This window comes from Periophthalmus magnuspinnatus, chromosome 23 (assembly GCF_009829125.3).
Source record: "Periophthalmus magnuspinnatus isolate fPerMag1 chromosome 23, fPerMag1.2.pri, whole genome shotgun sequence".
NCBI classification, from domain to species: Eukaryota; Metazoa; Chordata; class Actinopteri; order Gobiiformes; family Gobiidae; genus Periophthalmus; species Periophthalmus magnuspinnatus.
In genome coordinates this window covers 10,767,886-10,823,319 of record NC_047148.1, presented here as the reverse complement: position 1 = coordinate 10,823,319, position 55,434 = coordinate 10,767,886, and the positions used below count along the sequence as shown (strand labels likewise).

Here is a 55,434-nt window from a genome sequence, read left to right as displayed (position 1 = left end):
TTTTTTGGTGTTGCAAAGCTTATATGATTGGCTGTTTTTGTTTTCTTCTTCCTGTAGCCTTTCACTGTGGGGTAAGCTATGGGAAATGATGACTATGTGTGAGATTTTGAATCAGCAAAGCCACAGAGGAGCAGATAATAAACACAACTTTGAGACAGTTTTTGACAGATGGGAACAAAGATCATCCATCACTTAAAAATCAGTGCAACTTGGGAACTAGATTTTGATGGAATCAAAACTAGATTTTGATGGAACAGCTGCTTAGTTGTTCCAAGAAGCATGAAAGGAGGAAAGCAAAGTCATTTTTTCTTCTAGCCCTAGCATTTAGTGCAAAAAGTCTGTTTGCAGTGATGTAGTTTGGCACATCTGCATTTCAGTATCAAGTATGAACGCACGCACACTTACAGCACATAGGCGTGTGAAATTTAATGAGAGAAGCTCAACTGTAGCAGTCCTTGATCTGTATCCACCCCCTAAAGAGGGAGATTGAGTTATGTTTGACAGATTGCTGCTTTAAGTGGCAAATACTGTAACTACATGAAATCCATCTAAGAACTATGTGAGTTTTCTTTTTCTGTAGAATTGACAAAAAGTTATAGAAATTTGTTAAAACCTAGTATATGTAATATTTCAAAATACATGTGGAATTGAGTTTATATATGTATGTGTTTTATTTTTCAAAGTAATGTTTTTCTAATAATCTTATCTTAAATATATGTATATAGTGACATTATCTTTTTTATAATAGCTCTTCCTTTTTGTATGTATATATATGTACATTATGCACTAGTTCTAGGTAGTGAGGAGTCCATGTGTTTTGAGGGGTTATTTACACCATACTCCGCGAGCCGCTAGGGGTCCGGTGCAAACTGAGGCGTGGATCCGGGGGTATGTACTGGTGAGGGTGGTTATAGGGTGGAGGAGGGGGAGGCAGAGGCGGCTGGTGCCCTCCATCAGGGGAGCGCACTGGGGTAGACATGGCGGACTGGCTGAGCTGGTGCTGGTAGTGGCGGTGTGTGGGGGTCTGGCTGAGGAACGCCTCCACGCGGCCATGTCCGCTGTTGTCCAGCATGAAGACTTTGACAATCTGTTGACACTGGATGAGCGCGTCGGGCCGCAGGTCCACCAGGCTGACGGCGGGCTGGTGCTGCAGGGGGACAGTGTGACAGGGGGTGCTGGTCGCAGTCTGCAGCTGTGGATGCTGTCGGTGGCTCAGGCCCTGCTGGAAGAGCAGCTCCCCCTGGTGGTTAAGAAGGGCCGCGCTCTCGGGAGTCCGAGCCGTGCTGCTGCTGAGCTGGTACGTCTGAAGCCTGTTGTGAATTGACACCTAGTTTAGAAAACAGCCAAGAGAACAGCATCAAATGTTATAAAACTGGTTCCTCCTCTCTGACCCGTCAGCCCTCTTTTGTTTTTTGGGGGGTGGTTGGTGAACAGCAGACACACAGGGCATGCTCGGGTGCTGGGGTCAGTGAAGGACCCTTCCTCCCCCACAGGTACAGTGGGGTGTATTCAGATGCTGGGAACACCAGAGTGACACTGAGGGATGAGAGACTGTCAGTGCAATATCACAGCTAGGGCCCGTGGTTCCAAAGGGGACACTGAGGGCCCCTGTGTCTCCCTTCCAAACCACTGTGTGGCGCTATGGTGACAGTGAACACAGGAGACTTGAGGTTGGGATCAGGCCATACAAAGTAGAGGGATGGGTGGAAGAAGAGGAGGAGGAGAGGTGTGATCAGAGTGACAACCACGAACGTTGACAAGCAACAAAAAATGCTGTAGAAGATTAAACACCTGCCCTGCTTGTGGAACTCTAATTGTGTAATTCTTTATTTAATATACTATGTAATTATTTGTTCCGGACAAATTCTCCTAATATTCAACTGATAATGACTTTTTAGTGACATTTTTCCTCTATATCATTCCAATGTATCATTCAGGAACAGTAGAATGCATGTGAATTGCTACTGATGTCACTGCTGTATTTCCCCTCTGCAGGTGAGGGCTTTGTTCGGAGGAGCAGGTGACTGTCTGTGCTTTAACAAGATGTCCACTGGTCACTGGACTCAGAGTGGAGCCTTGTTAGTGAAATTGGTTACACCTGCTCAGACTACGCACTGCAGTTTTAAAGTCACGTGGATCACTATTTTGTTCTTACCACAGTACTAAGGATGCTGTCAACAAAAAATGCCATTTTGAAAAAAAAGATATGTAATAATTAAAGTCACGTGTGGACATGTCCTGACCTAGCCATATTGCACAAAGTGTCAGACATCTTCACATTCATGCCTGAAGTATACATAGGCTCTTGTGAGTGACCCCTGGTTTTCAGAGATAGATGCGTTTGGACAGCTCCCCACCAACCACTGACATTTACTGTGGGCTGTGTGGCAGAGGGGAACGCTGCTGTTGAAGGTAGCTCAGGCAAGCATAAAGCCTGACCTAAGGTGCGAACATGAGTGAAATAATAAAAAGGACAGACCCTCAAGCTAGTCCACACGATACACATGCTTTGATATCTCAAGTGTAACTTTATTCTTTAGTCTTGCCAAATGTTGTAATATTTAAACACCATTGTAACTGTTCATTTTGAATGTAGTTCTGTGGATAAACAATACACCTAAATTATATCATTAAAAAATATAATTTGATTACCTACATCACTTAATAAAAAGAAGCCATATGAAAAAAATCACCAGTGTTAACTCTATTTGGCCCCCCGCTGAAACAGTTCACTCTTGTGGTGAAGCCACCAACTGGGCATAGAAAACAAAGAAAGGCCATCTGCCTCAAGAATTTCAATGGCCCATGGGTAATGTAGTGCAACCTGTTCTTGCTTACAGAGACTTTGTGCATGACTGATTGTCCCTGAAGCTTTGGCAAAGACAGGTGACACGTCTGGGTCCTATGAGTAGTGCATTTATCCACCCACATGGTGCGGTGTTAATTAATGTCACAATGTTGGATGCGCATTCACTAGCTCTGGCCTGCATGCCAGAAAGTGAGGCTCATTATTGTTATCTCATTGATTGTTTTATTTTGGTTAAGAACTAATGTCAAACAGGGACGTCCATTTAAGCTCCATCCCTGTTTATCTAGCTGGCGCGGCTGGAAATTATATGCATAAGTAATAAGACATTTGTAACACACCTGAGACAGCAGTCAGGTAGTTTTGCTTTAGGGGCTTAATACTGTTGGGCAAAGTCTCTCTTTCAAAATATGACATTTTATATATTTCATATATGGTTTTGCTTTGTTTACACACTCAAAAGTTTTTCTTGACAACCTGCCTACGATGCGTTGTACAGGTATTTGACAGGTTGTAAGGGGCCAGTGGACCTGAGCTGTTCCTCCCTTCATAGTTTGATACAGTGTACTCCTGAGTGAGAGACTTACCTGCTCAGTAGGACATGCTCTGCCACTAACCACTTACCTCCATCGCATTGTGTCCACTTCTGTCATCTACCTCCCGCTGCCCTGCACAAAAGCACAAGGGGAAAAAAGGAGAAATATGATTATCATGGAAAGAATTATACTTTAACAAAAATTATTTTAAGAGGTGCCTGATTGCATTTCGTTTTTATATATTAGTTTGTTTGTGTAATTATTGGTTACGCTTGCTAATTAATCAGAGCTAATCCAGGATGTTGTTGTTTGAAAACTGAAAAACTATCTGTATACTCAGCCCTTACAACATGACTACAAATATATGTAAAGTATTTCAAGCCGACGTTCACAAAGCACTGCACATTTTTAGATGATGATACATTTTGAAGAATTGTGCAGACTCGTTTAAATGAGCCCACGTTTCAGCAGCTTTCCACTTGAAAACATTAACAGAATGACAGTCTGTAGTACAAAATTAATCTTGAAGAACTGTCTTTACAGCAGCTTTTAGACGCACCTGATGGAGAGGGTTGTTTGCCACGAAGCTCAAGTTGTGTTCCATTTTTCACCGTGTGAGCCTTCGCCCCCTGCTGTTTCTCCAGTTCCCCTATGCACAACACAAGAACAAATTATTTTTACACCCATGACAGGAACCAAAGCAACAAAACATCCAGGTACCGCTGCGGTGTGAGAGTGACAACCATATTAACCGGTGTAATTTGAGCCTCTTTCAAATGAACCTGGATAATATAAACACTCATGGCACTCTCTAAGCTCCAAACATGACTCTTCATCTCTCTAATTAAACTTCACACTTGGTGGTAATTGCATGTCATTTCCAATCATGATGTCTAAATGTGGTTTTGTCTCTTGCATGGCACAGCATTCTAATTTTGAGGAACAACCCCAAAACACACAGCAGTGAGACTATACCAATCTTAGAGAAATTATTACATGTATTACAAAACCTCCAGCATATGTACGAGAGCTAACAGAAAGAAAGTTCATTTTGATGCTCATTTATATGGTTTTACTGCTGTGGAGATGGGAACAATGTCTGCCTGTCACCCCCCTGCATGTCTTCATATGTTCCTGCCTGCTCCTCCCAGTAGATACATCAAAACCCACTAGGAAACCAACTTTGATCCCCACTGACAGCTTCAGAACGCTAAGGAGCTAAGATTTATACATGTATCTTGGTATGTGCACAAAAGACACAATACAGGATTCTATTCATAAGCTAAAAGACAAGTTATTGGGCATTATAGTTAGTATGGGCATTGGGCAGTGGTACAAAACAACACAAACATAATAATGTGAATCAAGAAATGTTATACTGTCCATTATTTCACATGCAAGTGATTAATATTGACAACAAGTTAGAAGAAAAGAATAGGGCTTACACTCAATGCGTATCTGCTCCATCTCTGACACCTCTGCAATGGACTCTTTTAGATCCTCAACAAACTTGAGCAGCTCCTCCGCGCTCTGTGCACAGAAGTTAAAAACCTGCTTCTTGTCCGAACCAAATGGTGAAAGGATGGTGATGCCATGGGGGTAATCTAATAGAAAACAACAAAAAGATTGGACAAAGTACTCACAGAATAAACAAAAAAAACCAACATTTGTTTACATTATTGTTGTATCACTTTCTCAATAATTATCAAGAGCGGTTCAGTTAAATGTGTTATCTATTTGTTTGTGACTTACATTCATTTTCAAAAAGATGGAACTGCATGCCAAGTAGGCCCATGGCTTTGCAAAAAGTGTATGCGGCAGAGCTCTTCTTTTTTGGACATAACTTCAAGATCTGCAAACAAAAAGACAAACCACTAATTACTAGAGTTCTATGAATTGTTCATTTGGTCAGAAGTAGTCGAGCACTATGTCTTCTGGTTTGACAAATAAGTTTAAAGCAAGACACCTTTCCTTAGATAAAACAGCAAGATGACAAAATGGATTAGCTCATTTTGGTAGTCATATCAGGGCTGTACAAGCCGTTTAGACACACTGTGAAATTACACTGCTGAAATAGAGTGAAATCTTCAAAGTACTCTTCTGTAAAGGTCTTGGCTTGTTTTTTTTTACTGTCAGAAGTGAATGTCCCACAGGAGTACACACATGGGTAGGTTTGAAAGCCCAGTGTAGAGAATCCAGCGTAAAATTGAAAAGAAAACCTCTTATTGAAACCTAACACCCACAGCAAAAATGTTTCAGTGGTGGCTAAACCTATTATGATTGTCATACTGCAATAAACAAACGCAGAGTTATTTAAAGTGCATTGATCATTCTATTAATTATAATATTATGATTTTTTAATCCCAAATTACGCTACAAGGAGACTCTACTTATATCCACTAGAAAATAAAAAGGCAGGAAAGAGCTGGGTTAAGAAACAAGAATAGGAGCACCCTGGGGGAACAGCTCAGAGTCAGAGGAGGAGATGGTGCAATGCAGCTGTCACAACAAAATAAGCTTTTCACATTACTGTTTTGATTTCATATAATTACTTGCTGTCTTAAAGGAGTGTTTAAGAGCACACAGGTACGCACCACAATCAGATCGTTGAAGAGGAAGACTTCTCTCTGATGAGCTGCCTGTTTCTGGGGTTTGCTGACATCTGTCACCTCAAACAGACGGCTGCAGCACACCAGTCTGCGGTGAGGCACAGACAGCACCTGCACACACAGAGCACAATTCAGATCACCTGACACATGGTTATACAATAAATGATGAGACACACACATATATGTGTATATAATACAAGTAAAAGGAAGGTCATTTACAGTGGAGGGGTTAGTCATTCTGCCTCACCCTCCACAGGCTGCATGTCTTGTATAAATGCTGGTTCTGAATCTAATAAATGTGAGATGTGTGTTGTTTGTTATGTGTCAGTGTTGTTACCAAGGAGCCATTTTCAACAACAAATGTAACCCAGCCTTGGCGCCAGACATTTTTGGTTGAAGGCGCTAAGGTCTTCAATATGGGTTCTCACTTAAAAATGGATTCTCACATTACCATGTTTGCTTTGCTGTTTTAAACAAGTTTAAATGTATTCAGCCCCTGTAGTGAATTATAAAATATAATACGACATTTTACTCAAGGAATGCGGCTACGTGCCTCCTAATGTACACATTGAAAGGAGATTATTTAATGATGTCTAAGACATGCAAAATATGTAGTATTCAAATTCCTTAGAATATAGTCTGATTGTATTTTTATCCATATCACTTTTCCCCAGACACACATCTTTGCAGACTGTGCTTAAACACCTCCTCAAGTATATGGTTAGAAATCAACTAACAACAGCCTTTTCAAAGCTGTATATTTCGTGTCAGTAAAAACCTGTGTATTTATTCACTATTAAGATCAACTTACAGATCAAATATTTACTAATCAAAGAGAACCACATAAGAAACTTCCCCTGACATGATTCAATCTTGAAGACAGAAACTTTATCGAGAGCACTTTTATTTTCTGGCAGGCGCCTCTTCTGGGCAGGAACAGTCACTTCCTGTTACAACGATCCATCACAGTTTGGCTCTGACAGCCCTCTCTGTCATCCTTTGACCACTCATCCATCACACAGATACACTTAAGGAGGTACACACACTAAATTAGGGGCGGAACACAACAAAGAGACTCTTAATGCCATAATATAAATGATTGTAGAAGATTTGTTTTCAATTGTGTGTATTTTGACCAATACAATTTAAAGGTGCAGTATGTAACTTTAAGAGATGTTTTTACTTCGCCTGAAATGGTCCATAGTATACCATTAAACTTATGTATCTTCCATTTCTTCAGTTACGGGTGTTTTCAAAAATGGCCCTTCCTCACTTCAGTTTTGCTTGGCTGGGTGGCATTTTCTAATTGTTTCCATTGAAATAGTTTGCATACTGTGAAAGTTTCAAGGCAAGGCAATAACATTACCATGGAGACAAAATGTTAGCGAATCCTCTTCTAGAAAAGTTTATAGTGCACTTTTAGTGGAGTCAAACTTGATTATCACTTTGTCAAAAACAAATCGGAATCAGAAGGCTGCTATTGCATTTCAAACAGGACAAGCTTGGAGGGAGGTCATTGTAATGTGTCTGCAGTGTTTGTCCACTTTGATTGTGGCCCTGTTTTTAACCCAGAGTCAGTTTAAGTAGTGCAATGACAGCTGTGTATAATGTTGTATGTTTTGGATGATGATTGCTCTGCTGATGAGACATTTAATGGCTAATAAATGGGCTTTGATAGCACTGTGGAGTCTAGATGCATGATAAGGACTTGAATAATGAGAAAATCACTTGCCTTGGAGCATGGCACAATCTATTTGCATACTTGGTATTCAGTAACTTTCATATTTCTGCTTGAGATGTATTTATATAATTTAATCAGCTAGTTTAATGTAGGAATACTAAATAACACATTTTACCTGAGATGAAGTACAAAATGTTTGTATGCAATAATGAAAGCAAAATTTTGGAATGCAATTTTGGTAAGAAACTCAGATAGATATAAGGCAGTGTCCACCAGCTATCTGACCAGAACTGAAGAAGCTGCTGCGAAACGTCTTCAATCAAACAACTTTTTATCCAGTGGACATATTTGAGTTTTTCTTTTAATAACAAATTCATAGCTTACTTGGGAAAATAAGGTAAGCTTATATGAATATGAATTCAATATGAATATAAACAATGAAATTACTAACGACTCTTCTACTATTGCCAATGCATTTAGTCAGCATTTTTCACAAACACCACAGCTTCAGTGTCCTGTTGTCACTTTAATCCAGCCCTGCATAGCCAGCCCTGCAATTGCTCTTGTCCAAAGGGCAAAAAGTGAAATCTCCTCTTCCAGTAGTGCTGTGACCAGATGACATTGAAAGTAAGTTTACCAAACTAGGAGCCCATGTCCTCTCATCCCCTTTGGCTGCTCTCTTTAACTTATGTTTTACTATACTAAAAGAAAAATTCAATTCTGTCAACTGGACAAAAAGTTATAGGAGTGAAGATGTTTTGCTGCTCATCTAAGCCGCTTCTTCAGTTCTGCCAAGCCCTATTGTTTTCTCTGTTTAGGTTCAGGTCTGAGGATGGAGTTATAAATAGATGATAGATGATGTCTAAGGCCTCCATTCCTGTTCAAGGAAGGATTGTCTTTCCTAACAAAAATTGCTTCTTTAACTCCCCAAATTAATCTGAACCTAGAACGTGGAACCCTTTACTAAAATAAAAGGTGTAACCATTCAAACAAAGAAACAAAGAAACAGTAGGGCTAGCCAGTATGCTATTAGATGTGAGAACACCCATTAGGGGCCTGAATGATTATGCTAAGTATGAGTCAGGCACAGTTCACACTTGGTGTAGGTTATCAGACCAAGTCTACAAACAGAAACTGTAAACAATAGGTGTGTTAGTTCCTCCCTTCAGATAGATATAAGGCAGTGTCCACCAGTGATCTGACCAGAATTGAAGAAGCAGCTTGGATGAGACAAAAAGCTTTGATAAAATGTTGTCCAACTTTTTTTCATTTGACAAAATTGAAATTTTCTTCGACTAAAGATCATAGCTGAATTACTGAGGGATTGCACATATATTTTTTACCACTTTATTAACAACTACAGACCTATTTCTATCACCAATAGTATTGTCAAAGGTTTTGAGAAAATTATTTTTACTCAACTGTCAAATTATTTATCTGACAATGAAGTACTATCCCAATGCCAGTCTGCATTCAGAAAAAGCTTTTCTACTACCACAGCTCTTTTCAGTTTTACAAATGAGTGTTTTCTAGTTTTGACCATAGCATGTGAACCAGTGCAGTATTCAATGATCTCACTGAAGCTTTGATTTAGTTGATCATTATTTACTCCTGGACAAATTATATACTAGTGGTCGTTCCAGATCTGCTCTGCTTTGGTTCAACTCTTATTTGCACCAGTGTCCCAGTGTGTGTCTTTTAGCAGCAAGTCTAATCTCACAAGTATAGACAAAGGCATTTGGTTGGTCCTTTACTTTTTTCTATATTTATTAATGACCTTCCCTGTAGCTGCACTGACTGTGACATTCAACTAAATGCCGATGACACTTATTGTTCTTAACGTAATATATTATATCTGCAACTCTCTACAAAATTACTTTGACTCAATATTGGCTCTTGTCCAATAAGCTGCAAAACCTTATTCTTATTCTATGATTTTTAAGAAAAAACAAAACAAAACATAAATTACCTGAAAACAATCTTAACCATTAGTTAGTCTTTGGTTAAATTCAGATCTCTCTTTTTATACTTACAATATTGCAAACAAGCTTACCTACACGTTAAAAATAATGTACCAGTAAAGTAATTTCTTCAATTGTTTCTCAACTACTACTTAGAATCTTAGATTATGCTAATGTTGTATACATAAATGTATACATAATAAAATACTACATCCACCTCTCAATCTACAATAGCTTGTGCAGATTCACTCTTCGCTGCCCCTAGAGGACACACCAAGGTGCTCTGTACCATCAACAAGAAGGCAGTCTCACTGGTTATAATTTAATTTTAAATGTCTCAGTTACCCTTTATATTTAAAACAATATATTTAATCCCATTTAACTCCTCATAAAATCTTTGCCATACAAACCACCTATTTTTATACCCCCAGAATTAAAAAATAAGTAGATAAGCATGCATTTCAACACAAACCCCTACTGACTGGAGGCTTCTCCCAGTATCTGTCCCCTTTATCATGTCTAGCATGTTTGTAATTGCTTCTAACCCTGATTCCTATTACATCTATTTATTTATATTTGCTGTGTCATGCTGATTCATGTATTTAGAGAGGGTTGGTTAACTGTGAGAGCCCTGTATGTGAGTGTGTGTGCGCGCGCCTGTTTCTTATATATCTTGTGTATTGTACATTGTATGCAATGTAAATGCCTTTACATTGCTGCTGCTACTGGTACATCTGTTTTGAGGACCCCTCATAAATGACACGCTCCATCTCAAGGGGTTTATCCTCTATAAATAAATGTCAATCTAATTATGTTACCGGTAGTACTTTTCAAAATTACTTCAAAATAATCATGATTATAAATAACATCTGCAATAAATGAAAAATTGAATACAATATCTCTTTAATTACATTGTAATTAGTGTGCGTCCAAGTAATTTCCCTTGTGGATCAATAAAGTTTGTCTAAGTTTAAGTCTACTTTTTAACCTCTGATCTGGTCATTAAGTCTAAACATTTATGTTAAAAATTTGATTTCAACCCATACATTTCCCAATATTTACATTTTGCTAGAAATGTTTGCTTCATAAGTCTACCAAGTAAATAAAGAAGATTTTTCTACAGCTACAAAAACACATTTGAACAAACTCCCAGCTCCCAGAAGCAGATGGTCTGGCATAAAAAGTGAATTCTCACCGTTTTCATGCCCACGATAGACTGCTCCACTTTGGAGACGTAGGTGACGTGGTCCTCATTGGAGCGTAACTCCCTCTGCTGGATCCTCTCATAGATCCCCACCACCATGTCTCTGGGGATGTCCGCCCCATCATCCACACCTGACACACAGTCAATACACAGGGACAGTTTCCATTAGTATAACAGCAGGTGGGATCTTTTTTGTTTATTTTGTAACTCAAATCACACATTATACAGCAGATGGTAATCAAACGTGGTTTACAAATTCAGTGTCACGTTCCCGTATGGTCTGGTCTGCCTTTAAATAACACTATAGCTTATTAGGATTTATAATGTTTTAGGCATTAAAGGGGCACTACAATTTTAGGTGGACGTTCTAAAACTTTGTCCATGTAGTTGGTATTGTTTTCACTGGAATGTTCAACAAAACGGCATAAAAATTCTACAAGCAGGTGTTTCCTCCAAACATTTCAGGTAAAGCAGTAACATTTCCATGGAGACAATCAAGTAGCAGACCCTCCCACTAGAAACCTTACGCAGTGCACCTTCAATAACCTCCCTAGTTTCAAATTGATATGTGTTTTTGGCTAAATAAATGTGTAGCATCATACCTACTTTTCCCTATTCTTACAACATTGCTAGTGTTACTACAATGTTTTTGTCAAAAAATATACAGTCTGCTCTGCCTCTAAAGTTGAGTCGATTTGAATGGATCAGTCTGTACAAGAAGGATTTTTGTGAGTTTGAAAACTCAATCTTTGCAACTATCAAGCTTGCAGAACGACAGGCAACACCTACAGGCTATGAAGATACATTTAAACATGTATCTAATGTAACTGTTTACCTATAACAAATATAGTATACTTTTGTTAGAGTATAGTTATGTATTTATTGATTGTGCATAGAACTGTGCATTGTACTGTAGCCCTTATTTTGGTATTCTTCCTGTAACACAGCCCAAGTTTTGCCACTGCATCAGACTGAAACATCTGATTTACCCCATTATATACATGCTCTATAGTTAATGATTCAGGATGAGTTTGGAGAAAATGAAGCTGTCAAAATTATGTGGGCTGTTACTAAGGATTTCTTGCCATAAGGCCAGAGGGTAGTGCGTGTTTTGGTTGAGAAGTGGCAGTCTTCTTTTGCATTTTATCTCACCCTGGCAATCATAAATTAATCATAGCTTGTGCTAATATTAAAGAATAACAAAGAAGCACATAGTAACTCAGGCAATGCATTTCTAATGAGCAAGTCTAGTGGATAAAGCATAGTTTGCATAGTATAGCCTTTGTGGACAAGCTGTGACAGTGTTTGGTCTGTTTAATTGAGATAATGAATGCAATAGGCTTCTCCCCATTGGTATTGGTTTCTTGTGCTTAATTGTATTTGAACTCAGTTAGTTAGATCAGTGAAGTATTCTTGTATAGCAGTATTTGGAAGAGCTAAGAATAAAATGAGGAAAAATAGATGGCCTGGTATTATATGCAGTGTAACAAAATAAACATAAATACAATATACAGACATGCATACGTGTGGAGCAGGAGTCAGATACAAACAAGGGACATGCATCATTTTAATTTACATGAGATCCTCAAGTAGATTTTTTAGTGTAATCTAGTTGTGGCAGACAGTCAAGATGTATCTAAATTGTTGTGTATCAACCTGTGTTTGCTCATTGAGAGCTCAGAGAGTACGAGAAAAAGCATCATTTATCTCTTTTGCTGGGCAGATGTGCCTCCATCTGCAATGAATTGCCAGACGATAGTACTTACGGTTCTATATAAACATCAGGCTGCAAAATCACATGTTTTCTCATTTTATACTAGCTTGGCATAACATGTTACTTTTAGAGGTTGAAAGAAAATGGTAAAAAAAATATATATAAGAAGGTAATAACAAAGAAGCTTATATGCTTTATTAGACAGGACATTAACAGAGTGAAATGAGGGATGAAGAGACCAGAACTGTCAGACCAGGTAATTGATTAAATGAAGCTGCATGTGTACCGCAACTGATTTCCATAATGCAAAACAGCAAATTTATCTTTTTCCTATACATTTTCTTGCATTGAATAAGACATTTACCTCGTAAGTTGCGTATGAAATCCTCCAGTAGCATCTTTCGGTCAGGTTTGATATTGGGGCTGTACATGTCGGTGTTGAGCAGAATGATGGCAAAGGCCAGGATGAAAATGGTGTCTGGATTGTGAAACTGTTGCACGATGTCTGGGTTACACATGCAGTACCGCTGGCTGCAGGACCAAAGGCAAAAAAAACAAAGAAGAAATTATTAGTAGAAACACAATTTTGACAGCTATGACAAATGCAGACATCCATTTATCTGTCCACAAGAAGTAGAACTAGAATACTCGAGGTCAAAGAAGAGCACTAGACGGTGATAAAACGTGTGACAAAAGCTTGTTAAAAACTGATTTATAGCTCTTGTTTTTCTGCTAGTTTTGAAGCTACTGATAAAATCCTATATTGATAAACTGTACATCCCCTTGTCCTCAACTATGGTCAGCCCTATGCACCACGCATCATAATGACTTTTTAGTTTTCTTCCGTTAAGCTATATTCCCAACATTTGAAAAACTCCTGAACCACATTTAACCACTATGAGACAGTTAGAGCCGTTGGTCTCTGGATTTATTAGGTTGTTACTGTGCCAGAGAGAATAAGCATAAACTTTAAAGTTAGAACCTTCACTGCAGAGCACTTTTATGTCATGAGTGAGACAGTGAGGCTTGGCTTGAAGCTGGGTGCCCCAAAAATATTTGTTGTTTATAGATTACAAACCATGAATCTATCAAGTTTGTAGACTTGAGGTGCTGTGTGTATGTTTAATAACAGTGCCAAAGGGAGAAAGATAAATAGTTTCTAGTTAAAATGCATGAAGTCCTAGTTGAGGTATAAACAAAACATAACAATGTAGACAACAAAATAAATGACTGGAGCTCTTCACCTGAACTCTATACTAACGTGAATGCGTACTTGAAGTAATTATTTCTGCACAGAAAAAGCGGCACTATAGCTCAGTCACTGAGCCATATGATTGGAATCTAATGTCTCTATAAATGTTATTTCTTACAAAGCACTGAGCAAAAATTATGAGGTGTAAAAACTTTAATATGTGGCATTTTTGTGAATAGTAAGGCCAGTATTTAGGCAACATGACCAACTGGGAGTATTTAAGAGGATTTGTACCATTTTGACTTGATGAGCTAAAAAAAACTTCCAACACTTAAAGAGTTCTTGGAGTTTGCTTTAATGCGCTTTTATTGTCATTTCTAACACAAGACTTTTTCAACAAGAGGATAACAACATTATACTGGACATTTATGCTTAACACACAGGACATTTTTATACTTTTTGACTTAACTTCTTTGTTGTTCATGCAAATTAGCTGATTTTTGGCAGAGTGACACATCTTTGAGTGTTTTAACATTTTCCTATCTGTTTTTGTTAGTGGGATTGACTTTGTAGGAGCCTTTGCACAAAAATGATCCATTCACTTTCATTATAATCACTATTTTTCAACCTGCCATTGTAAGCATACAATATCTAAGGTCTATATACTTTCTGAAACATCTGGCTCCAAATTAAAGTTCTGACATTTTTTTGGATGATGGATTGATGTTGATTTACCTTATGCGGTAAATGGCAGAAAGGTATGTAATTCCCCAGAAGTCCTTTTTTTTTTTTTTTTACCTTATATGGTAAGTGGCTGAAATGCATGTAATTTTGCATTGGGGGAGACATTGGGAGTAGCCCCTCCCCTCAGGGCTCCATAACATGAGGTGTATGTGACTGGGTGAGTGTTTGTGGAGCTACAAGACTATCAGAAAACAGTGAAAGACAGTATTTTTGACGTTTACACCATGTATGTGTAAGAACAGCAGACATAAAGTATCAGAAACATAAGTCCCCACACTGCGTGCGACAGTGACTCAGTGGTTAGAGTGTTGGTCCCCCAACCCGAAGGTCGGAGGATCCCACATTGCCTAGTATGAAAGTGGTGTGTGCTCGAATGATAGGTGGTGGTCGGAGGGGCTGATGGCACAGATTGGCAGCCTCGCTTCCGTCAGTCTGCCCCAGGGCAGCTGTGGCTACAATAGTAGCTTACCATCACCAAGTGTGGAAATGAATAATGACTATAGTGTAGCGCTTTGAGAGGCTTTGAAAAGCGCATTACAAGTGTAAGCCATTATTATTATTATTATTAAATCTACTCATGCACACACTTTACTGCATGAAAAATTAGTTGCTCTAGAATTAGTGTCTAGGAAGTGTAGTATTTTATGTAAACATTAGCTTTTGATGAGGTAAGATCTAGGTACATATGCAGGGGCAACAACAGAAGTATGAAATGTGTGACCAGAAATGCTAAAAAAGATTTACAAACAGCCAAAGTTATATATAATATTATTATTATTACATATATTATATATTATCAGAACAATTTGGCAGTTTAGTGTCTGAAGGCTGTCATACCTCCTTGTCAATGCCCAATCTCATTTTATCCCAAAAGATAAGCAGGGGTGGGCCTGGTTACTGGATGGGAGACCACTGGGACTGCAGATGCCATAGTGGTACCCACTGTGATCAGTGGGTCTAGCACATACTAATTGTGTCCTTAGGCAAGACACTTCACCCACATTTACTGGTATAAATATGGTGTGTAACTAATTGGTGGTTGTCAGAGGGGCCAATGGCACAGTTTTGAGAGGCTCACTTGCATCAGTCTGCCACAGGGCAGCTGTGACTACAGAAGTATCATGCCACCACAGTGTGGATAGAATATAAAAAATATTGCAATGTAAAGTGTCTTTGAGTGCCCAAAATGCGCTCTATAAATCAATGAATGATTATTGTCATTATTAAAATGCTCAGATGATCTTTTTTTTTTTTAAATGTTAATAAAAAGAACACATGTTGCTGTAAAAATATTTGTACAAAGTCTCCCATAGTTTCATATGTGTTTAGACCATGATCGTATAAGGGCTCCAATGGAAAAAAGTACATTTTTGTTTACATTGCTCTAAATATCCAAGAACTTTTGTAAACAGAAAAAAGTACCTCAGAACACTTACTTGAGGTACAGGGTTCACATGATGTAAAGAAAGAGTAGATGCACAGTTGAATGTGGTCTGATGGGCACAATTTTGCGCATACTTCCCACAAAGTGTTTATTTGACTGTATCAGTGCAGATAAATAATTATGGCTGCTAATCTTTCACATACACCAGAGTTCAATAACCTTTTGTGATTTTTGAAGTATGAAATGCATTGACTTTATGACTTTATACATTTAGGAGTAATAAATATTTGAAAATACACATTTTCAAATATGGATCATAAAATGAGATGTTGGTAGAGCACACTTTTTGTTTGAAAAAATATAAATCCTCTGATTGTTTATAGCCAAATTAATTTCAGGTGTACAAAAATGTGTGAAGGTACGATTGAGGGTTAATCATGTCTAGGGCTTCAGACACTTCAGTAGACAGAAAATTTAATTTGCGCTGGCCCTGAAAAATATGAATCCATAATAAAAGGGCAGCTATGACACATTAGTCGGTGCTCAATGAAAGAGTTTGCTCACATTTGGCATTTCCACTGCTTTCAGGCCTACTAACCATCTTTTTTCTGAAAAAATTATAAATTTGGCAATGCCATAGCTGTAAATTTGAAACACTGGCTTTATGGTATGTAAAAGTCAAGTATACGCAAACTTTCAAACGTAACAAAGATTTATTTTTTTATTTATCTGTGAATGGTTGCCTTTTTTGTTTGAAACCCAAACTGAAAAATATTGACATTAGTATCTACTGCTGCCTCAAAGAAAAGATATACCTGTCATATAGAATATATCATACACATGTGTACACAGAAAGACCAGAGTTAATATGCTCTCCTAAATCTCTGTCACTAATTTTGGAGAGTTAATTTTTGTCTCTTGTATCTGTGTGTAACGTGTGTGTATGGGGACATATCAAAGCCCAGAAGCAAAAGAGGCAAGCAGGGAGAGCCTGTGACGATTATGCAACTGGGGTTATTTATAAACCCTTCTCCCTTGTTTCCTTATATCCTTCCTTGCTTCCTTTTCCTCCACCCCCTTTTGCTGATGCCAACATGCAGAGCTAACCTGATGTCCAAACACTAACAGTGCCAGCCCCCTCTGCCCACTCCATGTGACAGTGATGGCGTTCTTCTCCTCATTGGGCACCTCCACAAATGTGACAGGTGGTTGTTACGCCAGAGGGACGTGCTAAACAGTAAGCATTAGCACACGGTGTCACAGCTGCTGCACAAACTGTATCCCAATACTTACTACCATCTAGACTGGCTATCTGGACAGGAGTTGAATCATAAAGATGTTATATCATATAAAGAAGATAAACAGGGAAATATAGAAAGTATTACTACTATATTGAATATCATAAACATAACATTATTACCACTTCACAAAATACAAGTAGGATTTATTTTTTAGGCCATCAAAAACTTAAGCTACAGTTGCAGTCTTGAAACGGGTTCACCATTGTCACTGTATGGTAATACCTACTTTTTTTTTAAGATAATCTACCCTGTCTCACTTCTTCCTGATTATTAATAACAACTGCCTACAGTCATATTTTACACTTACACTAACTTGAATAATATGAAGCATGATATTTAAATTATAATAGAACATGTAGTATATGATGTTCGTTGGTTTTTGCCTCTTCCTAAACGGTGCTGTTTCTGCTCCGATTGTTTAGTTCTGTACATAAAAAAGGTTGCAATTACCTGAAAGCCTCAATTAGCCGCTCCACCTTCTGAGCTTCTCCTTGAACTCGAATGTGAGCCTGAAACTTCCTCAGTGCTTCGTCTAACTCCATGCCAGAGAAGTCCATCTCATCCACGACACAGCTGCAAAAAAAGTGAAGAAATGTTACATATGCACTTAATGCTTAATTGAATTTTATTACTTTATATCCTATGTCTATAATACAATTTGATGAAGTCCAATATCACAATTGCCTCAAGGGGCTGTGGGATAGAGAAATTGATAAGGCAACATGTCCCCTAAGTAAGGAGAGAGAGAAAACATAATGGCATCAAGTACTGGATTATAGTAACTATACAGAAGACAAATAATTTGAATCTCAGTTTTCTTTTTTTTTTTTTCTTTGTTTCATTATGAGTTTGATAATATGCAAAGTATGCATGCAAAGTATTTAAGGTGAGTGCTTAGAGTGGCCTCTGTACAGCCCCAGTTCCTCAGAGCAGAAAATCCACCCATTACCTGGCAACCCTTAAGCTTAATGGTTTTAATTAAAAAGGGCTAAATATCCTATTTGATGAGTCTGAGGGTCTGGAAATACAACGTGTGCAGTTTCAAGGTGAATTAAGGTTTAGAAGTTAAAGGTGACTTTGAAAGTAACATTCATTTTGGGATTAAAGTTTAAAGCTTTGATGTAAGATGTAGTGTGGAGGTAGAAAGTACCATGATAATCAAATATGAAATTAAAGTTGGTTTTGAACACTCAGGTAGGCTTTCATGTGGCGTGTCATACACTAGATAAGGTCAAATTAATTACAACTAATGCTTCTAATACACAGGATTAAGATTTTTTTTTGCTCTTTGAAATTGGAACTTGATCATATCTCTTTCACCTCTGTCAGTGTGTCTTTGATGACTCTCTGGTCTCTCCTAACAGTGATGCTACTATATCCAGGCCAACACAATTGAGTTCAGAACTTTACTCATTCTACATTCTGATGATTATAAAACCTCATAACATTTTACTATTGAGAACAAACAAACATGCACACACAAGCAAATACCAGAATGACAAAATGTGTATTTTTTTCTCTCTTTTAACAAAATTTACAATCCCGCCAAAATGTTACATGGTAGACATTAGTCACACTCAATCTACTTCTGTAACCAGAGTTGCCCTGCACTAGTCTGAGACTCTACCGCAGCATCTCCCCTCCAGCCATCACAAATCACTCACACAGAAGTATGGTGGCTCAATTGTCATGGTTCAAGTCGCAACCTTTTGGTTGGTAAACAAGTGCTATAATCAGTTGAGTCCATTCAGGTTAACTTCATGCAAACAAAGTATGTTTAAGAATATTTATGTTGTGAGTAAAACTTACACTTTAAACTTCTGTCATTGCAGCAGACTGCTGTATCTGCTGTTTGTCCTTTCTGTCAGCAACGCAAAGCTTAGATTGTACGTTTACAAAGTCCTTGTGGCAGCTACACACAAACACACACCTATGCACAGAACATTTAAGCCAGATGGAGCCATATTTTGAGCACCCAATCAGAAGATGACAAGCAGGTGGCATATCTGGTTTTCCTGCTAAGCACTAAGCTGTCTATGAGTCACTGGGGACAGTATGTCGTGAAGATTTTGTTAATAAATGTGTAATGAGTCCTGTCCTTTGCTCCTCACTGCACTTTATGGCTTCCACATATAATTCTTTTTGTTAAATCAAATAGGAAAAGGTGCAGCTCTGGGGCTCACCTCTGTGGCACACATAAAGAGCCTGTCACATCAGGCCAGGTGTCTCACAACAAAAGAAATGTATTACAGCAAGATGTTTTTGTTGAGCTGGACATGGGCTTTTCAGTGACACAGAGTTTGAGTCACAGCCTGTTCAGGTCCAGTCAGTGTCTTGTTATTGGTGTGACAAGTTAATCACAGAGATGGCTGAAGTATTTACAATGCAAACTGATGTTTTTTTACATGGACATAATGATTTCAATTAAGAATAATATAGTTACAAGTGTGCTTAAATTACAATATATAACCAAAATAGATGTAAAAGGAAAGCTAGCAGAAATTATAATTAATTATATTTATTACTGGAAACTATTAGTTGAATTAAACTACTTATTCCAAGTCTGATAATATGTACTAACACAGCATAAATCAGTATTAAAATCTGCCATTGGCCACAGTTAATCTTCTGCGTGTCTAAAAGTGTCTAACGCATGAGTAGATACACATGCTAATGGCAGCACTTGACACATAAAATATTATGAGTGATTTCTACATTATAGTGAATACTTAAATGCATAATCTACCATAAATACACAAGAGAGCACTTTCCCATCATAGACAGATTCAGTATCATTTCAACTTGAGCACTAATATTCACTCACAAAGGTACAATATATGTCTATGTATGCCAATGCAACCTACTGAGAACTGAGTTTTGAAGCTAAAAGCATAATGCTGTTACTGGGCCATCCTTAGAGGCACTGTGGTGAGAATACCAGGAAGGGCTAGCCTAAGTGCTGTCCTGTGTAGCTCTAACCTTGAGAAAAGTGTACAGGTGAAGTAATGGGACAACCTGCTAAATGGCACAATCTAATACTATAATATAAAAGATAGAATCACAGTAAAGACGATTATGTGAGTTATAAATGTTGAAGGACAAAGATTCTTTTTAGCTCAAAGCAAATGAACGTCATTGAGTTAATGACCTGAAATGAAATGTACAGGGTCTAATGAGTCACATACTCATATATGTTTGAAGCCATGAGTAACACCTACAGCCACTGAGGTTTCCTATGCATTATGTACATGGACGTCTAATGTAGCGTCATTATAGTATAATCACTGGAGGTTTTTATAACCTTATGAATTCACAAAAATCCTCACATAAATTATGCACATATCTGTCTGATTTGCACATTTTTGTGAGTATAAGTAAGTGTCTAGTGTAAAACCTAAAGAAGAAAAATAAATATCCAGACCACTGCTTGGAGCCAGATGATCCACTGTTTTAAATGTAGATGTTTACTAATGCCAAATTCCAAATGCCAAATGTAAGGCATTTCTTCATAAACAAATAGTATCACTGATACTTTTAGTTTATTATTTAAAGGTGTACTATGTAAATTTTTCTGACAGAGGATCCAGCATCTACTTGTCTTGGGAGATGTTATTGCTTTGCCTGAAATATCCCTCAGTATACCATTTAACTTATCTATCTCAATGGGCAAATGCTTTTCTAGGTATTTTTTAAACAATTCAAACACCTATAATTGACTAAATGCTAAATAGTTTAACACTATACTGTGGATCACTGAAGGTGGCAGGCACAAGTTACAAAGTGCATTTTTAGTGTATATAATTGTTTGTGAGCTGTACTTTTTTCTTCTAATTTATTTAAGACCAAAGTTAAGTGTACTGGATACATGTATTTATTAATCTGCTCGAAATAAATACATAAAATAAAATAAATAAATAAATGAAACAATAAAAACATTTTGTAGATTTTGTAGAAAGCACTCACTCAAGCACATCTCTGTTGAACGGCTTCTTGCTGTTTCCCAGGAACTCTCCGATCATCTGGCGGCTCAGGCCCTTCCTCTGCAGCAGGAAGTGGGCCACACCGATGGGAGTGTCCGGGATGAAGCCTCTGGAAATTAGGAACTGCAGGCCTTTGTCCGGGTTCCTATGGAAACAAAGAAAACGTGAGAGATGTGACTTTAAAAATTACAAAACTTTGTCCTGTCACTGGTGAAGACAGTGAAGTTTAATCTAAGAGACACAAAAAGGTTAATTAAATAATCTTATTCATCCCTTCAGTGGGTTGCAACATTCATTAGCAATTACATGTACTGCTACAATCTACTTAAAGAACAAATGGCCCTGCATGCATTTCAGCAGAGTGCCTTTGTAATTGTTTTCTTTCCCATGGTTATGAGCAGTTTTATTTGTCTCATTTTTCCCCTTTATTGGCTGTAATGCTTTTCTAACAACACCCTAAAATGAACATTGCACAAATATCATCAGTTTAAATTCGTTTTTAAGCAGTTCAATGGAGAATCAGAAAAAAAACTTTATTGCCATTGTCAGTGAACAAAACTAAGGAATGTGCATTGGCAATGTGATGCAACGTTAAACAATAAATATTAGTAGTAAAAAATTGTAAAATAAAAAATAAGATTTAAAAAGACATTAATAAAATAGGTTGTTACAATTAAAATAAACTTTGACAGACTATACAAATAAGAGCAACAATGCTATAAAAACATTCAAAGGTTTGTAGTTTTGTAGCTTCCACATCCTCTTTCCAGCTTCTGGAAGTTTTTCAGTGAGGAGCGAGTAGGATAGGGGTCATATAAGTTAAAAATATGTCTGGGTGGTTCAAGGTTTTTCAAATATTGTCTCAACATCTCATTGCCTTCCATGAATTGCTTTTCACAAACAAATGCTTCACACTGGTGTCCTTCTCAGGCAAGTTTTCAGCCCAATGCATTCAAATACCTCTATATATACTGACTATTTATAACCTCTATTACACACCAAAGAGAGACACCCCAGGGACATACTCCATTATTGCCTCAAACTTTTTGCTCTGTGCAATGCTTAAAACCTTTATGTAACAGGGCAGTTTGTGTGCTCCCTCTAATGGGCTTACTAAAGGGACGGACTGGACGCAGGGGAGAGATAGAGATAGAGAGAGGACAGTGTGACGTACAGGGCAGGACAGAGACTTGGAATAGAACCAAATAAAGCAGATGTTTGGAAACAGAAATATGGGAGTCAAGGAGCAGCTGCCAAAGCAATATGGCTAAATCTCATTTCATTAAGAGGCAATGGGAGCTGCATTACACATGGCAATATACTATATTACCTTCTCACAAGTGGTATTTAAGAGAATATATTTCACAAAGTTTGATAGCAAAACATATAGAATAGTAAAGCTATCTATGATTTAAAAAAAAAAAAAAAAAAAAAAAAATTCTATAGGAATTTAGAATTTATGAGAAATAAACAAAGATACTACTCCAAATAACAAAAAGAAACTACAATGTTAAGGTAGTTTAGCCCAGGTGAGGTTAGAAATATATGTCTTCATTATTGCAAGATAGTGATGCCTGAAGTCCACACTATTTAGATGCCCTTGGGTCAGAATGTGCAATAGAAAGAGTACCGGTATATCAAGAGTATATCATAATAAAATTATAGATTAGGTATTCTCATTTCTGAGAGTGTTGCCAATGCCATAGCCTTTCTCATGTGTTGAGGCACCATTCCCATCTCCCAGCTCTATTTTGCATCTTCCATAAATATAGCCCTCCTTAATATCCACTTTGCTATGAGTCTGTTTTACTGCTAATGCACAGATGTTCGCATGCTCAGTCTGCACTGTATTTTATGGCCTATACAAGCATTTCATTGCCTGCACTTCAGAGTGTGCACATGCAGATGTTAAGGTTTCATTACTAACCACGGATAGATTTATGCAGGAAGGGCATCCCCGTTGATGCTGTAACTATAAACACGTCAAAAACTCCTCAAACTAAAATATAGTTCCTGTATTCTACAAATATATGCAATTACATTTTTTTTTTCAAACTCAATAACAAGCCTAATTCTGATTGGGTCTAATTTTGGAAGACTTTCTTTGATTGCCTTTGAGTAGATATAGTAGTAGTAGTATATATTTGAGTATATTTGAGTAGATATTATCTCTATACGCAAAGGTTTGCTGCCAAGATAAGTACAGCAATTAAGTCCAAGTGCCTTAACATGTTATAAAATGTAAATTAGAATCACCTCAATGACAATGATTTCCCAGTTAGAAGACTAATCTTATACATTTTTGGGGTTATCAGTGATCACATTATGAAAGTTTTATGTAAAGTATAAACTAAAATATATTACCAGTGAATATTTAACAGAAGTCTCCATGAACAATATGCATTCTGTAGCACTTTCAAATATAGGAGAATTTACAAATCCTACCTACAATATGTTTTCTTTACATTGTCAAGTCGACACTCACTGCATATGCATGACTTTGTTCGAACAACCAGAAAATATCCCACTTTTGGCCTAAAGCAAATCGGCCTGTTTAAAATGCACAGGCTACAGCTGCACAGGTATTAGGGGGAGGATATGAACTGGTGGAACTAATAAGCCTCCAGCTTTATTGCCCCACCTCCTGCGCATATATTTCTGCTCTCCTTCCTCATACTATCTCACACTTCCTCTTTTAAGCCAATTCATTAAATCTGAGCTTATCTGTGAAGGTGTTTGATTAGAGAGGATGGAGAGTGGGATTGCTGATAGACAGAAATGTTCACTATTAAATTATCTTATTTTTAAAAGGCAATGTATCCGTTGAGTTAAAAGTTATTATCTACTAAGCAAGTTATTCGCCAGAGGAAAGGAGTGTTCACTTATAGTCTAAAACTGTGTTTCAACCGTGGATGTATGGACTGCTTCTGGTGGGAAATGGGGTCCCCGACAGTTTGACTATTTGTTTTCCTTTGGGTTTATAATTATTTAGAACTCCTTTGTCGATGCTTTATTTTAAGCTGGGTTCAACCTAATGCTAGAGCTCACTATTAAATAGTATTTCATTCCAATATTAACCCTTTGGCTAATCAACTTCTATAGTAAGCCTGCAATATGATATAATAATGCAATGTTCTGCTGCTATAAGGTTGGTGAATATCTTAGATCACAACACAGTTTTGAATAATTCACGGCAGCAAATCTTATTCATATGGAGAAATGACTTGTTATCAGCAGTAATATGCAAATTGTTGAATTATGAGTTTTCAATGTCTCATTATTCAAAAAGAACTTCAAGTAAAACTTGTGGCTAATGACTATTTTACATACTGTTTGTATAATGAGTGTTCTGTTTAATTAATAGTTGCTATAGTGAACACTCAAACATCTGTTTATTCAAACATCATTTGTTGAAACATTTGAGAAAATAACACAACATATTTTACTCTTTAAATCAGTGAGACAAGGAATGAGGTACAACAAGAACACAGCTTTTAGCATGAATTAAGACAAATTGTAAAAAGCTGGCATGTCTGTGGTAACTTATACAGTGTAATTCTATTAGTGCATCTAATTGCATCTCTCTTATTGATTTTCCGCACTGACATCTATTTCTGGGAAAACAGAAGGCACCTCAGACGATCAGGGAGCTGGGACTGATACTGTTTGTTCTTTGAGCGCGATGGGGAGCTGTGAAGAAAAACGTTTTGGCTGCAGCGTTAGCCCAGAGGCACCCCATCAAACTTCAAGTACGGCCCCAGAGAGATGGGCTCGTGAGTTCAGAAACCAACTACACTTTTGCTGATGTCCTGCCACACTCCTGAAGATATGAAAGAGGTACAACTATTCTGCTGCAAAGTGAAGACACAGTGTTAGGACCTATACAGCATATATACCTTGTTTATTTACAGTTCTATGAACTCTAGGATTTTTTTTGTTTTGTTAATTTTTAAATATACATTCATACACCATTCTCTTTTTTTTTTTTACTAACCCTGTTTCATCCCTGGTCTGACCAGTTAAAAGAATCAGCTCACATATTTTACCCATTCCATGTTTAAATGTAGAAATGCCTGAAATTAGGTGAAACTCCATGGTTGTAAATATGTATTAGAATGGTCCAAATACATAAATGAATTGAAATAAATGTAATACTCACACGTTGAAGAGGTTGAGCCCGATGCGGTACAGGCGCTTCCTCATGACGTCAGTGGACAGCGTGGGCGACTTGCAGCTGGCCGGGTTTTCACAGTGGTACCGGGGGAGGCTCAGGATCATGGCCTGCAGAGCCTCTTTCGACGAAGCCTCTGACGTGGATCGCGCCTCTGTTGACGCGCTACTACTGCTCATCTGTTCTGAACTGTTATCTGCCATCTCCGAGCTACACCTCTTCACCTCCAGAGTCTCTACCACCGGAGAGTGCCCCGGGACAGGCTGCTGGTGTGTGGCTGTAGTCGGAGGGGCTTGGAGTGGTTGTACGGGGGGTGGTGGAGGTGGAGCAGGGATTACTATGTCTTCCACTGGAGGGATTTTATCTAGAGGTGTCAAAGGGGGTTGTTCCAGCTCTTCTTCGCTGGGAGGTGGAGCGGGAAACTCTACATCTTGTTCATCTATATCGGCTATCTCTGTTTCCGGGGGAGGGGGTGGAGGTTCTTGGGGTGGAGGTGGTGGGACTGTAGTTTTCACTAGGACTTCAGGTGGAGGAGGAGGGGGTGGTTCCTCTTGAGCCGTGGAAGCTGGCATGGGTGTTGAAGTAGCTTGTTGTTGTGTGCAGCTAGTCAGGTTTACTGAAGCTGATGTCTCCACCACAGATGATGAAACCGTGATGTTCTGGTTGTCTATCTGAACAGTCACGTCTCGTATGGCCATCATCAGCTTGCTGGCACTTCTCGACAGTTCACTTGGATCTGTAGGACCTTGCGATTCGCCACCTTCTCCTCCACCAGTTGCGTCCGAAGTAAATTGATATCCACCTCCTTCCTGCAAAGAGCACATTGTCTTGAGACTCCAGTTGCTCAGAGCATCATCTATAGACTTGGCCAGTGACTGGACTTGCTCTGTAAAGGAATCTTCTAGGTCGGTCAGGGTGCCTCCCACTGTGGCGGGCAGCGAGGGGGAGCGCACAAGGGGTATGCCTGCCAGGTTGCAACCTTCAGCCAGGGCTCTTTCAGCAGAGAAGCCCTCGGTGTTGGGGACTCGGACTTTGCGCATGGAAATCCGCCTAGGCAGCCGGCTCTCCAGGAGGGAGTTGCGGATCTTCTCAAAGTTCTTGCTGAGCTGGTACTGGCGGAAGGCTGTCTGGATCTTGCAGGCGGCACGGCGTGAGATGAAATGCCCGCCGTACTTCTGCTCTAACATTTCGATCTACAAGAGAATAGAAAAGAAAACATGTGAAATTAATTGTCTTTGTTTAATTCAATATCATTTCACTGAGAATGGCTGTAAAAATAAAGGTTAAATGATTTAACAACAACATGTTGTGTACAGCTTTGAGGTTTGATGAGATGATTGTTGGCTATGAGAGAAGGAAATGAATGAGCTGAAATTATTAAAATGGTTGCAGCCTCCCCAGTTTTCGATATGTACTATGTTATGGTAACATTAAAAGAGATGTTTTAAACAGTTTAGTTTTAGTTTTTTGAACTGCCCAAGATAGCCTATTACTATTGTGGAACCCTCAACCACAAGAGACCCGTAAAGGATCTAATGGTTAGTTAAAAAAAAAAAATCTAGTCCACATTTAGAGGGGTATTTTGTGTCACAGTAGAAACCATGTACAAAAGATATACTGTCCTTCATAATCACCTAAAATTTGTTGAGGTAATGAGAATGGATGTGTATTGATATCCCAGGTTAATAGTACATTTATATATATATATATATATATATATATATATATATATATATATATATATATATATATATATATATATATATATATATATATATATATATATATATATATATATATATATATATATATATATATATATATATATATATATATATATATATATATATATAATTAAATAATTAAATGTTTTGTTACTGAGGTGCACTCAAACTCTATAAAAAACTTGCTGAGTCACGACATTTGGAAAATTGTTCATTTCTTCACCAAATACAAGCCATTATCTCCTCATATCCCATAGAGGCATTCTCCTCACAAATCAAAATTGTCTAAACGTGGAAAAAAGCTATTAATCTTTCTTGTGAAAAATTGCCCAAATGCTGTGGGAAATAGATAGAGATGTAATATAGCCACGTACGTCTGGCAGCGGCTCAAACAGTAGGATGAAACCTCTTTGAGTTTCCCAGAACAATCGGGTTGTGGAAGTGCCCTTATCTCATTCGTACACTGCTCTGCTCGTTTTGAAATCCTTTTTACTTAAGTTCAATCAGTGAATGTAGTCCTCTCTGTGATCTAATTTATCATAGACCAAAAGACTTTTTACATAATTCTTGCATTAAACAAAAGAACAAAATGTGTTTTTACCGTAAGAAGATGCAATTACCAGAGATTTAATTTTAGAATATAGATACACCAGCTTTTCTTTCCCATAAAGGTTGATGTTTTATTCTTTCTGTAGGTAATCCAAGCCACGGGGGGTCTAAAGTCATAATACTGTGTGTCTACAATGCATTAATGGTGGAGAAGAAAGTAGGAAAGATATGTAACGTAATGCTACGCTATTGCTATGCCAATTAATATGCAAAACACAAAACATACCATTCACAGCAGCAACCGCATTAATATATGCATTAAATCAAATTTGCTCTAAATCTATCAAAGTATGAACTACAAGTTAAATCTACACTGAAATCTCTAACCTTTTTAAGTATTCGTGAAGGTCAGTTAACCAGGACGTGCACATATCTCGCCGCAAAGAGGTGCTGATTGGCTGTAATGCCTCGGGGCTTTGCAATTTGTGGTAAGTGGTAAGTTCAAGTCGACACTGCCTCCCTCATTGTCATTGAAGATACGCAATCGCATACAAAGCTCTTTAGAATAGACCAATGATACTGAAAATCCATCTTATCTAAAGCATTTACATTTCACTGCAGTGCCACTGTGGGCCAAGTGGGACGGAGTGAGAATATTAAGGTGCATTCTGAATAGGATGCACCTCTGCTTGATAGGGACATCTCTGTGGATCCTGTTTCCATCCATTCTAGAGCACCCAGGGTGAATATATATCACTTTCTCTTCTATGCTGTAAAAAAAATGTCTTGAGTCATGACATTAACTTTTAAAGATGGCCGCATAGGTTATGTAAGATTAACCTCGGTATTTATTAAGGTGTCCCCTCTCCAAACGTCGACCATGGTCTTTGGCAGTGGTTTTTGGTGACCTTTAGAGTGAGAAAGTCACCAATACTCTGGATTTGATTGAGTATGACAGCTGTTTATTACCTTAGACCAATAGGTTGAGCTTTTGAATTTTCAGGAAGGGCCAAGATAGAGGTTAGATTATTATTAATAAGCATGACATTTTTGTTCAATGGACAAATACTTTATAGCCGAACTGAACTCAGTATCAGCTCTAGCTATTTCTTGCCCACCCATCAATCTTTCTACCTGTAGAAATCCTTAATTTATTTAGTTATTCAAAAAGGTACAGTGCATGTTAATAAATAGCTCATCAAAAAGAATAGGCCAGATTTAATCTTTAAGTCAAAATTGCATCTGTAGTCCAGCATCTCCTGTTTTATTTGATTAACCTTACATACAAATACAACAGAGAAGCAAGCCTATCCTGTCTGAACTAACAAGATTTTTTTGTTCTGGGTTAAAAAAAATAAAAATAAAATAAAAAATGCATGCTGGACGAGTGGAATTGAGGAGTATTTGAGGCGTCTGAGCTAGGGCAAAAAAGTAGTAAGGCAGAATTAAAACAAAAACTAAAACATGTCAAAGACTGTGGGAGGTAGATAAAAGGAGGCAGGTGGGTGAGGAAAATGTCCAGACCAGAAATGGTGCAAGTGAATTCCTGTTATCCGTCTGTCACTGCTGCCTCTGATCACTTCACTAAGCGCTGATGGAGAGAGATTACTCAGGGAGAGTCGCCATGACACCTCTCCTCTATCAGGGTCTCCAAATCGATTGTGATGGACAAACTAGCACTGCAGTGACCCCATGTTCTGCTCTCCGGTGCAGCATTGGACATACCTCAGCAGGTGGAAACATAATGGAAATGCACAATGAAAGACAGACTAACGGATGGGAAAGATAAAATAATAAATCAGGAAGGGTAAATATAAATATTTAATGTGGATGGGCATTCAAAAAAGATTCAAAAGGATTTATAAACCCTAACTTCTTGCTTCTTAGTTTAATAAAGTGCAACTTAATGTATGAAATATTCAGTCTTTAATAGTATTAAAATTACTCTGTGATTGGATATAGATAGAACTTGAAAAGAGTTACTAAAAGAGCCACCCCCAAAGCACACTGTCTATATTGCTATTCCCTGAAGTAGTGTTTGGTTATGGAAATAAACAATTACATTTGTCTTGTCACCCCTAATGAGTAGTTTGTGGGTCTGAGTATCTAAATGTGCCCATTATCCCATTTCAGAGGGTGCAAAAACTAAGGGCTAAAATGCAAATCTGCAATTATTAGTTTTTATATGTGCTGCGTTCAGAGCACAGAAAAATCAGCATGATTAATGAGACGATTATATAAGAGCAAAACTGGGACACAACTAATGCTGACTGGATTACAAAATGAAGACGATAAGGCTTGACGTCACTGCACAATTTTAACTGCTTCGTATATCTGAACTCACAATTTTACTTGTAGATTAAAGCATGTTATGAGGAACAGACTGGTGTCAGTCATTACACTACTATATGCTTTTTATTAATTATAATGATTGCAGTTTCAAAACATACTGGAGACTTTAAAGGTCACAAGGTCATGTTCTGGAGGAGGGTACTCCATCTTTATGGAATTCTATATGGCATTGCTTTGCCTGGAATGTTCCACAGTATGGCATTAAAACTATATTCATGCAAGGAAGCAGGTGCACTTGTGGTGTACAAGTGCAAGTTACAGGTCCAATCTGTGAAATGGAATTCCTGAAGGCTGTTAGAATGGATGTTTTCTGAGACATCAAACACTTGAATAAATACAAGATAGATGCATTTAATGCAATACTGTGGAATATTCCAGGGAAAGCAATACCATCTATATGGCGAAAAGCAGAAGGGCCCTCTCTAGAAAAGTTAAATCGTGCACAATTCAATTAAAATTCACGCAAAATGTAGACAGTCTAATACGGTTTATATATTCAACTCTAGAGTGGACAATTGAAAGAAGTATTTAATATTTTGGTGATAAATGTTGCTAGATACATAGTAAATCTGCTTGCAGAGTTTAGCGGTAATTATGCCTCTGCAGCAATCACTAAAGCTGGTCTTTTTCATTAGCAATCACTTTATCTTGTGTCTAAAACAATGGTTTGTAGACACTGAGGACTTACCCCTGTAGCCTTTCCCTTAATGACTTTCCATAAATTTGCAAATGAAGTTTAAATAGGTAAGGCTTCACAATGTGAGTTCATGGAGCTCTGGTGAGGGATAGTTAGATAGCATCAGAGCTAAGCTTAAGTTTAAATGGAAACATAATGCAAATTCAAAAGTTTTATCATTAAAATCCAAAGTTTGTGACTTTAGGTTATTCAGACAGTACCATCTGTGAAACATTGACAATATGTTTACAGCTTGAAAAATGTGTTTACTTATTGCTTACTTAACGAGAACTTACAAAATGTGAGATGTTTGCTTTCGCACATAATTTATTTAGACAAAAGCTGTTTACAAAATAGCGTTTTACAATGAAGCATTATGGCTTTTACTACTACTTTTTTAGTGGAAATAAAATATAACATGAAAATCGTTCAGTGTTCAAAGCTTAAATTAAAAAAAGAAGCTATACTTACAAATGCTGTAATGAATACGGCATTAATGTAAACTATAGCCATTATTTAGTTGTAATCACATTGTTGGCTGTTGTAAGGATGAAGAAAATGTATTAAATGCTCAAAATATAATCCTTTTTGTTATCATGTTCCATTGAAACAAAAAGTAGTCAACTGAATGGCCTTTTTGCGAGAATACACAATCTAAATGACTATAAACATGTTGTATATTGCAGAGGGTACCTTATCTCTAAGCTTTGTTAGAATTCACTGAACAATATGGTCACAGAGGTTAAGTAGGAGGCTTGAAGGAAGTTAACGTTTAAGTCAATGTCTCAGGAGCAGCAAATCAAGGCACCATCGTGCAGATCCAATTACTCTGACATTGATCTTTGGTCGCACCTTCCCCCACCGCAATGACAGCTGATCAATCGCACTGATCAACTATCTCAAGGCCCGTCGACAGCCTCATAGAGGAGTTAGCTTTTCCGATCATAGATTAGGAAACTGGAAATAGCCACAGAGAAATAAGGACCTGTAGACTGAGATAGGAAAATGATAAATTAGGACATGAAGTCAAAACTCAAGAAAAATTAGGTGGACGGAGAGGGGAAGAAAGTAAAAGATACAATCTCAGCAAAATATCTCCTCAATTTCTTGGTAGGGAGATTCTTGTTCAGCATATTGCTTTAGCACGCTATTCTATTATTAAGTTTAACCAAATATAACTGTGTAATGCGGACCGGCAGAAGCTGGGCTGCCTTACCTGATTGGGTGTCCATGAAGAGGAGGATGGTTAGAAGAATGATAATGGAAATGAAATGGTATGTGGATCTTGTCTTAATGGAGTTATTATGGGATGGCAGACCTGGTGAAGAGCAACAGGACAGATAACATGACAATGCACGTACTTCAGACACACATTAAACAGCCTTTACTATTAACTACAACTTATGTTTGTATAGACAACTCACAGTTAACAAATAGACAACTCTGCAGCTGTGTATATGAATTCAACATGTGAAATACCTGTCACTAAAAAAATCTAAACTTACAATGAGTCTTAGGGTTAAAAAAATATATTAAAAAGAGATTTTCCATTGGCATGGAGATAGAATATTCAATGTATTAATAATGTTATGGAAATGCTGATGGGCAATATGGTGTTTATGGTAATGATTATGATAAGGAAGCTCATTTTATTCAGATATCTTGTAAAAATAACATGCTAAAAATACACATATTTCCATTGATTCCCTCCCCAATGTAAACCCAGTCACATCTATCAAACCACAAACTGTTCACTACTAACACACTAACACACACATCCACACTCCCTCCTCTACCCCGCCCCTCAACCACTCAACACCGACACCCTACCTGCTTATTTTTGAGGTCAAGTGAGAGCTCATAGTCGGATGTTTTGGGATGCGATCCGGCTCCGTTTCGTTGTACCCTGAGAGGGGATGCCGTGTGGTGCAGACTGGCCCTCCTCCCTGCCATGCCTCCTTTTGCTCCGCCACCTTCGTCCTCATCTTCCTCTTCTGGTGGTTTAGATTCCTCTTGCTTCGTCTTAATCTCTGCAACTTCTTCAACTACTTCTTCTGTCTTCATCTCCTCTTGAGTAGGCAAGGGCTCCTGTGGCAGTTCTTGTGGCAGTTCTTGTGGCAGTTCTTGTGGTGGCTCTATCGGGCTTGGGATCTGAACTTGTGGGGCAGATTCTAGTTCTGGTTCAGACTCAGGGTCAGGGGAAGGGGGGGGTGTAGGGTGCGGTTCTGGGGGAGGTTTTGGTTCTTCTTGGGGTTGTGGTTGGATTTCGGGTTTGCTCTGCTGCACTGGCGGAGGTGGTTTCTCTTCTTGTGGCGGGATTTCTGGTTGGGGAGGTTCTGGTGGGGGCTGTGTCAGGATCTCAATCTTCTCCCCCTCGCCTTCACCTCCCTTCCCCTCCTCCCCACCAGAGGGCGCTGGAGATTGGTCATCGCTGCAGAAAGGAGGAGAAAACTCAGAGTCAGGGGTGCTGCTGATCCGTGGTGAGCTCTGACCTCGTCTTGACGCTGCCTGGGTTCACCTGTGTTTGTGTGTGGCCTCACTCGTTCTGCCCTTGTACTTGCCCTGTCCTATCGCTAAGCTTAATACCGTAAACCACCAAACCATTGTGTATGATAGAAACTTAATACAAACATAATATCAAAATCAAAAGTGACAATATTTAGAACAGACATCCAACACACACACACAGGGACATAAGGACTGTCATGCAATCAGTGTGGCTTATACTGTATGTATAATCAGTTAGTGGCTGTTCATCGTAACATGACAAAAAGAGTAATCATCTTCACTATGGTATTGAAAAAATAAGAAATAGAGTTATCCCCTGTGTTATCAGTAACAGTTTACTCTCACCAATAATGTAAGATGGAAGAAATTGCTCACTTCTGGGACAAGGTCATCAGTGGCTATACCTTAAAGGCGCTGTCTTTCCATGTACTTGAGGAAAATGTGTATTGCACTACAGATTTATTGCATAAGCAGCTCTTACTGTCAAATATGTCCAAAGCATTTAATTGTCAAATAATGAGGAAGTGTACTTTAGCATGCAAGCTGTTGTTTACAGTGACAGCAAAACTCTGCTATGGTCTATGAAAGTTGTGAAAAGCACTCATAAACTCATTACGGTAATAAGAAACCTCAAAGGTAAGTGGGGAATAACTGCCATAAACCACTGCAAACAATTTAAAATGATCTAATTCTGTTTTTTCACTTTTTTAAGAAAAAAAAATCCTTTATAGCGCTTTTCAGCCAAAGATCGATAGTTAGCTCACAGTCTCTGTTATTCTTGCAGTACAAGCAGTTTTACAAGGATTTTAAGTGTGGTTCTCTGCTGTAGAATTTTCAAACTTTTAGCAATCCATTTAGACCGTCGTGAGACAGGTTCGTTTTACCCTACTGATGATGTGTTGTTGCAATAGCACTCATTGATTTATAGTTGTCTACAGTATTAAAAATAGCTACTGTAGTTGAGATGATAAATGATCACATTTGCTAAGCCCTGAATCTGGACTTTGTGGAGTTTAAACAATCATTAAAAAAAACTGCAGAAAAGCAATTACACTGGAACTGACACTTTAAAAGAGACAAAAGTGAACAGCAGATGTAGGTGCGCATTTCTGAGCAGAATCTTGCCAAATGAAGCTTCTATTAATTCCCACATTGCCTAAATTGGAATGTTTGAAGTAAAGTTATACCCTTGCATGAAAAAACTTTGCAATCTCTATAATATGTTTATTCAATTACTCTGGTGTTTTACAGGCACATACAGTACATCAGAATAAACCTAAACCCAGTCTGCTATGCATTTCCACACCCTAGTCTCATATTCATTTCACTTGACAGAGCATAAGCTGGGAAAAAAGTCTTAACAAGCGCTACTTTTAAAATAGAGCTTCTATGGGTGATGAATAATAAATAGGGAAAAAGTCTGATGCCTCTACCCTCAACTCCAGGTGAGGCTTTCTCGCACGAAAATAGATAAGGTTGGAAAAACAAGTTCCTTTGGAGGGAGAGTTGTCTGTTTTACACTGCAGTGCTATTGTTCTGAATGCAAATGTAGACTTTTTTACATTGTGTCTGATAAACTGACACCGAGTAATCTATAGGAAGAACAGGCTTTAAGTGTGATAAAGTGAAAAAGTTCCAGTCGCTGTGCTGTATGGAAGGTGTTCAAAGAGGATTATTCATGAGGTGGCACATGCTGTCACTGATAACATACAGTAATACATCTCTGTGGCCTGCAATGTGAATCAGCTCCAGACCTATTGTAAACAACTCTCCTTTGATCCACCCTGACAATTCATAACTTTTGCACTCATTTTCATCTCTCACACATGGACAGGATTTAAAGACCTCCATTGCGTAAAATGTATGATTGGTGATGTTGCTTTTAAAATGTGTGCCTCAACACTTTGATCTCTATCCTCTGATAATAGCAAATGGATATTTTTGGACGAGTTTTGCCTTTGTATTTCCATCCACCTGATTAGTCCTGGGTTAGTCCTGGCATAATTTAGTTTCAGTCTGTTACTCTCCCACTGTCTGACAGCCATCATGCTGCAGCTCTGGAGATTGAGCCATTCTGAATGTTAAACTGACTGTCAACCAGGAGACAAACTTCCTCTCATTTCTCTGTGTGTCAGTGTCTGAGATGGATGGCTTTCAATGGACCACATTCATAATAACATAACATACACAGTTGTGACAGGCCAAACAGGGGCGTAATTAGTCAGGTTCTGTGGTATGAGGCCCTGTCTGATGGCAATTGGAATCATGTTGCGATTTTGTGAATTTTAGATTTCAGTAGTATTTTAGTTGGTGAATATGTAGGTTAAGTGTGATTTCTGGATTCGGTTTTGTTATACTTCGATCCTGGTTAAACATGTGTAAGAATATTTTAGTGGTTTGGTTTGCATTTAGTCTAGGTGTATCCAAGAGGTAGTCCCAGTGTATCCAAGGTAATCCTGTTTTAGTTCTTTTCATGTGACTTAGCTTGCGTACTTTGAAATTCAAATTATGTGTGATACTCCAGCATCATAGCATAGTCATCAGTGGTAAGATAAGCCTGAAGATAAGAGTACAAAGATCCATTTTAATGAGAGACTACGGATCCTCCTGTCATAAATGTACAGCCTATTATTGGCCCACTGCTGTGCTGCCTTGCAGGGATGCTGCGTACTCTGTTTGCCCTCAGTGCATTTGTACACCACACATTTATGTACAGCCACACTCGGTATTTACGTACAAGTGCAGCTGTGAAGATTTTGTTTCCAGTGTTTTTGCTGACTGCTGTTTTGCACACTAATGAAAAAAATAGTGTCCTCCCATGCACCTGGGCAAAGCCTATACACAACAGCAAACAGCATGTGCTATTTAAAATTAGATCATTCCATGTGTGGGTGATGGCTAAAATTGTACTAGTCCTGCTGCTATTGCGTCTACCAAAGGTACAGAACATATGTTGCACTGAGCGCTGGGTTATGACATCAAGTCCCAACATCTGTAAGGGGGGATTTGAGCATAAACAGAATAGCTAACAGTGCTAACATAGCACTACTGTGGTGGTGACTTTCATTAAGCTTGGTGGAAGGGCTGGTGCTCTGTCATTAGCGCGTGCAGGAGGTGAGCTGAAATATATTGGACCTCGTGACAAGTGAGTTCAAGGGTCACTCCTCTGGTGGAGTGGAGCCAGAGAGCTGCTGAGGAGGGCATTACCAACAGCAATGCATCAGCATAAGTCACCCCAAATGAGGTCCCAAAAGAAGACGTTGCCTGTCTGGACTACTACAGCTAGTCTGCCATTTTAAGCATGTAGGCTGAACTAGAGACAGAAAATGCTAAACCATGTCCCACAGCTAAAGCAGGAATAAAACTAGACTAAGAAAAAGTAAACAGACAGGCTAAGACAGGACTAGAAGGACAAAAAAGACCAAATCACAAATGAGATTGCTTCAGCTAACTGATCTAGATTTAATTCTAATTAAAAAAAAAAAAAAAATGTTAGACAACAGTCTTACAGTGTAATATCTGTAATAAAAGCATAAATAGAGAAGCCCCAGTATTTAATCACTGCCACTTCTGTTAATCCTGATCCGTTTGCACTTGATCAGTTTTCCTGTAGAATGAATCGGTTCATCAGAGAACAAGGGCAGATGGAGAGCACACGTCTCTGCATAAATAAGCACGTATCTTCTGTGTAAAGGATAATGAGAGGGGTAAATGTGCTGTACAAATTCATCATTGTCTCAGGGAGCATGAAAATGTGATTTACTACTACATGCAGAATCAGACTCAGAGGAAGGTCTTTCAATGAAATAAATCAGTGGCTGTTTGGTATGTAATGTGTGTAATTTGGTAAGCAACTGTAGTTTAGTTATCTGTCTTCTCCAAATGTATTATGAATAAACCATTTAGAGCACATGTGTCAAACTCAAGGCCCACGGGCCAAAAGTGTGCCGTCATGTCATTTTATGTGACCAGTGACAAGGTAAATTAAAATTTATGACTGTCTTAAAATGTCAGTCATATTTTTTTCATCTATGCAAATGCAAATGCAATATTTGTAACTTGAATAAGTAATAAATACAGAAACACTTAAATAACAAGTTAAAAAGTAGTTACATTTATTTTACATTACATTTGGTTACATTTTGCTGATGTGGCCCTTTGTGAAAATGAGTTTGACACCCCTGATTTAGAGAGTTATAAGCAGAGTATGTAGCAGTCTGATCAAGAATGTAGACAGTTGTGCCAGGGCAGACATCCAAAACACTATAGAAAATGTCATTGTAACAAAATGATTGCTTGCAATTAGGGTCCACAGAGAGAGGAAGACAATCTTTTTGTGAATATATTTTTGCATTTACAGTAAATTAAAATTATGATGTGAGGGGATTTCTTTCCTTAACTCACACTAAATATAATTTCCATGGCTGCATATATCTTTCCCGGTTTATGGAAAAAATGAGTTATTTTGTTTATTTAATAACTATGCCCTGACATGCTGCTGTGAGCGGATGGGGAGGATGAGTTTTGTGGCAGATCCAAAATGACAGTCAGGAAGTGAGATGTACTGCATCAGAAATGAGGGAGGAGAATGAAGGTGACAGGAGCCCAGACAAAACTCTGACTCAAATATACGACTGTTAGCCCCAGCCTTCTGCAAAATGTTTCAACAAACATCATTACTGAGTATAAATGTAGTCTATGGAAGATAGATTTAGCCAAGACAACTGAATGAAGTAGTTTACAGTCTAAATAAAGTTATTAAGGTGAAGATCATAGAAAACTGTTGTATTCTTCGACGTGGCATATTATCTGAAAACCTGGATAAATAGATACATTTGCAATAGAAAGGTATATATAAATATAAATTATACAGTGAAGGAACAAATAATGTATCATTGGTCCTAACAAGATTTTTACATGGGATGGACATTTAGTCAGATAAAAGAATGGAATTTTGACAAGACAAAAAAAAAAAAGAGAGGAGAGATGAACTGATCCAGCGTTTTGATTGGTCAAACAATTTCTTGTATGTTTCGCTATTTTTATAACAAGGCAAACAATGTGTCCCAGAAAAGAACCCTTAAGATGATTTCTCCATGTTACGCAGTCAGTGCCGAGGCAGCAGAAGCTTTAATGTCCAATCCTGCAGCAAATATAGTCCCCACATGTTTAAATCATGAGCTTTAAATTGGTCACGTGGCTACACTATCTCTGCTCTCTTTGTCCCCAAAGCACAGCAAGAGGAAGTCTCTGTATTGCACCAAACAGCAAAAATCTATACCTGAGTTTGTGGTAGGTCCTTCACAAGGCGCTTTAGTTATTACGGTACATGAAATTCTCCTTGTGTATTAGGAGGTTTTATGATTTCTACCTTCCAAACCTGATCAATCATCATGAAGATACCAATCAATACAGTTCTCATGCTTGAAAAGATAGAGCTCAGGCATAAGTGTTTAATAGGACTACAGGAATATAATATAATGTTACCTTTCAACTATATTTTAATGACATATTATAGAATTTGTGGTACAAGGAATTAGACAGGCTAATTCATATACCAAGAAGTAGTCAAAGAGTTGAAGCAAAGTGGTATAAGGCTGGAGTTGTAACACAGAAATGTATTGACCATCAGTACAGGACCCGGAACCCGGAGACATGAACCCTCAAGACATTGTGATAGCATTGTGTATTCCAGTCTAGTCTAATCTGGGAATGCTTCATACCTTTTATAACGTAGGCTAATTCCACAAGGACTGAGCTGACAATGTGGGTCTGGCACAACACAGAAATGCAATTTCTCTATAACATACTGTATCATTGAGATTGGGCTATATACAATCCTTGTTTAGTGCTGGTGCAATACTGGCTTACTTTTTATCAGTTAAAAGGGGAAGTTTCAAAGCTAAATATTACTATAGACTTGAGAGACTTGAGATTTTGTTAACTCCATGGGGTTGTTCACCAACTGTCTCATCCAGCATCTTTTTATTGTTATTTTTCAACAAGTAACTGGGAAATTAAATGACCAAAATATCTATGTTCTTTTTATATAGAGAAATATTATTTAAATCAATGTTTAAAAAATATAAAACAGTTCATGTCTTGTGATCAAGTTTTATGGTGTGAGTGTATTAGCGACACAAAGTATAGGTATGGCTAGGGCACAATAGCTCTTGGCTCATGGTGCAGACGAGGTATTTCTTGTTGCAGTGAATGTAAAAGGTGAATGAGAATATTTGCCTAAAAGGTTTGGGGAATTGTTAAAACAAAGAGTATGCTAAAAAGTCTTGTATGTCATGTATTTACTGTGACTGAGAGCAAAGGAGTGCAATGTCAGTGGGGTCTTTTTTCAACAATAACAGGTCACCGAGTTTAAAACAGGTTGGCCATGTAAAATATGCAAGAAGGATTTCAAATCGAATCTCTTCAGAAGCTGTAGCCTCGGGATGTTGGGAAAATGGAAGAAGGAGAGTTGCAGAAGAAAAATAGTGAAAAGAGGGGAACAGGCGGAGATGAAATATGAGAGGTCCTGGATAACTTCAAGGATGAACTGCCAATGACACCAACAGTCAAAGATAAATCTACACCTATATAAAAGCAGCACAAAAATATAGGAATACATTCCTTAAGCACGGGACATATGTTAGCTATAGTGTTAGAAAGAGCGCTTTGCATGGCATTATGATTCTAATAGGCCCTTAGACAGCTTCTGGTGCTAGAGCCCAATAAATGTATTTTGTATTTTCGAATTCTGGTGCCTGGTCCATTCAGAGTACTGTATTATGAATACTTTCACATTGAGTTGCATTATTAAAGTACAAAATGGGTCACAGTATTGAAAATAAGCTAACTTGTTGCACCTTTATATTTATTTATCACTGATTAGCAAAGGAAAAAATGCAGATACACATTTTTTCTAATGTTGCGCAGTTGGACGCCTAAATTTTATGATCAAGTTTGTATTTCTTTGATTTTAAGAAAAACTATCTACCACCAGAGTAACAGTAGCAGAATATGATAACTAAATATTCCTATTTTTAATATATATTTTCAGTACATATATTTACTTCCCAACACTGATCAGCAACTTAAGTCAAAAACTGAATTTAATACACTAACAACACTCAGATTTACACTGTAGGTGGTACCCTTTAACAGTACAGACATCTTGTGTCTGCCTGCTAAAGTTTTGCGATTGCAGGAAAACAGGAAATAAATGCGCAGGTGAAAGTTTCTACGGAATCAGGCTGCCGAGGAAGATAATGGGGACTGTGAACGTGTTACACTGGCACAGTGGCTGGTGAATGGGAGTGGAGCCGGGATGGAGGCTACAACATCAAGACACCATATGAATGTCCTGAAAATGAAGGAGAATACTTCCAAATCCTTTTATTAGCTCTTTCACTGAAGAAGTGACTGTACTTGTATTTATCTAATGGGTGATTTTAATACAGATATATCTAATGTGAAGTCCTTGTTTAGTCAGCATTTAATCCAATTTTGTCAGAATAATAAAATAAGCTTGTCAACCAAGGCCCTTTTTCCTTATGACAGCTACACATATATGAGTGAGGACTGGAATGGCTGGATAACTGTGTATGCATTGCAGAAGCTTATGGAAGAATAGTAATAAAGAAACCTAATAACAAGAACCATACTTACAATGAGAGAGTTGGATTGGCTAAGCCCACGGAGTATGAGCTGCGAAACTACTATAATCCGACGGACAACTACCTTTGAAGTGTTAAAATCCCTCATGGTGGTTAATTTGTGGCAATATCAACTGTGTAAATCCAAACCATAGAGAAGGTCTCTGTCATAATTATGATGAAAAAGTAAGCAGGCTAAACAATGCAAGCAAATCATTCTGTCACAGGAGGTCCATGCCACAAAATGTCAGAACAGTATAGAATGAGCATGCGAGTAATGTCCATCAGGTTGCCAGGGAGGCCTTCAGTAACTAGGTCTCTACTGGTAGACCAAAGAGGAGGACCATATCTGAGTTAAAGAAGCAAATGGGTAGACAATTTAAATATGTTGTGTGTTTCATAAAGCGGAATGAACAAACTCTCAGGGCTGATTCTTGTTGTTACAAATTAATGTGCAAGATTTTTAGAAGTACACAATATGAATGTTTCTAAAATTCCACTGTCTTTGACAACTTAAGTTGTTCATCAACTTTTTAAAGGCTCTAAGCAAGTGCAGAATGCACTATGTTCCTGTGCTTCTTAGATGCCTAAAAAGCGTTTGGCCCATCAACTGTTTGAAAAGATACAGCAAAGAGGGGTTCCCCTTTATTCAATCCTGGCTCTACATATTTGGTTTACTCGCCAAACAATCAAAATTAGATGGGGAACTGTCACTTTTGAGTTGCTCCTTGTGAGAAAAGGGGTGAGAAAGGTGGTCACCTATGCTCTTTAATTTGGATATGGACGAGATACCCCTGAGACTAACACAGTGTAAGACAGGTTGCATGATGGGAGATCGAGGCAGATGACCTGGTCATCATGTAGCAGGTCCCCTTACTGCAGCTCTGCTCAAACTATGGGGAGGAATACGAGTTTAACTCTAAAAAGAGTGCGGTGATGGTGGTGAGGACAAAGGCTGTGTTTCCTGCTTTTCATTTCTCTTAAAGGGAGGTATCTGTTGTGGATAAGGTCAAATATCTTGGTCACATCATCAGTAGTGATCTCAGGGATGATGATGACATTCAGAGGCAGTACTGCAAATTGTATGCACAAGCTAGTATGTTGGCATAGAAAGTTCATGTGTGTACAAGTAAAATAGCTCTGTTTAGAGCTTACTGCACACCACACTATACTGCCCACTTGTGGTGCAGTTACAGTTACAAAAGTGCATTTAAGAAGCTGCAGGTTGCATTAATGCTACACTTTGTACTTTATTGAAAGTCCCTTGTTGGACAGGTGCCAGTTTGCTGTTTGTGCAGAATAATATTCCCACATTGAATGGTGTGATCAGAAACTCTGTATATAAATTTAGGAAGCACCTTGAGGACTCACAAAATGAAATTATAAATGTTTTAATAATGCCTGAGCAGAGCAGTGTTACGTACACCTCTGAACTCTGGTGACACTGGAGAAACTGCTTATACGGACTATAGACTATTATTGTTGTGTTTGTCTCCTGTGTCTTTTTTAATGGTCTACACGGACCCACTGGAGTCTGACATAAAGCTTGATTGATTGATAGTAATCTCATATTCCATCCTTCTACCCACCAATATGTTTTTCTTTTTGTAGAGCTTATATAATGTACCAGTATAAAAAGACAATTTCATACTAACAGAAGGGTTTCTTGTTTTTAGAGACAGAAACAGTCTTGAACATTGCCTTAAGACAGGATTCAAAGCAGCTGCACTGAGGCACTGTGACTGGAGCGAACCCCCTCACCCTGATGATTTCACGAGTTAATTGCTTATTATGTGGGCTGTCAAAGAGAAATAACAGTTTTTTTATTCTGCACTTTGTCCCTATGTAAGTAGAAATAACCCAAGGCAGATATCATATGTCAAATTTACATTGCTTTGATTCAATATGGAGTGCATTTTCTTTTTCCATTGCAGAGATCACATAATGACTGTTTGCTACAATGTCTCAAAAAATATATACAGTATGCAGTGCAGTAGAGTTCATTATTCTCACACAAGTTATAATTATTTAGATGACGTTTTTTTCTAGCAGCAAGAATTTAAAACTATGCATTGAGAATCTAAAACTTTACCAATTTTTATATCAAAGTGTCTGACATTGATATGCAAAACATTTTCTACTGTGCATAGTCCCCTGGAAGCAACTACACTTTAAAAAAATTAAAATACATTTTTTCTCTCAAATAACATTATGAGGCTTACCTTTGAGCTATAACTGTTGGAGAGATTTTAGAAAATGGTACACACATAAGAAAAAAATACATAAGTAGCAAGGTGGTGTAATTCAGACGTAATTAATTAAATTTAACGCAATCTAAATAATAAAGCTGTTGAGATATAGCTAAAACTTTCATGAGAGCTTTGAACTTCCGAACCACTGTGTTCACTTTGATCATATTTGATGTGCTAAAGGAGTCATGCTGACATGTAGTTAAAGCCTCTCTAAGCATTGGTTGAATGTTTTGCAGAGGAAAGGCCCTTGACCACTCAAATACACACAGTCAGCAGAGCAAGGACAAATCCCAAATGAGCCAACACTAGGACTCACACTGCAATATAATACCATCACCACTCCGCAACTTCAGTTTAACTACAGCTGTATAAAACCAAATTATCTTAGGAAATGAGCAGCTATGAAGCACTGTACCTCATTTTTGCCATCTTAAAACGTGAACAACAGAACTAGTTCATTGTAAATAGTCTGCAGTGGTCCAAAATTACTCCTCACCTAACTTAATGCTTTACGGGCATCCTAATTAATCTGACACCTGATTATTGGCCAGTAAAATGTTTTATAATTAGATGCTGATAGTACACAGCTGACCTATTCTGACCTCAAGAGCTGCTTATACAATATATTTGTACTGGGGGAAGACGCATTTTGCTCAATAACATATAACGTTCAAAGTTAGTGCTGGTGAAGATGCAGCACGGGCACACGCTGTTTAGTCCTGTATTAGGCACTCCAGTCACTCTCTGACATATTTTCTCTCATCTGTCACTGTCTCTACTCTGATACACCCTTATACACTCTCCCCTGTGGCTCCTCTCAGCATGAAATTACTTTTACCGGGAAGAAGAAATGCTTTCAGTTCATTCTTAGATAAAAGTTATCCAAAGTATCTCCAGACATTATATTTAGTCATTAAACTGTTTGGTAATATCCACAATTGGCTTTACTGCGTCTTGAGGTGTAACTCTCTTGTTCTTTTAACTTTAGCATTTCACAGTGGATTTCTATGTGCAAATGTCAACTATGTCCAATAATATGACACACGCAAAGTAGATTAATTTCATTGGTCATGATCCTGCCTGGGGACTCCAGATGACTTTCCTTGCTGTGTGTTTCTTTGCTTAAAATGACTTCAGAGTAAATCATATGGTCAAATGAACATACCAGTTTTTGAAGGGTTTGTCATGGGGCTATTGGTGTATACAAATAACAGCTTTTTTTATCACAATTGATTGATTCAACTCAATGAATGACTGAATTGAAAACATATCAATAGGCTTGCAGCTTTTGTACAATCCGTTCATTTGGACAGTTTAAGGTGAGGCATGTGTGGCCTGATAATGGATTGATTCACTGTGACTATTATCACGTCAATGCCAGTCTGTGACACAAAAGTGACACAACAAAGATTACTCACAAAAGCCTTTGGTAGCAGCAGCATCCAAAAGCACAGCTCAGTACAAAGCGCACGTAATTAGCATTCCTAGGTCTGGGTGATTCTCATTAATTCATCTCCACACAAACACTGGACATAATGATTTATAATGTATCCACGCTGCTCCTCCTTGTCTTCATTTCCTCCTCCTCACAGTTTCATTACAGTGAGGAGCTTTGAGCGGTGGCAGGTTGCACGGTCAGCGCATTTTTGTATTCTCCTCCCCTCCTGCTCACCTCCTCCTCAGTCACCTCTCATTTTGAAGTTGATGTAGCTCCACACGATTGGCACGGGTATGCCAGAACAAGAACTGCAGCGGGACATAAGGCTGGTGTGACAGAGGTGCCTAATGGCCCTTCACGGGGAACAATGGGGACAACCTGTACCCTTTAGAGAACTACACTATGGGTACACCTGTGAAGACCAGAGATCTATAATAAGAACTGGAGAAGGTACTCCACCCTCTGCCCTGATACGAGTTTGATTGGTGGCTACAGTACCTAGCTGATCCCAGAATTCTTTCTTTTGTGACTTATTCTCTATTTTCACGACATTAACTTTTAAGAATTTTTTAATCCAGATCTGACATGTAATTTGGTGGCGTCACCTCGTTGTCTCCATGGATATGTATGTTTAAAGTCATACTCTAACATCAGGCACACCAGTTACATTTCCATAAAGTCAAGCAAGAGACTGACCCTCCTCCAAACGTGACAAAGTGCACCTTAAAATTTACCTAAGATTTGGTGCTTTTTATCCAGATTACACAAGGTAATAAAACTGTAGAATTTATGGTCGCAAAAACAATGGATTGGGAAAGTTCCAGAGATAAAACCAGCAAGTGAGACTGCCCCTTCTTCTCATCGGTTCCACCTGCTGTTCAGAGGGGACCTTTCTATAGAGTTGTTCAATGACCTGCAATATTACACAGTCCAGCATCTCTCACCTACTACACATTGGGGACATTTTGCCAGCGCAGAGTCAGCCACAAGCTTAAAGTATTGACTACATGATATGACTAAAAGACTTGGGGGATGGCCCTAATGTAACAGAACAGAATGGCAGACTATTAAGGGCAGTGGTTGGGGACAGAGAAGGACACAGCTGCTGTTATGGCACATTTTGTAGTCTCGAAGCACTGAACAAAATGTGTCCCTTAAAATAAAACTCCTCAGTCTTCAACAGGGAGGCTGCCAAAACACCAGCATCTAAAGTCTACTGAACTATAGCGTCTGTGGCTAATCAAAGAAAAAAAAGTGTTATTTTTTGTAGGGAAAGGAATATAGCTTGTGCAATGGTCATCGACGCAAAATAACCCCAAAGCATTATGGGAAATGTAGATTCATTGTTTGGCAGAAGCTGAATTGTTATTACTGCAAAATCTGCCCGTGGCACATTTCAGTAACGGTGCTGGCGGTGCCCCGAGGGACACGTCAGTCGCTCCCAAAAATGGCCATTGTTTAGTACAGTGCATTATGGGAAATAAATGAGTACTATTTCCACACAGCTGCAGCAGAATTATAAATTAAACATGTCAGCAGCCTATATGTCAAGTTGTCTAGAAGTTTGTCTTTTGTGCTCAGTGTCAGCACTGATCTATTTATATGGGTATCTAAAAGCCTGCTGATTCATGACGCCGAGAGACATACTAAGCAGCACACACTCGCTTTGGCTGCTGCAAAGTCATCAAATGCTGTGCTTTTATGAAATCTCCTTTGTAATAAAATTCAGTGCCTGCATCACAATGCTGAGATAAGCCGCAGTGGAGCGGAGAGAAAGGAAGCCACGGAGCTCAAAAGGTTATGTGCACGCCACTGCTCGCTACATTTTAGAAAGCAGAGCACATGAATGCAATTACTTGGAAGACAGAAGCAGGACAAACCAACTCAAGATAATAGTTGCAATATCTTGTGTAACTTTAAAATGTAAAAAAAATGTTGGAGTTCACATAGTAGGGCTATTGAGAATGTTTGATCTTGATGGTAGAAAGACCAGATTTGTTGTTATCTCTACAAAATAATACTTTAGTGTTTTAAACTGATACTGTATAGTATTGAATTGTGTTGATTGCATAGGTATGGGAAAAAGAGAAGAAAAAATCACTAACTTTTAAGGTACTTTATTCTTTCTTTTTTGCTTTCAACATGTTTTATTAAACATTTGAACAATACCACTGAATTCAAAAATCAAATGTATTGTTGTGAGTTTAGGAGGTAACTGTCATCTAACTAGTATTAAATATGTGACAGTGAAGGATGCCCAACATCAGGGTAGATAGGGCTCAGAGGAAAGCCATGCCATGGGCTCATCTGATTGGTCGATAGGAGCAGCCTGTAAACCAATAGGGAGACGAGTAAGCATCGGCTGATGTAACAATTAACATGAAACACAATACATTTTAGCAAGTTCTGGTTGAGTACTTTCCCAGTTAAACATTGAAACTAATGACACAGTTTGTGATTGTTGTGTCACCAAACACTTCTCTGCTTTAGTCTCTGTTCCCATGACAACAGGACAGCAGGCAAGGTCACTTTCTCGAGCATGAGCAGCATGCAACAGGGAAGCTGCCAAAACACCAATATGGGCACAAGTATTCAACTACAGGTTTCCAAAGGTGAAATCAGAAATGAATAATAAAAATACAGATGTACAACGAGAATTACATTTTACAATATTTTGAAAGATCTAATTAATAGAAGGGTCAATATTCTTTTTTCTACTTGTGTCTTTGCATTAGCGATTTCAGAAAAAATGACATAATAACTGATACAGTATATGGAAATACATGCAAATTAAATATTCACTTCAATTGAGATTAATCTTGCAGCTCTAGTTTTGAATAAAATTACCTTTACTGTTGTGTTGATGCTGTTCTAGTGTATAATCTAAAGTAAATTAATAAATTGACCGATTGCCCAAATGTGTGATTAAACATTCTGAAAAGAATAATCACTATAATTAAGCAGAGCGAGACAAACACAGGGAGGCATGTGAAGACCTAGTGATTTGCACATCTACAGAAAGACCACCCGGCTCTGACATGTGGGCGACTATAAAAAGTACTGTGGCATACTTTTTCATCACGCCCCTGAACGTCCTACAACTAAATAGATCAATCATTCTATCAGATCTCCCTTCTGCCTCAATGCATCATGGTCCCTGTAGTCTTAAACAGCCAGCACCTTCATTTGTCCTGGTCACAAGCAAAAGTGACAAAGCCTGTGTCCTTATCTTCCTCGTGTCACCATTGCATTCAGTGAACAGCAAGACTCAAGTTAATTAGTGTACCACATTAACCTCTTAATGCCAGTGATGGAGAGAAGGCTGCTCTAAATAGATGTCTAATTTTTGACTGAAATTAAAACTGAAACTCGCAAAACTCAAACGTATTTCTATTTGTTGTCAAGTGCACTGTAGAAAAATTACATTCAACTTTCAATCTTCAGTAATCATCTTAGCAACTCACCTTCCAGCCAGTAGTGTTTTGCATATTAAGTTGGCATAATGTTTTTGCACAGGATTGCTTTCCTTGACAACCATCTTAGTTGAAGGAGACACAAATAGCATCTTGTGACAGTGGTTGGATTATAGCTTAGAGAAATCTTTATTTAAATATGACATGTTACATATTCACTTGTAAGAAAGGATTGAAATATTAACAATCCAAGTTTCATTCTTCAAAAGGAACAAATCACATCAAATGCATCTAATTGTTTTACATTCACTGCATGCACTGCACTGAGCGTGGCCTGTAATTTTCCCTGTGACAAGGTAAATGATTGCAGCGGATTGGCTGTGATAATTAGCATAGGATAGCTCATTAAGGTATTGTTTAGCGTATGTATGTTCCTGTCACTTGTCAGGAGAAACAGTGGGAGGCCTAATTTGAGATGCTTTTAGAAGATGACGAAGATGTCTTTGAATACTTGGAAAAGCCTGTCCATTTGGCGGCTGATCTGTGACAGTCTGGAGCTGCCAAAATTATGGAGCATCACCTGCCAACAGTGACTTGTGCTTTATATTTAACTGTGAGACAAAAGTGTGAGTGTTTACTATAGTCCCAGCTGGCCACCGTGACTCAGACACAAGAGAGGCCTGCTTTCATCCAATGCTTTTCAAAGAAGATGGACTTATAAATAAACAAGAGGGAGCAGGTGCTACAAAGTATGTGCCAATCTTCCGATGTATTTATTTACAAAGACCTAAAAAGGGGAGGTATAAAATCTATGCTAGGAAAGTGAGAAACGTGTTCCAGCCTTTTGTGCCAAATCTGCTGTGGACGCTACATTTTTGTTTTGTTTTTATACACTAGTAACTGCATTATAAATTATTTGAATATTCAGAGATCTTGGGGATTACATTGCTGTTTAACCGTAACTATGCACATTAACAATGGAGAAGAAATGTGAATCAGAATGAATGATGGTTTGATTCATGTAAGATTTCGATCATTTACCCAATAGCTGAACAGAAATAAAAATATGCCTTATCAAACTTTAAATGCTAACTAAAAATATAGTGACAAACAGTAATGGCAACCAATTATCATGATTCTTGTATCTCACAATTTATGCTAGTGCACAGCTGCCATTCAACCCTATAATCATGTGGTGGCTGGTCCAAAAGGCATCCTCAGGGGTGTCATTATTTACATTTCTGCAGAGCTTTTCTATGCTAAAATATTCAAGACTTCCCTCTCAATTGTCACCCTGAGCTCATGTGAGTGTTGGCCATAACAGTTCAAAGTGGATGGTGTGGCTCTGTTGGGACTAAGTAACAAATTCCTTATTCAAACTCACTGAAGCGTGGTTGATGTCAATTTTTATTTTTATTTTCATTTGAGAAGAAATTTGGATGATCGCGTTTATCACCCCTTCGATGACATATCGCAGACAGGAAAATAAAAAAAAGCTAAAGTTATGACCCATCAACGCATCATGACCTTCCCAATCCCCGAACCATCCAGCCATTCACCTCAATAGCGATTACAGACCTGACAAACCCGAGTGTGTCTCCGCTGACTCCTCACAGTCTCACAAGAATGTCTGGAGATGTCAAGCAGAGTTCAGCACCTCCATAGGGCCCTCATTATAAGTGACAGTGAAATCCCTCACACACCTCCCTTCTGTCCACTCATTTAAATGAACCAGGTACACCGCGTTACTACCTGTATGCTTTCTAATAACTGATCTGACAGAGCTCCTAGGTACAATGTGTGCTTTCAAATTAGTGCAGAAACCCACACCACCGCTGCCCTTTTCTATGTCTGGCCCCAGTAACAGAGCCGAGGATTAGTCTCGGTAAAAAGAGTGCTGCAAATAAAATATCAATGATTGCATTTAGACTCTCCATTTGTGGCAGTGTGTGTAAAATGATGCTTGATTATGTGGTTGGGGAGTGGTTCAGAAGTAGCAGCAGGTAATCAGGAAAAATGTACGCGCTCTCACTTTATAACGACCTTCATAGGAATGTGATTTGGTTTGATTTATCCAATGAACATAAAATGGAGAATAATGTGTGAAATACATTTTGCAGGTTATCCTCGTATCTGGGAGGGTTTCAAAATCATGCGGGTAATACCCTCCAGCTAAGGTAGTCCTGCCTAGTTCCAAGTCCCTGCTCCTGACTGTTCACTAAAGGATGTGTCAAATCAAATGCAAACGAGACATTTCCCCACGCAGATCAATAAAATATACCTTCTTTCTTCGGTAAAGGTTCATTCTGTTAAACTATTAAGTACATTGGGGTTTTTTTGTCAGACAGGAGTGGTGAACAACAGTATAAAAAAGTATAAAATTGTTAGCTAAACGGACATCTTTCCTTAGAAAATGACACAGGATGACATTTTTTCCTCAACATTTCAATCCAAGTTTCAAAGGTAATAAATAACAAGTGTTTTAATATACATTTTGAAATATTACTAATTCATTTCATTAATAAATGATTAATTATTATATGCAAGAAAGTAAAATAAAAAGCATATTTACACCCCCTAGTCTGGGTTGTTCATATTTTGGTTTTGCAGTTTTAGAAGTAATACATTAGTCAACGTGGACAAAGTGTTCCCTTAAGTACACACTTATTTAATGGGATATTTAATCTTCTTCCACAGTTTGTACCATGATGTGCAGTGTGTGTGGTGCTTGGCTTTCATCCCTCACACATAACAGCACATATTCAAACATACACACAAACAGGGGCTATGCTCTGATCAGACATGCAACATGAAAATAACTTTTTTTTTCACATGAACACAGATGCATTACATGTGTCGACAATACGGCTCACTGGTCTACGGCATGGCATTGAACAGACTCTACACGCACGCACACGCACACCAATGCATTATGGGAATTGTAATAGCTTATATACAGCTAGATTTCACATATCAAAACTAAACGTAACCACAGTAGAAAAGACAAGCTTGAAGGATGAAGTGGTTATCATGACAATGGATGTATATGGAGCGGGTGCCATTGTGAATATAGTTTGCAGTTAAAGGAGTGGAAGATGGTAAAATCACTGACAACAATGCGGAAATACAAGAAATAACAACTTCTGCAACCAGAACGGAAAGTAATAACAAAAGACAAAAAAAACACAAGCCTCTGGTGCTAACTTTGCCTCTGTCTAAAGCCCCAGAGATGATGGCTTTGAAGCGGTTGGAGCAGGCAGGAGGTTGACAGGTGAGCGCAGGCCCTTCTGTTGTGCACTTTGTTTGTACCTTTAGCTAATAGTCCCAAAGCCCAGAGCAATCACACCCCACCACAGCACCACCACCAAACTCTTTCCATCAGACAAAGTTCAAGGTAAGCCGCTGTGATATTGATTTTCTTTACAACCTTTTTTTTATTCCTTCTATTTTTTGTCAAGCTTTTCAATTTCCTTCTACAAGTTTGATCTATATGAAAGTCACTCATGGTTCAGCTGTAAGCACTTTTTGAGCTACTTGCTAAAAGGCGTTGGTGACAGACAGTTTTGAGTACTGGTGACATATGTAGTACAGTGGATTAACAATAGTGATGTCATCATCCTTTATAAGAAGTTGAGTTTTGGACAAAGAATGATCTATAAAAGATTTTCTAATATATAGCCCTCCTAATGTTCAGCGGTATGGTACAACATATTCCATCATTGAACGTTCCTAGTTTCTGAATTTTGTTCACTGACAATGGCAACAAACTTTTTTCTGATTTCTAATTCTGAAATAGTAATACAACCAATACTAATCATCATTAAAACTATAATCATTTAGTTGGAGTTTCTAACTTTCGATTGGCAAAATTAACCATTTTGTGAAGCCCTCTGATGCAACTGCTGTTGTAATTTTGGGCTATACAAAATTGATTGAATTGAATTTAGCATACAGCAATCATTTTTAAAAATGGGATAAAGTTTTTTCTTGAATACTTTTACTAAGTTCTACATCATAACTAGTATATATAGTATAAGAGCACATAGCAATTTAAAATAAACTTATTTTAGTTTGTGTTTCAGCTAGTTTTTACATTATGTTGTATTAAAAAAAAAATAATGTGGCATCTAGATTGGTACTGAGTAATAAGCCTATGCCTCAGTATCAGAATCAAGTCAGATATTTTCATATTGTGAAAACACTCATCTTTAGTAAGTGGCTATGCTTTACACATAATACAATATTTACAAATTGCATTACCATTTCTGTCCAGTCTATAGTTAATAATGGTGGACTGCCATTCTTCTGGGCCTATGCTGAGTCTACCAATGTGGTGGATTTAATTCCCTACTCTCTGAAGTATTTACAGTGAGATTCTGTCAGAGCTTGTTGGTCCGCCGCCTTCTGCCACTTATTATTGTGTCCGGCGCCACAGGGAGCAGTGATTTACTATCAATACACAAGTGCTATTTTCTGCCAAGCCCAGACAATACTTCACAAAGCAATCCTGTGAAATACAAAGCCCCCATATGAGGAGCCCTATAGCTTAATTTGTATTGATACACAAGATTGTAATAGGTTTGGGTGAAATTACTGTTTTATTTTGTATGGATACAAATGGGAAAAATCAATTTGTTCATAATGGGATATTTCTTGTGTTATTATCAACATTTCAATACTTGTAGCAGAAGCTCTTTAGTGGTATTTTAGGAAGTCATTTGAGCTAGGCCTGACATAATTACTATAGAGACTTATCATCTAATACATGAAAGATGGAAGAAAATTTTTTGGGGATCAATATTTATCATGTGTACAGTTTCTTTGCATTGGTGGTGATATTTTTGCTATTTATGTTGTACAGTTTGAGCTGTAAAGGGTTGAATAAATACGGTAACGTCTTCAGCTAATTTTTAGTTCATTCTGTTGTTTAGGCATAAAGTAGTTTCAATAATGTTGTGTATTGTAATGCTTGTACCACTATATCTTCCTTTGAAATGTGTTATTGTGTCAAATCTAATTGTAGCTTTTTTCTAACCAGGATTTAACTTTGACTCACAACTAGCTGTTTGGTTTGGTTGTTGTAAAAAGTTCTTGTTTATTCACAATTTGCAGTATTTAGTGTTTATTGCTAATCACTTGCTCTGCTTGAAGCTCCTCAATTCCTTTAGCAATATTGTTTACAAGCAACTAAACAGCTTTTGGGCTTCATCTAATGTGTCACTGTCATGCATTAATCTACGATGGACAATAACCGCACTGTCATTTCAAAACGCTTAAAGTAATTTCTCCAGATTGGTTAATTTTTCAGCTCTGCCACGGGCCTGATTAGAAAATGGGATCTTGCGGTGATTGATTTGAGTATTACTTTAGTGTTCTAGTTGATTTATCTCTTACAATAAAGCATCATCATAGAAAACAATTTTGCCGAGACTCAAAGCCCAAGATCGTGTTTCAGTGGCCTCCAAAGGTCACTCAGTATCTGTCACTATAGGCCTATTGTGGCTCATTGTCTTTTATTTGTTGCCATAAGCTTCACAACCACATCAAATTCAGCCATTCCTTCTGGGGCACTTCAGCTGTGACTGCCTCAATATTGAACTAAACTACAGCATTAACCAAATGTATGGTATGTATGTGGCTGCAAGCTACAGCAAATCAACCCTTGAACAGAAATAAGCAAGTGCAGGAGAATGTGTGTATGTATATGTCTGTTTGTGGGCAGGCTGTGGGTCTTACCTGGGGACACAGGCAGTTGAGGTCTCTGCCTCCGGAGCGTCAGGGGCGGGGCAACAGAACTGGTGCAGAACAGTCTGGTTCCTGACAAGAGAGATGCAGGACAGAAAGATAAATGCTTCAGAAATATTAGGCTGCATCAATGTGAGCATGCCTAAAATTGAGCTGGAGGAGTTCAAAATGCATTGGTGGAATCTGTCAGATTAAAGATTTGTTGTTCTGGTTTATGGTTAATATCTTTGTAATTACTGGGCCTGTCCAGAAACAAAAACTGGCACCCTAAAATGTTCAATGTTCAGCATAGATTTAAATGAAAATAGAAAATGTAAATACAGTAGTTATTTTTCACAGTTGCTTCAGAATGTGGTGGCACCATGACACAACACTTAGCTGCAATCCAAAATAAATTAATAAATCAATAAAAAACAATCTTATAATCAAAAAGTGAATCTACCATAGAATTGTATATGCCCCTGTCCTCCATCTGAAATGATGACATCATCATCAGGAGACTCTGGAGAAGTTTATTTGCTGTCAGTGTGGGACCCAGAGGCATGAACACTTGTCTTGTCCTTTCAAGTCTGATCGTGTTTCAATTGCTTTATTCAAGAACATTAAAATATTTTGTATTTTCTGCTCATTCAATTGGTGTCTTCATATTTCTGGCTCTGAGGTTGGGATACATCCTTTATTTCTTATGATCACTCAAGACAAGACATGTTAAATGAGTAACAGCAGAAACAATCAGAGAGACAATCAGTTTTCTAAACAGTCTAGATGTTTATTGATTATAGTTATTGAATGGAATGTCCTTCACCCTTCTCGCGCTTAGACTGGCAACTGACTATTCATGTAAGAAGAATATATATTTACATTTAAAAGATAAAACATTTTTGGTTATTTAGTTATAAAGACAAAAAAATCTAAACTGTACAGTATTTACTGTATGAATATCTGCATTTAATGACAATGTTGAAAACACTGAGCATTACTGCAGTGGATTCATGCTGGTTGATTGGCCTAAGGATTTATTTGGGGCAAGGACAGCACTGTTGCATGATTTATACACACCAATATAGTCAGCGAGAGAAAGATGAACGGCCACAGTGAGCTCACACGCATGGGAGGGGGCTATTTCATACAAGGGTTTACTAGCTCTGTCTATAATGTGGATTCAGGGGTCTGACAGTGGATACCTTTCCTGATAAAACTCCTTTTTAATCTAGGCTTGGGCCCAGCACAAACAATGCACTGTTTTATGACTTGTTGATGCTGGATTCAATGTTATGTAATGCAATTTTTGTTGCATAAATGTTAAATAATGCTTTTCTTCCTTGTTTGCGTATGACTCTTATTTCAAGAATTCCTTTTAGCCAAAAACCTATTAAAGACACCTGGAAATTGCTTGGCGCATTGACTCATCTCCAGTGAAGGTGAAATCTTTCAGACTAAGAGCACGGTTATAAAATTTTAATGTGTGCAGTGCATGTAGAAAGTACAAATGCATTTATTTTTACTCTCACCAATGCTGTTGCTCTACCTTTTTGAACACTATACATCCATCTCTGCATGTGCTCAGTCAGGGTCCCTTCCCCCATCTTTCACCTCTGTCCCCTTTACACTGATTTTCCATCATTTTGACTGCCCCATCCCCCTCATTCCTCACTGTTGGGCCAAATAAAGGAGAGCTACTTGATCCATAACTCTTGATGTCAGACAAGGCAAGCAGTAAAAAGGACCTGTGCTGTAGCCTCTCCACGGAGATGGGACCATGTGACAGAGGAGGTGCGTATCTTTTATCTTGTCTGTGTTGGCGTTTGAGCTCCGAGCTTACAGTCAATCTCACCATTTTGTTTC

The 55,434-nt window shown here is 38.1% G+C and overlaps 1 protein-coding gene across 3 annotated transcripts; it reads right to left on the bottom strand.

The window, feature by feature from the left end:
- Window positions 1-725: 725 nt before the first annotated feature.
- Window positions 726-32,455, bottom strand: iqsec3a (IQ motif and Sec7 domain ArfGEF 3a). 3 transcript variants are annotated; one of them, XM_033989638.2, is made up of 12 exons: window positions 32,415-32,455; window positions 25,272-26,476; window positions 21,096-21,257; window positions 17,583-17,705; window positions 12,876-13,042; window positions 10,789-10,928; window positions 5,937-6,062; window positions 5,095-5,194; window positions 4,788-4,946; window positions 3,902-3,991; window positions 3,431-3,474; window positions 726-1,327 (listed from the first exon to the last, which is right to left on the bottom strand). In XM_033989638.2, exons 2-12 carry the CDS (start codon window positions 26,468-26,470, stop codon window positions 830-832), a joined length of 2,808 nt encoding a protein of 935 aa, XP_033845529.2. In that variant the 5' UTR covers window positions 26,471-26,476; window positions 32,415-32,455; the 3' UTR covers window positions 726-829. The 3 variants fall into 3 exon arrangements, with proteins under 3 accessions (XP_033845529.2, XP_033845530.2, XP_055087470.1); XM_033989639.2 differs by having other exon boundaries at window positions 1,168-1,310; XM_055231495.1 differs by having other exon boundaries at window positions 1,228-1,310; window positions 3,431-3,469.
- Window positions 32,456-55,434: the final 22,979 nt, after the last annotated feature.

What these genes read in the sequence shown, in the direction of transcription:
- iqsec3a (XM_033989638.2), bottom strand. Translation starts at nt 26,470, where the DNA reads ATGTTAGAGCAGAAGTACGGCGGGCATTTCATCTCACGCCGTGCCGCC. An exon ending in TTTCATACGCAACTTACGAG is followed by an intron (nt 10,929 to 12,875) that starts GTAAATGTCTTA and finishes ACTGTGTGTCAG; the next exon opens with GTGTGGATGATGGGGCGGAC. An exon ending in CAAACAACCCTCTCCATCAG is followed by an intron (nt 3,475 to 3,901) that starts GTGCGTCTAAAA and finishes GCTTTTGTGCAG; the next exon opens with GGCAGCGGGAGGTAGATGAC.